Below are 72,089 nucleotides of genomic sequence, written 5' to 3'. Positions count from 1 at the left end.
AGGTAACACCGCTGCCATTCGTTTTATCTAATTGTATTTTTCACATTTTTTTATATAGCCAATAAATAACGGTCACATAATGTAAACACTACTGTTTCATTTCGTTTTGCCTCCATTCACCGAGCCACATCATTTACCTTAAAATACGAACGTAAAATCTATGCCAGTAATCAGAATGGTCTTGTTGTGTGGTCTCTAACTTGGCTACCTGGGAATCAGTAAGTTTAATGCCAAGAATTATAATTCCGTTTCATATTGAGAACTAGCTAAAATGACAGGCTTCATAAATCCTAGTTGGTAAAAAAGAAACACTAAAATATAAAAATGCAATGTTATTTAATCGTGGTAAATTAGATGATTTCAAGAATCTCATTAAACAATACTGAATAATCAAATAAAATTTACTTTTAAAATGCTTCGAAATATTAATTTTATTAATTAATAATATTTCTGTCGAATTATATAATAATTGAATATTTTCATTAGATGTAGATTTTCATGGATATTGGAAGATGTGTATAAACGTTCTGGTATTTTGCTTGACTTAAGACTATTAATTATAATGTCCATGATTATTTAATTCGGTTTAAACGTTTCGTCTTCAAACATATCTGATCTTTTACTTGGTTTTTTGCCTTCAACGCCAAGCTTCTAAGCTTTTTGTTTCACCAGGTTACCATTATATCATGTTCATTGTCATTCATTGCCATTTGAGGATATCTTTAAATTAAATAGATATAAAATAACGTGTTCTGTAAAGGACGCTTACTGGGTACAAAACCCATGTGTTTGAAAAAATTGTAACCAGGCGCAAATTGTTGGTTTTAGTAGAAAATTGTTAATAATGCACAGTTTTACTCTTGACGAATATCCAATCTTATGATATGACGTTTTAAATCTATCATACAAACTTTACTCTTTTCGTAGTTTTTGAGACTACGTTAATGAACGTTAATGAATACGTTAAAGTATCTCAATAATTATATATCAATTGAAAGGTTTCTGATGGTCACTATTAAAACATATAGGGTGTAATGGGGTTCCCCGGTTGCGGCTAGCAAAATATGCGAAAATAGCAACATTTTAAGTTTCTCGAAAGCAATTAGCATAATAAAAGGTAAATTATCTAAAACGGCTTTATCATTTTAAATTGTTATTTAACGTGGCTGTTTTCAAGTCCAAACGAGCTTTAATGAACGGTAATTTATTACGTTTAACTCTGGACATTAGTCTCATTGTTCCGTTATTACGTTCCACGGGTCGTCTAGTATCAGTGCGTCCGTACAAGGTAGATAAAAAGGAACGAGCTACAATTATTATTTTTGCTACTATTAACGTTACGTAACCTAGACTGTATTAATTGTCCAGATATATTTTTCAATTGCGTAACTGATGATGTAATGATTACTATTTGAGCATGAACAGGTTATGTATGTAAATATATTTTTAATATATAAGTATATTGTTGAATTAAACATAAGTAAAAAACGGATATTATGTACATGTATTAGACGGAGCCTATGAATATGAAAACGAAACACGGTAAAATGAAAATTTAAATGCAATAAATATGAATAATTGTAGACTTTAGTTTTATGTTATTTTTATGTTGTATACTGTTGAAGAAACTGTGAATGATTTAAAATAGTGAATTATTTGAATGTTTTGACGTCACTTATGTGAATCTGTTTTTGTGTCACAAGAGGCAGCCAATAACAATGGCTATTATTACGGTAATGCTCTATGCTAATCTTCTTACACAACATTGACTTTTGAGACATTTTTCACGAAAAAAAATTACTCCTTATTCTGTATTATGTAATTCAGTAATCGTTCTATTCACCTGATTTTATTTTATTTTTATTTTAAGCTATTTTTACTACTGGCTCCTTTATTCCGATATTTGAGTGTTTATTATAAAAACTGATAACACCTTAAAGATTCGAAATGTTGACCATTACTGGCGATTAATTTCTTCTATTTTTGGAAAATGTGCTAATTATTTATTAAAGAAACCGATATCCTGTAGGGGAAAAAGCGGAAATGGAGTAGAATCTGAAAAATATTGAAGAATATGGATTTCTAATTACATAAAGGTTTTTATAGATTTACATCTGCTTGAAACATTAAACAGATTATTAGACACATCTCCTAAGATACTTTCCATGATTTGAGTTTTAAATTATATGTTCTTACGCTGAAGGGTTCTTCCGAAAAGTTATTTTTGTACAACATAAAAAATAAAGCTTTAACTTTAAGAATTTACAAAATTACGAATGTTTTCATTGTTAATTTTTTTATTAATTATATCTTATATTAGATATGCTTAGTACAATCTTAATTTACATATTAATTTATTATTACTATTCTGTTGTACTTGCATTAATATACAACCAAGGCGAGTACGGGATTAATATATCAATATATATTTCCCAAATTAAAATAAAACTAAGCTACTTAACTTAAGGTTAGGAATACATACATACTCTACAAGTTCGTGTGGTTTGGTTCGCTTCAACCCTCTGATTTCCTCCGTGTTGTCCAATAGCTGTAATGCTTCCACTAGTCGTTTCGCAAACTTATTTTATGTTTTAAAATTTGGATCGCTTTTTAAATCTATTTGATTTTGATATGCTTCTCTTTGTTGGTGACATAGCGATAAGCATTGGTAATTTATCGTAGAACTTTGTTTTGGTGGCGTTGTATTATTGGTTGGTTTAATGTTTTAGTCACACCCCTTATTTGCACCCTATAGGTCCAAATTAGCTCTATGATTGACTGATAAATCAATCTCTTTGATATTAGGTAAAGTATAGGTCATTTCCTAGTGTCTAACCTGTAAGTTGCTTGACTTTGAGTATAATCTACTCTGCTTTTCATCTAACATGATGTTTCCAATTTTACCTACCATCGAAATGGATGCCGAGATGTTTAGCTGATTTTGATTGAGATATCGGTCATCCGGTAAGTGATATAATTAGGTTTCGGTCATTGCATTTGCAGTTGCATTGCAGCACAACGCATGTACTTGGTCATGTCTTACGGTTTTTACCTATAATTTTCTATAAAGATCTCATTCCGAAAAATGTAGATCATAGAGGTGTGATCATAGATCAAGTCTATAAAGGAGATTTATGTTCAGTAGTGTATTGCTTTCCTTTGTAAACTTACAATAGAAAGCCATATACAGCTATTGATTCAAGAACTGTGAAAACTGGTTTAATTTTAGCATATCATTACCATTTTAATTTAATGTTTAATTTTATTACTTATTTTGATCAATAAATACCCTTTTGAAGTCAGAGAATTCAAGTATCTAACGTATTCGTTATGATAATATAATTTAACGTAAGATAACAATGAAGTAAAACATATTTTCGACGCAGTAAGACAACAAAAGTAATATGTACACGTCAATTTTATAAATATAGAAGGGTCAAGTACTTAAATTAGAAAATTATTCCTTATTCGAATTTCATCCAATTCAATATTAGTATGTTGAGTTGAAATACATATGTACGCACATTTAAAAATATGTATTACATAAGGTCATCAACTTTCTTTCATGTTTTTCTACTCTGGTTTCTTTTTTTCATTTCTTTGAAACAATATCATGATGTTGGTTTTGTCCACACATTGCTACGGTACGATGTGTTTTTAAGATTGTTTTCATTGCGTACAATAGATCGCATCTTCGAAACATAAACATACCTATTATACCGTGTAATATTAAATCGTAATAAATTGAAATCAAAATAATGATGTGAAAAATAAATTATTTAGTATTTGATAATTGATAACATAGTATTTGTTATTTTAAAGTTTAATGCTATTAAATAATAATGTAGAACTGGTAAGTGATTAAAAAAAGATACGATATATACATAGTACTCATTAATACATTTTTGGCAATACACCGTTTATATATGTGCGCGTAGGAATTTAATAAAAATACTTCGTCGTTAACTCAATTATTAAATAAAAAATGTCAGCGGGCTAGAGATGATATTAATGAATGGAATTAATGGATGATTCACACTATTTTTGAATTATAAGAATGGTTGAAATTAGTTTCATGGTTCGTATAGATATATCTTCGTCACAACATTTAAATAATGAACAAAAAATTAAAACAATAAAATACGCTGGGTAACTTAAATTATAAAATAGATAGAACTGATTTTCTTACATTGTTAAGCGTTATTTTTTTATTTAGTGCAGTGATAAAATATAAAAATAATTTACTGTTTGAAAGAGATCAAACAAACATTAATTTTAGATCCGAATTATCCGGCTTTGACGATAACACACGTTTATTAAGTGGAAAGTAACTAGTTTTTGTTTTTAACTTAACATTTTTGATTGACCTAACTGTTTCCCAAAGAAATTTACAACCTTTTAGGCTGAGAAACTGTTTAAATGTGTCACCTATAGCCATTAAAAAATAATCATATGCATATGCAATCATAATAAAGAAGAAACATGATAAAACTATGCGATGAATACAGAAACAGTGGGAATTATATATAAAATAATGGGTAAATATAGAGGGCAAAACATAAAATTTCAAATGATTCAAAATGAGTTCAAAATATTAAACATTAAGTGACAAGGTGATCGGCGAGATCTATTGGTGAAAATTCTATAAATTGTAAATTTAGCTTCTTTAAAAATATTATCACTAATGGAATCACTAATTTAATTTTGACAGATTTGGCTTCTTTTATGTTCGATCTCTTTTCATACTAGAAAATGATATTTCCTACAAAATAATTTGTATCAAGCCGAAGGCCTAATATTGACTTGCATGTATTTTGATCAGCGATATCTATTGTGGAAAAGGCGAGGTAACAATGTAAATAACTTTCTTAAGTAAGCATAAGTTTTCGCGTAAGCCTTATTAAATTAGTCAGTGTATATAGACACTAGTCCGCTAGTAGCGACATTCGTTACTTTTGTTGTTTGATTTTAAAAAATCTGCTGCCAAAGTCCTTAGAACTGTTTTAAAAACTTATGGTGATGCTGCTCACTCATATCCCAATTCTTAGGTATATTATAAAAAAAGTAGAATATTCAAAAAGATTCGAAGACTCAGGTTAAATTCAACTCTTTTCATTTTCAGGGATTAACGTGCAGCTAAAATTTCGTTTCAAAATCACGGTTCCAGTGTTTGTCAGACAAAAAAAGAAGAGTTTTTGTAGCGTATTATGACTGGCTGTGAAAAGTGGTTCTACTACGACAATAATAAGCGCAAGAAGCCCAAGAGGGCCATTTACACCGAAGCGGAGTTTCATGGTTATAAACGCTTGCTGTGTGGGATTGGGAAGGTGCCGTGTATTATAAGGTTGAAAGTGGTCCTGCATATTCTTTCTAATAGACCAGCAATAGCGAGTTATAGAAAAAAGTCAAACTCAAAGCCATCTTCTAGTATGACAACTCCTGACTCTACATAGCAGCAGTAGTTCTGAAGGATAATCTGTTGCAGCTACAATAGGAAGTCCTGTTGTTTCCAACCTAATCAGATAACCAGATCGCTAGCAAATCAACATCGTTCCTTCGATGTGGCATCGTTATGTTACCAAAATGTTGTGAAAAGTTGTAGAAAGTTTTATTTATGTATATCATAATAATTTCTCTTCATAAATGTCTTTTTAAAGACATTCTCTGTGTTTTTTTTTTGATCAGATATAAAATCTCGTAGAGTACAAAGGTTGAAACTTATTTTCAGAGAGATTAAGAAATAGACAATATAATAAATAATATTGTAAAATGTATTAAAGAAATCACAATAAGAACTAAAATAAAAGAAGCAGAATTTTTCTTATAGTTGCTCTTTTTAAATATTGCTAAGTGTGGGCTACTAACTGCGGCTTTAGCGGATGCAAAAGTGTCCTAAAGACATCTGCCCGATATATTTAGCTTCTTACCGGCATGACTGGGATTGTTGTCCTTCCTTTACACTCTTGCCTTACAAACAATTACAAACCGTTATCAGCTAAAAACAGTTCAGTTCAGTTCAACAACTCTCAGATTGTACTGTTTTTAGGGTCCCTTTTTTGTGTTGATGCGATTTTAGTATTTATCAAACAATCAATTTATCAAATTGAAGACAATCTGACTGTTTTCTTTCAAATAGCTTTTTGGGGTATCTCAGATCTTGACTTTATCGAATTATATGTTCTGACATGTAACCATCCTGACTTCAGATAAAGATATGTAGGACGTACATTTTAGACGTTGTTTATAGTTTTTGATCAGCATACTTGTTTTTCGTATTCATCTTGTGTATCATTCATACACTTTTCCATACTTATAGGGTATACCAGATATCTTTTAAATATATAAATTTGTATTTTTATTTTTCATTTTCACATTACTACGTGGATGTGATCTGTTACTGGACAACGTTTTTAGTCGTATATTTTCGTTTTTAACTTTTTATACTATAATGCCTAGTATTTGCATTTTTTTGCTTCAATTCAAGAAGTATATGCTTGATAAATAGATATCTCAAATGAGAAGATTGCTTACTAACCAGGTTACTTTTGGATATGACTAAAGCTGTTTAAACTAACGTGTGAATGTGTTATGGCGAGGCTTGAAAGTGTTACGTTGTTCCATTAATTATATCCTAGTATTTTATTATTTTTCCATCATACTATTGCATCAGTAAGTAATGGTAACGTATAAATTCGATCATTATAAGATATTATCCATTAGGATTATAAACATTTTATTACAAGATTATTTCTCTAGATTTAATTTATTCTTATTACAATATAATACTTATTGGAATGCCGTGTTCTTAATTTCAAAAAAATCTTTAAATACCGCTAAAATGAAATCATAGAATTATAAATAAATCTTTGTTGAAATAAACACTAAATCATTTTTAACGAGAAAATATAAACGCTGACTGTACAATATTATCTAGTATCACAAAAAGCAACTAATTATCTCAAACGTTTTCAAATTTGATATGTCCTCATTTTTCTACCACGAAAATCTAACAAACCATAAACAAAATCAACCAGGTTTTGTTGTTTTTTATTTTATAGTTGATTTAGTATTGATTTTGTTTGACCCTGGTAAATTAATTCTTTTTTTAGATGTAAAACTCGATTTTGTAATTGTATTATTGCGTCATGCGTTATCTCTTGATTGACTTCATAAATATAATAATAAACATTTTAAAGAATACAAGGAATCCTGATAATTCAATTTTGTTTACAGTCTTCTCGAACAGGTGAATAGTGTTGTCGTTTCAAGAGATAAAACTTAGATAATTTTTGAATTTTTTAAAAAGCGGCATTGATAATATAATGTAATGAATTTGCAAGGCAACGAATGGTAAACAATAAACACCTTAAAAAAAATTAGTTGATAAGGTGTTCCAAACGTTCGACGTCTTTTACATGGTCTACATTATTTTTGGTGACGTATACTATGATGATGACTTGATAAGGTACTACTAATATCACCCGTAACAAGTATGCCTTATTTTTATCCTTTCTGATTATTTTTCATTAATTAAAAGCCTGTATTTAAATAGTAAATCTGAACATCAAGTATTCCTGGTATTTTAGTTTATCTTTTATCATATTTTGATAAAATATGACTTAATGAACAAATTAGACTGTTGCTTTCGTGAATATAGTCACGGAAGTATGGAGATACTCATAGTTATTCATAAGCATTAATCGAATTAGAGGAAGTATAATGTACAAGGGAGACATTTTGTCGTCTTGTATATTCTTGCTATCTTTATGGATATATTTTGTGATTATAGTATCTGAGTTATTAAATCCATTATATAGTTGTTTGGAGCAAAAGCGGAAACCCTTCGTTTTATAAATGATGGTGTCAGCGGCAAATGGTCTCAAAATATCCAATAGATATTTAACATATCAAGGCGAAACATATGTCCATAATACAGGTGATTTCTGCACGTAAGACAAAGAGAAACAAATAGAATAGCTATGGATACGTCTGCTGATGATGCTGCGATACTTGACACTTGTTGGAGACAATAGAGAAGTAGCAACCAGAAAATAACAACAGTCGAGTAATTTTATGAATAACTAGACCCAGACGATTAAATTTAACTAAAGCAAATCAGTTTATATTGAATTTACATATAATCGAGCTGCACATACAACAATAATAACAACATATAGTAACAATGCTAAGTATCCTTGCACGAATCTCGCAAAACTACGTTGGAAGAAGCATATTAAAAAGTAAATAAAAGAGCTGGATTTGTAACATAAGAGAATTAATTGGATAATTGGAAAAAAATCTCAATTATCCATACATACTAGTTTGTTGTTGTATACGCAAACTTATCAGAACAAAGACCCTGGCGAGGAGATAGTTTGCTCTTATGTAAATATCAAAGTATTGCAACTGTTGGATAATACTCAAGTAATAAACAAGCTCAATAGAATCAAACTGTTTAATGTTGTAATTCAGTAAGTGTGTTAAATAAAAAAAATTAAAAAACAGTAGTGTTAATTAATATATGAACCTTATTACTACAGATACTGAATGATGGGTTTTCCTAAATATATCTCACAGATGTACAAACATTACAGCGTGTTCGATAAAAATTTCAAACTGCTAGATTCAATATATCTAAGATTGAAACAAACCTTGTAAAGGAATACAAAATGAATTTGAATGAAAGCTCAACAGTTTCTGTCCGTATAAGGTCGATTAGTAGATGGGCGATGGTGTAATAAAAGTTAGATGCCAGATGACCACCAACAATTATTTAATTTTGAAGAAAATACGACATGAATTTTCCAATGCTGATACTCTGCTCTGCTGGGAATATTAACAAGAAGTGGAAATAAATCTTATATTTAATTTGTGTGGATTAAATTGGATCAGTTTTTTTTTACTTTTGAGGTATCAATGTAATCATTTTGTGCTTATCTTCTGAAAAAATTATCGCTCATATATGTAGTAATAGATCATAGGCTGTAATGGTACTATATGCTGAACATCTCGTTAGACGATATTTATAGTTACGTTGAAACAGTGTTACTCCTTCGAGACTTTGACCTAAAAGCAGCTCATATCATTTTGTATCTGCCCTATTCTCTAACTTAAAAAAAAACATTTCTAAGACATTGTAACGTTTAGAGTACATTAAGCAATTTATTTAGCAATTTTTTAATAGCAATAATCTTTTTCATAATGCCTTGAAACTATGAAAACTCTTTCTTACCCTTTGTTCAAAAATCACATTCATAATCAATTCACAATCCTTGTTTATTAATAAAAGGCAGTTCCTTATCAAATTGGAACATGACACTGGTTTCCGGTTAATAAAGCGGGAATGCAGGAGATGCAATTTTACTGTTGAAAAGCTTCTAGACCTGAATCATAATATATGGTAAAAAAACAATACTTATTCTTGCTTTTAAAATATAATTTCTGCTAGTCAAAATATAGAGATCAAAGATTGAATTTGATTGCATTCACGTCAAAGCATGTCATTAATCCATCATAATTGAAGTGTTCTTATTGTAACGTGATATATCTTCTATTGTTTCGTTTTAACCTTGTTAAATCCAATAAATAAAAAAATCAGGACGATATATCTAATATAGATAACGAAATAATCTGAATTGTATTGTTACAGCTTATGTTTAAGACCCTTTTAAATATTTTAAGACTAAAGTATATCATAATTGATGATAACAGTTGATTGTACTTAAGATATATCTTTGTGGTGATAATAATTAATATTTGTTAAATAAAAGTAGTTCAATCAATGTTATTAAAATTGTTTATTACTAAATCTATTGGTGTCTGAGTAGAGTATTTATAACTTCAGTGTTGTCAAAACCAAGTGTTATTAGACGTCAGACCCAATTTGACATTTCCAATGAAATTTTGAAAATTTCGATTATAACCTTCATCAGAAAATTTTATTATATAAGCCAATTTGCGTTATATTTTATACACAATTTTACACAATTGTGTCTCAAGAAAATTTGTGATTTTCAGGTAATTAGTTTATTATTAATTTTAAATACTTAATAATAATATACTAACTATATAATACTTAATACTAACATAATTTCATTTTTGAATTTTGAATAATTAGCTTAATCGTAAAGGATTTACAAAATTCGTGAAGGTCATTAATTATAATTATTAAAGCTGCGTAAAATTTGTCATATAGGATCATTACTGTACATTCTGGGCGATTAAGGCAACCTTAGGAATTAGTTCGACTAGTATACAAGCAAAAATTTTTTGTTTTGATATAATCGCACATATTTGAAAGAATATTTAAAAGATTATTGTGTCAAAAAGTGTAAATAAAATCCAAGTAAATACTATTCAAAAAACGTACATAACATTAACATGGTTTAATGAGTTTAATGATCAGTCGATATAGCAAATATAGAGGATAAAAAAAACAACATGCAATATAATACTTGTTGCATGTTAGCAAGACTGCTTACGTGTAAATATATTTTTAAAATTAATTACATTTTACATTAGATATATATCAAGTTCTATCTTTTGGACAGACCTTTTCAGGTCAAGATCAGGAAAATATTTTCCAGTCGAAAACAAATCGATGCTAGCGTATCTCAAGGTTCCCCGCTGGCTCCAGCCTTATTTAACCTTTTTATTTTAGATCTGCCGAGAAAAGAGCATATTGTCGTCGCGTTTTACGCTGACGACTCTGCTTTTTTTACGGCCGCCAGGTTCAAAGTTACAATTCATGAACGTTTACAGAAGCAGCTCGATCATGGGGTCAAGTGGTTCAAATTCTGGAGGTTGCAAATCAACCCTCTGAAAACACTGATGGTCATTTTTCATAAGAAGCGTTAAGCACTGCGCGTTTTGCAACTTAAGATAGACACTGCAACAATTCCATGGCTGAATAACATCACGTACCTAGGTCTCCACTTCGACCGATGCTTCGGTTGACATTCTTAAATCTAGAAAGCAATCCAGAAAGGTTCCGTGGTAGCAAACCTGTTTTCTTATCTGATCTGCCCTTCTAGCAGACTTCCCATTTTTATGAAATGCTTATTTTACAAGATGTTAATTCGGTCCGTACTCCTCCACGGATCTAATGTTTACATCAAGTTTGTTACAAACAACAAGGTGAAACGGCTTCAAGTTTTCCAAAATGAGCTCCTCAGGAGAATCCTAAACGTTTCATGGTTTGTCAGAAATAATCAAATTCATAAGGAAACTGTCACTCCAGAAATCAAGCACTTCATACCTCAATCATTCCACAAACAACAACTCAGCTTAAGTTCTTGTTCGTGAGTTGGTCGACATGCTGGGAGCTTAGTACCGCGTCACCGCTAACCTCCCCCTTTTTTCAGGCTGAAACGACCTCACCTGTCACTGCAGTCGTAACTTCTGCCCCCATACGACAGTATCCAGTCGTGTGATAACTCAAGTTCGAAAATCAATAGAATCGTCGAGTCCTCATGCCCAATATCGGCTGCCCGATCAGCGGGTGCCATATACCCAAATTTAATGCAGTAGCAGTAGCGAGCCACAGGGATCAATTGTGAGGCGGTTTCGGTTTAGTGCATTGGTAAGCCCAGAGGCACACACATAACCCGGTTCAACTTGTCACTCCAAGGCAGGTCTCCGCGACCAGTTATGCCTCGTGCAATCCACCGCCCGATTTTAGGCCAGAACAAAAAAAAAAGATTTGCTTAGTAGAATATTAATTTGCAAATTAATTTTTTACTCCTGTTCTATTGTGCTTGCATTAATACACAAGCAAGGCGAGTACGGGATTAAAATATCTGTATGTATTTCCCAAATTAAAATAAAACTAATCTACTTAAGCTAAAGTTAAGAATAAGCTTATACTCTATTAAAGTGGATTAATTTATGGTACCCGAGAAACAATTTTGAGACGTGCGAGATACGGGTTTTTACTTCTAGTACACAGCAGTGTAAAGTTTTACATTTTTGAAAGAATGCTAATTGTCGTGGATTTCTAGGTGTAAAAGCCGTGACAATGTAGCGGACTGTGGCGTGAGGTGAGCGTGTTTACCAATATTACCTCTTATTGGAAGGTGACTAGAAAAATTGATTTGAGGGAGGTCATAAACCTCTTATAGTCACCAAGGAGAATGTATACCTGTGGGGTTTTTGATGGGACAGTCTACCTGGGGTAAAGCCCGCGCTAATCTGTCTCACCGTCGCCGCCTTGGTGTTACATGAGAGGTCGGATTTTGAAGTACAAGAAAATACGGTCATGGATTTTTTAATTATTGTTTTGTTCTGGATTAAACTAACCGACGAGACCAACAAAATCTCTCTGGATTTCCTCGATCGCGGCGTCTCTTGTCGATGCTGGTGGAGTTAGCTGGCAGGATAGTTTTTTTCCTCCTTGATTTGCCTAGGCGGATGTCTGGGGACCTGGTACAGGGATTTGTTGAGGTTTCGGTCTATGACTCTCCAATTATCATATTGTCACTTTCTTATTATAACTTTCATGTGGCTTCTTGTCTATTGTCTCTGACAATAAGAATAATTGTAGGATATCACATAGATGTAGAGTAAATACAGAATTGACCCCAATACACTTCCTTGTAGTGCACCTGTTTTAGTTTATTTGATTGTTACAGTAGGCTTCCTCTTGTTGGCCTAAACATTCTGTCTAAACAAACCGGGAAATTAAAAATTAAGGAAAGTAAATTTTTGCATGTACAGTTCACGTATAATTAGACCGCGCAAGCACCTTGTATAATCAGTCTATATAGCAACAACACTAGGTATATCGCAACAAATCTATCGATGCAAAATTTAGCTGAAAGCAACGTGTTAAAAAGAAAAGGAAAGAACTGGAGTTCAAATATACGAAAATGTATTGGTTAATTGGAAAAAATCACAAGTATTAGCACTAATAAATAGCTATTACACAACCTATATGGTCATACGGAATTCATTTATGGGGATGTTCTGCTGAAAGTAATATAAATGCATTTCCATAAATTTTCTATGACAAAGCACTAACTCGAAAAAATCAACATATTTAATATTGTGTGGTGTGGTGTAATGAGGTGCATAAGAGAAAAACGACATTGTTTATAAATTTTAAGATTATTACACTAGAGACTAAGGTAGGGTCGGCTGGTCTTCATAGATATTTCTCTAAACTTAAGTTATTGTAAAGAAAACTTGTAGGTTAATCCGCAACGGCTAGTAACAATATAATAAATAACTAATAATAATAGAAAATATATTGCAGTTTTAGTTCGCTATGTCATCCAATTTTCATACTCGTGCTATTGGAATTTTGGAACGATTGGCGATCCAATGGTAATCTGTCTTTTTTTATAATTTGTGCTATTCCGGGTTGACTTAATGAATTTAAAGGAAACTTCCTTATCTCCTCTGGAATCTCCCTGGACCACTTGTTTCTGATTTGATTTGTACAGAGGTGACACACATATTACACGTGTTATAATCATGTACTTACAACAGTACGATAAAATATTAGTTAAAATACCATTAATATACAAAATAGGTACATTCTCCAAAATATGTTTTAAAAAAAGTAGTGATAAGAACACTGAATTAATACTAATACTAGTACTATACTTGAAAACTTCTTAAGTGCATACATACATTTATGTAAGGGGTATTAAAAGAGTAAAAGTAAGTTGGTTTGCACCACATTATCTGACTTATATAAAACATACAGAACATTTACTCAAAAAAATAATTATGCTCATTGCCGGAGGACAACAAATTGTTGCTGGCGTAGAAACTTATTTATCCTTTTTTCTGCTCTGATAGAATGCTAAATCTGAAAGGATGATGAAAAACAGCGAGCAATGAAGTTGTACACGAAGTACTTTCTAAAAGTTCGGGTCTTGTAGAAAGTAAAGTGCCAAGAAACATATATACAGCCACCCCCCCCCCCTTAATATAGAACAATAAGGGAGTAAGCGAACTTCCCAGATTTAATATCTGACTATTTTTAGGTCTCAAAAAATTGCACATAAAATGACTCTAGTTAGAAGATGGTTTTGATATCGCTTTTCAATATTAGCTTGAAAGTATTTCTGGATAAATGTCCTAAAGCTTTTAAATTAAGAAAAGATAAATTATTATTATTGTATTATGCAAATTAATACATTATTTACTGCCGACTAACAAATTTTTTAACAAGTTTTATAGTAACTTAAAAACTTGGCATATAAATTATGTTTAAAACAGCGTACATACTTACGTATGGTAAACGTATCCATGAACGCATAATTGTAACATACCTTTTTTATTGTAGAGTAGGCTTTCTCTTATTTTACTCTAAACATGAAGCTTGTGAATGAATCCTATAAACCTTGTCGAAGGCTTAGGCTACATTTAAGTGATGTCTATGATTTTATGTACCTGGTCAATTGTTGAATGTTGAAAAAACAAATTGATGGACAGGAGTTAGAGTTTTTCTTTCTATAATTGGTTTGGACTAGTAGTTTCTTCCTCTTTCGTTTCTTTTTGGACATTTAGGCCATTTCTTCATAAACTTGGCTATATATTTTCTATGGTATTTTGTTGCGGTTTTATTTGAGTAATTTTGTTTCTCTTCTCTTGTAATATTTCGGTCATTACACACCCTCCGTACCTTGCTCTGGTTGTTCTTTACTGGAATCTGCATATTTTGATTTCGTTTATTTTGCTTTCTTGCGTTCTCCCAAGTTGTTTTATTTTGCTCTCTGTTCCAGAATTTCTGTATAATTCCATTTAGTTGGTATCGCTATCATTACGATATTAAATTAGCGTTCTAAAGATGTTTATTTCGATTAAGATTATTTCAATTCCATAAATAGCTTCTACAGCATCAGATTTTACAGCCATTGTTATTTTTGATGCCTTTTTTTTTAATTCTTTTGGTATTGTTACATTTCAGTTTATTTTAATTTAATTCACTCATTATTTTTGTAGCTAGTTTGTGGAAGTCCTCTTGTATAACCTTAATGTACCTGCTTTGTTTGTTTTCATATAAGTGCTACTGAAATTTTAGGACTTGTAAGCAATTTTTGCGAATGTTTTACTACAGCGCTTAATATTATGTGATTAATAGTGCTAATGATAATTATACAAAGGTTTATCCGTTAATCTTTGAATTATTTATAATTATGTTTTGACTTGTACACAAAATCACTTAATATTCCTAATAAATGTTGATTATAAACTTGCAGACTTTTAGTTAGTAAAAATAAGAATTTATTTAATAAAGATAACAGTTTATATTAATACATTAAGTTTGTATATTACCGAAGTCTTCGTAATGTTGTGTGTGGTACTTACTAGTTATAAATAATATCTATAGATATACACATATATAGAAATAATCTATAGAATATCTATAGAAATATTTTTGTTGAAACATATTTTGAACAAACTCCCGACCATAATTAAATATTCTGATTTAAATATCGGAATCCACGACGTTTCTGGCAGTAGAGTAGCAGGCCCTCTAATCAAAAATATTATTTATTATTTTTCGAATTGTGATAGACATAATGGGTAGAGTAAATAATATATTATCATGAACTATTACATATTTGCAAAACATAGGTCTGCGCATACAGAATATAAAATAAATATAGTAAATAATATATTGTCCAGTGTATATTAACTACTGCTTCTAAGATGTGCTGGTTACAGATGCCGTAGGTATGTTACGATATCTTGTATAGTTTCAGAGTTATAAGGTAGGTACTTCTATATTTTACAAACTTACGAGTGCACTCAAGGAAACTAAAATGGACACAGTAAATAAAAGATTGGCCCGAACTAGGACTTCAAACCGTTCGAATCGTAATTTGCGGTATTTCAAAGTCGTTTAAGAAACATATTATGGTCAGTAGACTTACACCTCTAATTCGTATTCATTCTTTACATTTAGGATTGTCTACATATTTTCGTACAAGCGAGTAAACTTCTTGAGTATCAATCACGTTTTACCTTCTTCGCCCTAGGTCACTCCGATCACTTTTGAATACTGATGAGTCAACAATGGGCGAATTGCGATCGGCAATAAAATCTTTACAGTATGGTATGTTTGCAGGAGTTGACCTCAAGTGATCAAGCAGAAATGCCTAATGTCAATACTGAAAAGATGATGATAAAAATTGTAAAATCTATTGAGGTATAAACCTCCTGTTAAGTGTAGGGAAAACCTTTACGAAAATAAAAAAATGAGATTTCAACGAGCTCGCGAAGAGACCAGACGAAGTCGGGAAAAATAGACGGTATTTTATAGAAAGCATTCCCAAATACTATAATTATTAAATGTAGAAAGCGTGCTATTGCTGTTTTTAATTGATTTTCGATCTGTCTCAAAACTGACCAGCTTGGGCAGCTTTGGAAACTGAACATGTTAAAACTGCTAAACATTATTTATACATATGTATATACATATATATATATATATATATATATATATATATATATATATATATATATATATATATATATGTTTTAAAGTCTCCTTTTACCAACTATGGGTTTATCTGGACTGGAGCTAAAGTTTAACGTGGGCTCCGAAACACGGTCGTTAGCATTAAACCTACCGACTGGCAAGTGATCAAATTTAGAAATCATCCCAAAATATATCCGGTCTTACCCAACCCGGTTACTGGCGTGACTGGGATCATTTTCCTTGTCGGATTTTACAACTCTTGCCTAGAACAATCACAAACATAAATTTACGACCATGTCCCAGCAGGATTCGAACTCGTTGCTATCGCAACAGTAGAAGGACCGTCCTATCGCCTTTACCACTGCGCCACCTCAAGCCGATGCTAAACATTATTACATTTCTTCATACATATTTTGATAATTAACTGTGTGTGAATTTAAAATGATTTGTCGAATTAATTTGAGATCTGAGCCGGTATTCTCCAAATAGATGTCGTCCCTCCACAGTTTTTCAATATAATAGTGGATGCAATTATGTGAAAACTTTTAGGATCTAAGATTCTATTGTCTATTAATATATCGATTTCTATTAGGTACGTGAGGCGTTTTTGACGTTTTCTTAAAGATTACTTTAGGACTTTTTAGATTACTGAAATTGACGAAACAATATTTATTCTAATTCAGTCAGTTGATTATTGACACTAAAGTATCGATGTGATTTTCTGTGAAATTATATGCTCTTTAAATTCATGATTGTTTTCGGATAATTACGATAATAAACCTTATTGTGTCAGATTTTGCAAGAAACATGTTTTACTGTAATTTCATCCATTTTTGTAACCGCTGTTTTTTTTTCTGGGAAAAAATTACGTGATATTTACCAAGAACACCATAAACAGCTGCCCGTAAATACCTCATATAATAAATAGACGCCCCCTAACTTATATATTGCAGTAAACGGTACTTTTATTCAAATAATTTCTATAAGAAACTAATTTTAAAGTTTTCTTTTTACCAAGAGGGGTGTATATATATGTACTGGATCTTCAGTTTAACGTGGGCTTCAAACGGCCATCGGCATTAAGCCTACTGACTGGTCAGTGATCACCTTAGAGACCACCTCGGAAGATGTCCGGTCTTACCAAGCTTGGTTACTGGCGTGACTGGGATAGTTATTCTTTGTCGAATTTTCCACTGTTGTCTAAATAAATTTACAATAGCAATCACAATTACAAAGTTCATCCATGTTTCAGCATTAGGAGGACCGTCCAATTGCTTTGATTATTGAGCCAACGAAGCCAGTTCAATTAAAATTGATTTTTATTTATACTAGTTTTATACAAACATATAGTTTACAAAAAAACACGGAACAATCAAATGTTTAATATTTTAATATGTTACTAAGCCTACTTTATATTTTTATCAAATCTCAAATATCGTCTATTGTTTTTAAAAAGAACTTGCAGGTGTCTTGTCAATATAACTGCAAATACTTGTAGCAGCGTTTCTAAACACGAGTTATTTTTTGAATATTTGCTGATATTTTGTATTTTTAAATATTTAAAAAATGTACTACTTGTAAGATAGCACAGTAAAAAATTTCAACATTATACACTGATAATATATCTCGTAAAAATATTTTAACTTTATTTGTAATAATTTAGAATATGCTTATTTTCAATCTAGTAAAAGTATAAGTATTTGTTTACTTATAATGTATAATTATATTATTAATTATATTATTAATTATTATATTATTAATTTGTTTACTTCGTACATTGTTGTAAACAAAATTCATATATTGTTTTCTTGAAATTATATATAAATCTTAAAGATTTATCTAAGATATCAAGAAAACAAAAATTTCAGTTGCCTAATTACAGCGCTTTTTCCGAACATATGTATATAATTTGTCACCAATAATCAGTGAAGTTGAAAGAGGATTCCCTCGAAGGTTTTATTTTGGATGTAGGATTGATTTACAACTGTTTTGAATATATCTAGTGAAATGTTTTATTAAGTGAATCGCCTCCAAATTAATGTTTTATGTCTGGCTGTAACAAAACTGCTGATGACTGATTAAATGACAAGCAGTTTTTTTTGGAAAAGGAGTATTATATTTCGACACTGTCTCAATGAAAACATTATTTTTGTTTTGTTGTAACAAAACGATACGAGGAACCGCGATAAAATATTTTATTTTATTGTGGCTACGAAAATACGGTTAATTCAAGATGATTAATATTTTGATTATTCAATTAAATACATTGTGTGTACATTTTGGCCTCAAGTGACCAGAATTATGAAAATATTTTCCGAATCGACGAAGGTCATTTAAATATTGTAAAGAATGTTTTAATGAGATTAATTTGAGGGAGATGAAATGGATTTGGAAAAATGAATACCGTTTTCGTTTTATTTCAAAGGTCCTGTTATATTTGATACACTGGCATTAAATACGTTTTAAAGATAGCAAGTTGCAATTTGAAGTAACTACCATAGATACATTAGCATTAAGAATACTTGATTCTGCAAAGTTATATGGTGATATTTAACTTGGGGTGGTCTGTTAGTCTCCTAAGTTCAATACCATATATTCATGTAGAATTTCATGTTTACTTGCAGGTGTTTATTTTTACATTGCGCTTCTCGTTGTACCATGTAAAACAACGTTTTTTGTTTCGCTGTAATATCTCATCAAAACGAATTAATGGAGCACTGGGTGAAGCAACAGAAGCATAAAAATTCTATAATTCTAATGATATTTGGAGCTTGATCATGTTGTAAGAGATAATAAGCGGCCAGCTTGGTTGGCGCAGTGGAGAGGCGACAGGAGGGTCCACCTACTGTTGCGATAGTCTCGGGTTCGAATCTTGCTGGGGCATAGTTATAAATATATATTTGTGATTGTCCTAGGGAAGAGTGTAAAATGCGACAAGAAAAATGATCTTAGTCACGCCAGTATCCAGGCTGGGTAAGACCGGATCTGTAGGCTTCGGTAGGCTTAATGCCGAGGCCCGTGGTTCGGAGCCCATGTTAAACCGTAGGTCCAAGACAGATAAGTGCTCATTGGTAAACAGGAGACTTTAAAGTATTAAAAAAAGATTATATTTGATTATTAGTTGTTAAAATATGAATATGATGCTTTATATCAGAACAAAATGTTTAGTATCATCAATAAAGCAGTTCATTGTGCATTTTGATTTAAAAAAATTAATGTTAATGTAAAATTTGATAGACATATCTCTAAAATCCAATATCTAAACAAATTCAATTGATTTTTGTACAATTGCTTGCTGAACTAATAAATTTCTGTTATTATTCGGTGCTAGTGACACAAAACAATCACTTCTGAGAGGCCACATTTTTAGCTTAATTTGATACTGATAAAGGTAGACAGTAAACACGTTAATGTTATTGTTCTGTTTTCACTAATCATCTCACTAATCATCTTAGGTGCGATAAACTTTGGAACAATCACTTTTGTTGACACATTAACTTTTCCACATTTATTGATATTGTTACGACCTATAGAAGCGTCAATATTGACATTTACACGACTAGCGACCGACTTATAGATTGATCGATTATATTGTTTCCTCTTGTTTTGTGCATTGTTGATACGACCTCAATTAAATATTTATTTATTGTTAACGTGACTCCCGTCAAAATGATAAAATTAGGTTTTCAGTTACAAATTGATCAGGTATGTTAGTAATTACTTTTTGATTTTTGTAACAGATTTTCCCAGTTTAAGTATGTAATTTCGCTACGTTATGTTCCGCTAAAATAGCAGCGTCATAGATTTATATATTTTTATATTTAAATAATTAATTATATTAAAACTTCGAGAGTCATCGTTTGCTGCCAGAGACTCTCGGTGAGCATACTCCAATGATAACATAGAAAAAATAGAGATTTAACTCTATAGGTAATTTTTGAGAAATGTTTCGCGACGTCCAATAACTAGATGTCACTAATTTGAACTTATTACTGCCTACTGCGTTTGTTTTCATTTTAGCCGCCATTTTTGAAGCCCAGAAGTAAAAAATAGTGGTTATTTAACCAAGATAGTTTGTATTTTTTTAATTTTTAGAATGCATGGAATCAAAAATAGACATCAATGCATCATAATGCATTTTTTTACGTGTTATGGCTAACTTTTCAGACCAACAAAATGAGATTAAATTTATAGACGCAAGGCAGTATTTCATACCCCACTTAGTAACTCCGTGGAGATTGTTTTATAATACTGTGTAACCTACATACTAGTACAATAACAAATCTCAGTAGTATTAACACATATTTGTTTAAAATATAAATTATTTTATTACTTTTCGTTGTATACGTAACAGTTTTCAGAATAAAATCAAAAAATAATGAATGACATATTTTTAGATTAAGGATGTTATTAGAATTATAATGAGGAATTACATTACAGATGAGGAATTTGTATTCAACATAATAAAACAAAAAAATAGAACTATAAAATAGAATAGAACTATAATAAGAATAGTAGATCATATTAAATTAAAGGCACTAAAAAATGTAAAATGCAATAAAGCTTTTTATAGTTGTTGATAATATATATGTCTATAGAAGGGAGTTATTTCTGAATCGAATAAAAACGGATGATGAGAAATTGATTTATCTTGAAAATCCCAAGCGAAAAAATCATGGTTATTACCTGGCGATGCCGGCCAATCGATTAATGTAAATGTTGTCCATTATGACTTATTCAGACCTGGAGGAACAATTATTACTGATCGCTATTGATGAGAAATAATCAATTTAAACTATGTATTAATCGAAAAAAACCCACTATACGCTCAAAGGCATGATAAGACGATTTTGGAGCATGAGAACATCAGTTTCATACAGCAAAATCCATCAAGGAAGTGTTGAAATAACTTGGATAGGTGTTATCGCACCCGCCGTATTCTTCATGGCCGGTTCCATCCCTCTACCACCTTTTTAAATCAAGATGAGCGTCATAGTATAAGACGAATTGAGATAATAGAATACTGGTAATACTTTTAGAATATAATAATGAATTTACACTAACGTTGTTTCTAGTTTTTGAAGCATTTTGAAATTTGGTTTGGTGCCTGGAAGTGGATTTTGAATTTGTTTAGTATGCCTTATGCAGTTCAACTTCCTAATACAGGGCAACTTCCCAACACAGCAGATACAACACTATCTGATACGTTCCAACATGTAATCGAATCACACTACAAAAGTCGCCCGGTTGTCAAATGTCTTGAAAACATTAGTGATAAGAGGTTATAAAGAGGCAAATGTTATTTTGGCCCTTTGCTTGTTTTGATAACACTTCAAATCGCTACTTACACTCTGGTTAACAAAGCCAAATAAATAGTTAGTCAGAAAGAGATTACGTTTCTAATCAACAACTTCGAATAGGAACGAAGTAATGAGTGTCCGTTCTTACCAGTAAAATGCGTTAGAGATGTGAATATGCTATTACATTTTAAGCTGCTGGGGTTTTTAGTGGAAATAATTTTATTGTGTTGCAGCTGCACTAAAGGTAGTTTAGAAAAGAGATTAATATTGATATAATAAAATAACTCTAACCTACAAACTATTGTGGCTGTTTTATTAACTGTAGTGTAAGTCCTTCGATAATATTTGCATTAATTGTACTATAATGTTAAAATAAATTGTATTTTATAAATTTTTGTTTCGTTATTTTATTTATATTACAATGTTGTTATATATCAAAGCTAAAATAAACTAAAATGAGTAAAATATCACAGTTAAATTCGGCAACATTGCGATGTTCTAGAGGCAAAAGTACAATTGATCAATCTTTAACAATAGGATAATTATATAATAGGATAATTTAGTTATTGATGTTTTTGTTTTATATATTTAGTTATGGATGCTTTTGGGTAGCCCTTAACTTTACCTTAACTTAATGATTATAAAACTCATTTAAAGGCTACGTTAAATAGTTCGCTCAGATCAGATCAAGTAAAATGATACTGTATAATATACTATTAATATTATTTAAAAACTTTCATGTTATCCTTATTATTACTTCTAATATATTTAAACTAATGTTAATTAATAATAAGTACACCTTCAGCATTTATTTTTTAAATATTATTTCCTTGTCAAACATTCATAGCAATTCTAAAGAAAACTTCAAAAAGTTGCTCCGCATATTGAGATAAAAAAGTTCAAGAATCCTTAATTCGAACTTTATTTAGGTTGGAACATTGTTAACATAACCTTAATTGAATAAATGGCTTATAAGTGATAGCTACGTGACTTTTAGTGCATATAACTGATAAAGTTATATTTAAATACGCATCAGTCATATTAAGAGTGCAATTAAAAAGTACTGTAGAATATGAGTATACTTAAAAAGGACCTTGGTGGTCTGGTTCTAAGTAATTTTCTAGAAAATTAATTGATTGAGATTTATGAATTTTTGAAAGTACACAATTGAAAGATATAACCTATACATACCAAATCTATTATAATTTTCTAAATTTGAATTTACTGATTGATTAAAAATTGATTGATTTGGCAAATGTCAAGAAAACTAATCCAGAATTAATCTAATTTTAAATTTAAAAAAAATATTAATCGCGTGTCCTGTTTTTTTTATTCTTTAGGATAGTAATGCTTGTTTTTCCATGTTTAAAAATGGCACATTACTAAATTAGTATCTGGCATAAGTAATGCATTTCTAAATCTTGTTAGAAATTCGACTTTATTCATTGGAAGGTTTTCACCATCTGCTGTTTGCATAGGCCATTTTGAATCCACAAATCAACAAATAGTTAGGTTTAGATAATTAGTTTGAAATTTAGTATCACCCAGAAATTATATGAGTTTGTCATGGGTGGTGTCATCTTTATGTCAGACTGAAAATACTTATTAGTCTCTAGAGCCAAGGTTTGGTAGAAAATCAGATTGATAAATTAATATTAAGAATAAGAAAATAAATTAAGAACTGGGTCATCAGATACTGGGTTATAATACAACATTAACAAACAAGAAAACAGACTGGGAACAGATCGAACAATCGAATTCAACTAACTGTAGCTCTTAAGGCAACCTAATAATTTAATTTTGAAGCAGAAAAATTTGTTGTCCAGCAAGCGGCTTGGAAAAATACTTCAGAAATTAATTATGTCAAATAAATCAAGGATATGGTTGACACAAAACTTAAACTATGAAAAAATGGACAATAAAATAATGATGCAAAGGGAAATAGTGTAAATTAAAAACAAATCCATAAATATCTGCGAAATCCAACAGATGACAAGCAAGTAGACTATTCGCTCTGGAAAGCAACCAAAAACTTTATGTCATGAAACGATTATGTCTATATATCTTATGTATATACGAGACATACGTGAAAATTGGACAAGCATCAAACAACAAAAAGCGCAATCATTTGCTGACCATTTAGAATAAATATGAAGAAAGTGAAATTGAATATGAAAATATAGGAATGTTCCGCGAAAAGCTATATAAATATAATACAAATTGTGCAGAACACAGTTCTAAATAGCATAGCAAGTTCAACCAAATACTATAGTACTTATTACTGATTACACCGAGATATTCAGATATCGGCTGTCGCTTAGGAAATTAAAATAATCACAAGAATCTCATTCATCTATGTAGTCTTCTCTGTGCCATTCTCAACATCACATCACAAGAGAATCATACTCATGTTAATATTAAAATGTAGCTACTCTTGAATAACACCGGAAGAGGGAGTTAAAAGATCAAAACATTTGATCTTGTGTAGTGTCGTGTAGTGAAGTGCATTTAATAGAAAAACAGCACTGTTAATACATAAACATTATTCGACTAGAAATTAATATCGATGAGTCCTCCTAGGTCGGCTACGACTAGTAATAATGTAATACATTTAAAAGAATCTATAAAGTCTAAGATTAGTTTAATATCTGAAGGAGCGCGTAGCAAAACTGAGTTGGTAGCTGCGATTTTGATAGCAGTAGTAGACTAAGCCGCAGTTACTAATATTTTGACGTCATCGTATGTACATATATACAAACCTATATGAATTGTTTATAGTATTCAGCTTTTAAATGACGGTTTTCTTTTTGGCGTAATAAAACCAATCTATCTTAAAATGAAATGAAATTTTTTTAAACATTAATCAACAATGAAACAGCTATTCAATTTCCGCCAGACATCAAGATCTGAAATCAATACGTGAAAAAATAATGTTGTAGTATGCAATAAACATGAAATGTAAAAAGGTAGTAGATAAGTATAATTATTCCAAATAAACATAAAACACAATAGCATTTTGGTTTTTTCATTTACATATATTTACATGTTATAAGCTTAATGCATTAAAATTCGTACTCGAACCATGATTAACAGTTAAATTACGGGTTTTTCAAATATTACAGACATAAAGACTATGTTGAGCCCTCGAGTATTAAAACAAGTTTTAGTTATATCACAAATTGCACTAAAATACGTAAACAGTTCGTGGTTATCGCGGTATATTTGGCAATTTAGCAATTTTTTAATTTCTAGTGAGCCTAATACTTGTATTTTGGTTGAGGTTTTTTTATTCAATTTATGATATTAGAATAAAACAAGATAGATAAAACAAACGCTACAGAAATATAATAGTGTAATTTAAGCTCATAAGTATGATTAGCATTGATAAGTAATGAAAAGTTATTGCATAGTTTAAATTTCCGTAAACAAATTGACCTGTAGAAATATTTATAATATTAACCGACTTCGAAAAAGGAGGAGGTTCTATATTCGACTGTATTTATATATATATCTTTTTTAATGTATGTTCGCCAATTTCTCCGCCAATTTTGGGCCGTTTGTCAAAATACTTTTTTTATTCTAAAGAGTGCCCTTCCGAGGTGATCCCATTGTAACCAAATCAGTATCTGTTGAAGGGAAGGGGGAAAATCGATGGAAACGCTCAAATTTCAAAGGTATGTATAAAGTTTTCACCTATTTTTTATCTAAAATAATCAAATATTTGTGTATAATGTTATTGGTGAGCTGATGCGGTAGAAAATCGGAAGTTGTTCAGTGCAAAAGTCATTCAGATTGCTTTTTAAGCAGTAACTGTAGCATATAAGATCTCGTAGAAGTATTGTTTATATTGTACTAGTGCTTCTATTGTGTAATAGTTAAAGCGTTTAGCTCCCAAACGGAGGTTGTGGGTCCGATTCCCGCCACAGAGAACAATTTTTTGCTGTTCTCGATTAATTAAAAAAATTTGTTAAATCACCTAGGATAGATAGCGGACCTCGGGGCCTAAAAAGTTTTTTATTTTCAATGATTGTTTCTTATTCCTATTTTTCCTCAAACGGGCTGTACCTTTACTTGACCTATCCATTGTACTATTAAATAAAATAACTACGTAATTTAATGAGTAAATATCTAACACTAAAAAAAGAAAAACAAAATAATTTTAGCAAAAAAATTGACCGTCGGTGCCGAGCCCAAACAATACAAAAATAATAATATAATTCTGTGACATATACAAAAAAATAAATTAACAACAAAACAAATCTAAATTGATATAACTGTTTGGGTTCTGCACCGACGCCAAAGTCAACGATTATGATTACATATTTTATTTTAAAATGTTTTTTTTGTGTTAAAAATCTAAGTTTGATTATTTTTAAATTTTAGTTAATTCCAACACAAAAAAAACATTTTAAAATAAAATATGTAATCATAATCGTTGACTTTGGAGTCGGTGCAGAACCCAAACAGTTATATCAATTTAGATTTGTTTTGTTGTTAATTTATTTTTTGTGTATATGTCACAAAATTATATTATTATTTTTGTATTGTTTGGGCTCGGCACCGACGGTCAATTTTTTTGCTAAAAATATTTTGTTTTTCTCTTTTTAGTGTTAGCTATTTACTCATTAAATTACGTAGTTATTTTATTTAATATTACAATGGGTAGGTCAAGTAAAGGTACAGCCCGTTTGAGGAAAAATTGGAATAAGAAACAATCATTGAAAATAAAAAACTTTTTAGGCCCCGAGGTCCGCTATCTAACCTAGTTGATTTGACAAATTTTTAATTAAACTAGAACAGCAAAAAATTGTTCTCCGTGCCGGGAATTGAACCCACAACCTCCGTTTGGAAGCTAAACGCTTTAACCATTTACACAATAGAAGCACTAGTGCAATATAAACAATATTTCTATGAGATCTTATACGCTACAGTTAGTGCTGAAAAAGCAAACTGAATGGCTTTTGCACTGAACAACTTCAGATTTTTAAACCGCATCAGCTCACCAATAACATTATACACAAATATCTGATTATTTTAGATAAAAATAGGTGAAAACTTTATACATACCTTTGAAATTTCAGCGTTTCCATCGATTTTCCCCCTTCCTTCCAACAGATACTGATTTGGTTACAGTAGGATCACCTCGGAAGGGCACTCTTTAGAATAAAAAAAGAATTTTGACAAACGGCCCAAAATTGACGGAGAGATATATATATACAGGCGAACATAGAACCTCCTCCTTTTTCGAAGTCGGTTAATATTATAAGTATTTCTACAGGTCAATTTGTTTACGGAAATTTACACTATGCAATAACTTTTCATTACTTATCAATGCCAATCAATACCTATCAGCTTAAACTACAGTATTATATTTCAGTAGCGCATCTTGTTTTATTCTAATATCATAAATTGAATAAAAAAACCTCAACTAAAATACAAATATTACGCTCACTAGAAATTAAAAAATTGCTAAATTACCAAATATACAGCGATAACCACGAACTGTTTACGTATTTTAGTGCAATTTGTGATATAATTAAAATTTGTTTTAATACTCGAGGGCTCAACATAGTCTTTATGACTGTAATATTTGAAAAACCCGTAATTTAACTGTTAATCATGGTTCGAGTACGAATTTTAATACATTAAGCTTATTATCATTATAATTTAGTAACTATATATATATATATATATATATATATATATATATATATATATATATATATATATATATAACGTAACGTATATATATAGTAATATAACATAGCAGAGTTCTACAAAAGATAATGTAGGCAGTGTATTTTGTTGATTCCTACAACAATCTATATTTACATTTTAATTTGTCAAAGACTAAAACACAATAACGTTGTATTGTAACATAGTTTTATATTAAAAATATATGATTCAAGGAAGAGTTGTTTTAGTACTTCAATCTCAGTATCAGTAAATTTTCCGTACTTGTTGGATTTTTAGGAATGGCTAATTTTTGCTATAAAAATCAGATATTAGTCAGTAAAACAATTATAATTTAGTAACTAATTACCGATTATTGTACCTGTAACATGTCAGATAATAATCTTTCATAGAATGATGTATAGGTGGGATATCGTTACTGCGCTTCAATAATTAAAGAATGAATAATAAATTTAAAAATCCTCTTAATCTAAAGTAACAATCATGTAAACGTATTTGCAGGTGTGATTTTAGGAATGGGATTATCAAAAAGAAACCAACAGGTGTCTCACATCATGTAATGTGTAAATGTCATGGAATGACTATACGAAACGTATTGAGAAATTTTTAATGACTCATCTTATTAAGTGAATGTTAACACTAGTAAAATATTTTCAATGTTTCAGAGAATAATATAATTTATTTACAGAACATTTTAAAGAGTGATATAATTGTTGTATAATTTAACTTTCTCTAAATATTTTAAAGTCTTTTACTTTTTTTTTAGTAACGAGGGTTTATCTCGATTGGACTACAGTTTAATATGGACTCCCAAACTTTGCATTAAGCCTACCGACTGGCCATGACCAAGTTTGAGACTATCCCAGGAGACATCTGGTCTTACCCAAACTGGTTACTGACGTGGCTGGGATGGTTATTCTTTGTCGGATTTTCCACTATTGCCTATAAAGACATTTACTATTACAATCACATTAGAGTATACCCTAGGAGAATTCGAACCCGCGACTATCGCAACAGTAGGAGGGCCGTCCTGTCGCCTTGAACACTGCGCCAACGAAGCCAGCTAATTTAACTTCATACATATTTATATAGTGAAACAAGTACATATATTGTTAATTTTAATTTTTAAAATTAATATATTGTTACCGCCGCCGCCGACTACCCTACAATTTATTTTTACAATAACCAAAACAATATATGGCGAAAATTATAAATGTAACTAAATCACTGAAACTTGTCTAAATAGAAGGATAGTTTTGATATTTCTCTATCCAAAATGATACACATTTAATTTGGTATTATTGAGTTAGTCGGTATTCATTACTATTGTTGTTTGTTTTGAAGAAATTTGTTGCCGAAGCCCATGAAATTTGTTTAGAAATTTACGGCGATGCTGCTTCATCAATAATAGGTTTTGGTTTGAACAGATAAAAAATGGTTATTTTTATGTAAATGACAAAGAACAGCTTGGAAGATCAAGAAAAAAAAGACAATAATTTTTCAAGAATTATTGAACGAAAACCCAGGTAGAGCATTCAAAGAACTTTCACCATCGTCGTTTCATTGCTTTCCTGACAAAAAAAAGAATTTTCTGTGGTATATTATTTCTAGCGACGGAAAATTGATCTATTACGATAATCTAAAGCGCAAGACGTTATGGTTGGTCCAGGAGTCACATCGACATCGAAGCGGAATATTCGTGATCTTAAAGTCTTCCTATATGTATCAGATCACTAATGCTATCATTGCCTTATTGATAGTTTATAAAAGTTTAGTGATAGTTTATGAAAAGAAAATTGAAAAATATAAGTTAACCTAAAAATGTTGATGTAATGCTTAGAGTTTTCCATTTCCTTTGAGATTTCGGAATAAAAAGTCATATATAAAATATTTTCTTATTAAAATGTTCTAAGGAATTTTAAGTCAATACACCGACTACTCATATTAAATTTTAAATTATTTAGTTACTACTTGCATGTTTACAATATTTGATACTTAGGACCCAATTAAGTCATTCAACTTTTAGATAAGTATTTTAATAGCGTGTGCTTAAGTGCATTTAAGCAAAATATTGCATATAAACAATTCATATTTTAAAAATGTTATTGCAGTAATTTAATGAATTAAGTTCAATTAAGGAGCATCATTACGTGTCAGATGTTTTTCTCCTTTGCCGATATTGTGATAAGGAATTAAAAATAAGATAACAGGGAACTTTTTACAAAATATGAAATATCATTATTAGGCACTATTTTATCACAAACGAGTAGCTATCACTAAATGTCACCGAGTGCAAGAGAGGGTCTTTTAATTTGTTTAGATGACGTAGGTGTACATCTGCCCTCACAGTTTCATCTAGTTTTAAGAGCTCCTAATGCATTACACCTTGCTGATTCTACTATATAGACAGGACGCAAGTGTTAGGAATAATCCGCTTCGATGTCGATGTTGATACCAGTACTGGACTAACACATAATTTTTGCATCGGCCGTTGCAATATGCCACACAATAATTGTATTTGAACCTTTTTGGTCCTCCAAGCAGTTTTTTGACGTTAGCATTAAAATAATCACTTTTAAATTCTTAAGACCAAAGCAGCATCACAATCAGCATTACCATCCTTTTTTAAAGTGTTCCATGTGGTACCGGTAGCAGATTTCTTGAAATCAAATAACAAAAGTGGGGAATGTCGAAAATTAAATTTTGAACATTTTACGATTTACACTGGATAACTCAATAACACAAAATAAAAACGATATTTTTTTAGAGAAATGTTAAAAACCATATCCATGAATAATTATATTCCATACATAATGACATGGGTCATAACGACCTTACTTAATACTTCGACCTTACTAGAATATATATATATATATATATATATATATATATATATATATATATATATATATATATATATATATATATATATATATATATATTACATATACATATATATATAGGTCGATGTTGAGATGAAATGAAGTAAGCTGAGTGCGAGTTAGCTATGACCCATGTCATTATGTATGGAATATAATTATTCATGGATATGGTTTTTAACATTTCTCTAAAATCGTTTTTATGTTGTGTTATTGAGTTATCCAGTGTATAGAGACATTAATCGTAAAATGTTTATAAAAAAATTATATAATATTATATTATACATATTATATATTATATATTATATAATATGTGTAAAATTATATATATATATATATATATATATATATATATATATATATATATATATATATATATATATATATATATATATATATATATATATATATATATATATATATATATTAATATTATTAATATTATATAAGAAAGTCGTTATTTGCATAAAAATCTGACTTAAACAAATTTAAATGGCCATGATTTTGTGCAAAAAGAAGCTAGTATTGTCAACCTATTTTGTATCACTAGGTCAGCCATATATAGTAGATATAAAGTTGTATTAAAATATTAACCTTAAAAGAGGGAAATTGAGCTCATTAAAAATTGCGATGTTATATTTACAATATTTTTAAAGTTTTAATACAAATATATTATAAAGTACTATGAAAACTATGGAACTATGGCAAAAAGCTAAAATTTATTTAATAATATTAACAAACATAAGTAATGTCATTGATGAGTAGAATAAACACACATATATTGATTAAATGTAAGTGTATCTGAGTGGAATATATAAGTCGTGGAAAGTGAAAGGTTTAAAAGAGTTTTGCTTTGCTTTAAAAGCTATTTTATTTTATGAATAGAAATGGCGACTTATTGAATAGTGATGAAAAACTTTTTTTTCTTATTGCAGATTGACCCGCTAGAACCAAACGGTCCTTTGCAGATGTTGCTTCTATTTCAGGATAGAGACGTTTTGCGAGCGATATAGACCCTGGCATACGACTAGGATTACCGTAGTTGGTTTAGATACCGGGGTTTGCGGATGGATAGGGATTTGATTAAGATGTTATTGTGTTCTAAGGCGCCTAGGGTGAACCTTACACTGATCATGTTCGTGAAACTTTTCACGAACGGGATGCCTAATTCGAGGTGAGTGATTAGGTTTCTCATAAACCATGAGGACATTGAGTAACGCGTGAACTTTTTCGGAGTAGAACATTTGGAGTAGTAAAAGTTGTCTCTCAGAGACATACCTGCACTACACTTGTGCTCCGTAGAGGCAGACTGGACCGACTACCATCTTATACAGAATCGTTTTCTGGGCATGTGATGAAAAAGGACGTTGCGGGCTTATATATATTTCCAGGTAAGCCCAATCCCTACCTCTAGATGTCTCACTCATTACACCATTCAGTCTTAACATACATGTGGTCTTGTTTCTTCAAATAAACTGCTTATAACCAGGGCCGTATTAGACGCGTAATAAACAAGTTCCTCCTAAAGAAACGACCAAAGTGATGTTGTCGTTGTCTGGACCATCGGGACTGCTTATAGTTGTGATAAAATTGTTTTTGAATATCGTCTGTACGTTCGCTCGCCAGTTTGCATTTAGTGATCTTCAAAATAGCACTATTTCTATCCAAATGTCTATGGTACGAAGTTTTGGTGACTCTAGATTTGAATAGAACTGTTATGCTTGTGTCGGGAATCTATGGACTAGGGGTTTTGCAAAGCTTGGGTGTTTTATCCTTTGTTAAGTTTCAGATTTAATTAAGATCATACACTTAACTGAAGGTTTTAAACAATTATATTTCCACTTTTCTATTTAGCAATTTATTTCCAATATTATATAAAAAATGTAAGTTACATACATATAAAAATTATGATTAGAGCTATTTCAGATGCATTGACAATTTGATATTGTCTACTAATGGATAAATGAACAAAGGATAAATATATTCACAAAAAACAGGACAACAATATCTGAGCAAATGTAAGTTTTGGTCATTATTATATTTGGTCATTAAATTATATTTAGCTTTCGCTTATTGAATGAGAAAAAAAGTAATTCTCAATTTTTCAACTTCTTTAATTAGGCGTAATATTTCAAAAAATCTGACAATGAATAAATATTAATGAATTACTTCAACATTCACCTTATTTCTCATATTTAATGGGTGTTTAAACATACTAAAACTAGCTCGGATGCTCAACATATGCCGTTTGATTTGTTATGATTTGTATCTATCATCTGGAATATATCGGTTTTATTAATATCAGATTTGAGCAGAATCGCTGAGAATAAAGGATATTGCGTCATGCAATACCACAGAAGTTTTGCAAATATAATTTTAAATATGAATTTTTAAATTTAATAAAGAGATATAACTACCTTGGAAAATGTTATATTTGAAGAAACTATAGTCATTTTATGAAAGGAAGTAGAAATTGAAATAATGGGAACTGGTTTATCTACTTGGAACTGGAGAATCCCTGCAGTGGTTGACCAGGCAATGACTTTACTGACTAAACTTTCCACTTAATATTTTTTTCGAATTAAAATATATTTTATAGAGAAAATTACAAACGTAATTACACCATAGTTGGGTTAATAGTTGTATAATCTTAAAGCGTAAAAGCCAATATAGCAGTTTAGAGAAAAATATTTCCATAAAAATCCTCTCCACCGTTTTTAGCACATTGCTTAATAAAACTGGGGCTTGATACATAGGTGGATGACTTCTGGATAATATATATTAACTTTCAACCGATATCTGTCAAAACTACGTATCATTCCAACTGTTGACAAAATGGCTTGATTAGGGTGTGTCGGTAATAACATTTCGGTTTTTGAAACATATTTGACTAGCTATAAGTATAGCTAATAATATCGTTAGAGATTTACAATTTTTGAAAAATTTCGACTCATGTCTGAAAACGTTTAATTGGGTACTCATTATGTTTTTAGTTACATCAAAAGAATAAAGCCGCGGAAACTCATTGTTTTTGGCTAGAGACTTATGGTGAGCATGCTCTAACTATAAGAACATGTAAAACGTTTTGACAATTCCACTGTGGTGATCTCAATGTTCAACAGAAATAATTAAAAATGCAAAATTACAGAATCTATTGGGATGAAGGCAAACAATTAACAGAAACGTTGATTGTCAGCCGAGTGGCAATTTGTCGCGAAAGGAAAGATCCAAAGATGGGTGTCTCATGAATAGAATGGCAGGCAATTAGAAAAGCTGCTTCAAAGGTACAACAGAAACGTTTGAAGAATTTATTTCGAAAATTCTAAGCGATAAAATCACTTGGCGAAGCCTATTTTATCGACTGCAAGGACAAACCGCTTTGTTCCCAAGATTATGGTCTATAGGTCGGACCAGGTTGGTGGCTACCGATAACAAACGATTTCACAGTATGTATGGATTGAAAAACTTCCACAGTACGCTATTTTGTAGCATGACAATGCGCCGTCTCATACAGCAAAACCAATCAAAGAACTGTTGACAACACTTGGAAGTCTTATTGCACTAGCCGTACTTTCCATACTTGACTCCGTCCGAGTAGCACCTTTTCGCATCTGTGGGGCATGTACTTGGAAAATAACACTTAACCGGTTTTGAAGAAGTTAATAAATGGTTCTTTGAACTAGAAAGAAGAAACTTTTTTTTAGAATCGCATCCATCTGATTTAATTATAATGTACTGAATTATACCTATTACCTTATCTGAATTATAAATATTTACATATCAGAGTAGTGTCATAAAGAGTAGTGTCCTATGATCTCTTGGAGAATATAATATTTCTTATTTCTGAATTCAATTTGTACTTGGATTTCTAATAAATGATTATAATACAGAGCCGAAATAAGTGATAATTTGAAGAAGTAATATATTGAGACCAATGAATGACAAAAATAAGTAGACTATTATATGAGAGACAGTCTTCGATAAGATTCTTAAGCGATGCTGTAAATGTATCATTTTGAATTCATTCAACAAATATGATAAAATTCTTGTAGTTGATATCTACTTATTGACTAATAACTCCTAAATTATTCGTCGCAGTAATTGAAAAGTGGCTCGAGATCACGTATTACTATTTTACCAATCCCTAGTTTTCGGCTAAATTGCATTTTATACTTTGGCAAGATATTTTGATTTTATTTTTATTGTTTGTATGTTTAAATACGTATCTAGAAATATACAATTCGTGGAAAAATAAACAATTCCACAAATATAAAAAAACAACTTTGTTATATGTAATTAAAATACACGTTGCAGTAAAATAAAGCAGCCTTACGAGTTGGCAAAATATTAACAAATGATAATTATTTTGTTAAATGCTATGTAAACATTTCTGAATATCCAGATATGTGTTCAACAATATACTGCTGCTGATTACTGCGTTGGTGGCCTTGGTGCTATGAGCAAATAATTATGCACACCATTATGCTATATTTGATATCTTATCTATCAAAACAAAGACATTACAAACATAAAATTACATAGATTTTAAATAAATATTGGAAAACATAATATTTTGCTAGTCTAAATAACTTTTTGGCTCCGTTTCTTCGGACTCCATGGACTATTTCTCAATGCATGGATATTTTGAGGGCTATTGAGTACCATTAAATGCAGCTTTTGTGAACCTCTAGTTTCAGCTGCGATACTTTGGTCAAATTCCACTTAACTACAACAAGGACTATTTCGAGTAACTGTTTCGAGAATTTCGAGATTGCTAATCCAACATCAATCTGTCTCTTTTCTTGATAATTAATATGACTCTGGTTAATTGAATTCAAAAATGAACAGAAAAATTAGAATTAAGAACAAATCTTATCTCTAGCTAAATTTTTATACGCCTACTTTTTGAAAGGACAGCACTTTTATTGCACTATAAATGTGTACTTGATTAACCTTGCACTACTCATTGTTCTTCTTAAATAATTTTTGATCAAATTTAATTTTGAAAAACTTTCAGAACTGGGCGTTGCTTATGGCAATTGTGAAAATTATTCAGAGCAGTATTATAGTATCATGTAGAGTATCTTCAGCTTGAATTTCCTTGTGTCATTGCCTGTGGCAGCAATGCCGAAGTTGCCCCAGCTTGAAGATATGTTTTTGTTAGTTTTGGCGTAGTCGAGATTACGTTCAGTGTCGGTTAAAACTATTAATATAGCGGATGTTAGAATTTGAGATATTTGTACAGTAATTTTATTTAACGCAGAAAACTGATTCCGCCTCATCTCATTTTCACAAGACAAGATAGCGTTTCTTGTTTCCGTTATCAAACATGTTCCTTTTTGCAATAAGTCTCTGGTGTTCAAAAATATTTACATAATATTTATAAGATGTTATTGTTATTATATATCATGAATATTGAATTTTGCTACACCTAAAAAGTGTCACCCAGGGTCGCATCAGTCTTACTACACTATACTATTTCACTAAATGTGTTAGATATTCAATCAAATGACCATCCAATTTTATATATTTAATTATACATAGATGCCTATCTGCACATATTAAATATAAACCAACCCATGAATAATGGTTGATTTCCTACTAAACCGTTATCAACCAGTGTTTGGATTGACACTTCATCAATAATTTTTATTTGGTGAAATGCCTTTTTATCTATTGCTTTTGGAACAACAAAAAATGTTTAACTAAAATCGTCGTAACTTGTGAACTGACTTGAAGTTAAAACTTAAACTGATGATTGTTACAGAAAGAATATAGGCCTATCAATTATGAAGTTATTTGTGTGTCAGAGCGGATATTTGTTGTGTAACATGTTATTAAGTACAATGCTATTTAGAATAAGATTCATAATTAAAAAAATATGTTATGAAAAAATATTTGTTTTCATTTTGTGTATTACTACGTTACATGAAAGATATTCATTAACACTTAAGATTGTTGTTTATCATGTTCTTGATAATTAACATTCTCTGCTTGTTTGGGCATTTCTTTAAAGAGACTATTTTCATAATATATCATCACTCCATACTAAACCGATTAATTCAATTTTATGTTTAAATGTGTGACAAATTGTTATAATTAGATGTACATACATCGTGACGATAATAATGAACGATTATAATTTTGTCAGCTTAATATTCTCGCTGACGTGACACCTTACCGCTTAGGTACACAGTGTTAATGAGGCAAAATCATAAATATATTTCACTTATATTTAATTAGCGCGCGTGATATTTTCGATTACGTGATGGCATATCAATTTAATTTTTTTATTGGTTTGGTTATTTCCACAAATTATATCAATCAATCATAAGATCAATTTGATTTTCAAAATTGTTTTAATAGTATAGAATGATGTAAGTTGGTTATTCCAAATTTGTTACGTTTTTCATAAATACTTCGTATTTAGACAACAGTGCAAAATCCGACAAGGAATAATCATACTAGTTCTAATAAGAAGAAAGGCTAAGTACGACCGCGGGACTCTGTTCCTAGTGTTTCTGGTCCGCATGTCTAAGATGGTTTCTAAGTTGGTCATTAGCCAGTCGATGGATTTAATACCGAGGATTGTAGTTCAGAGTCCACGTTAAGCTGTAGTTCCTTTCACCCCTGATAAACTTTAATTGGTAAAAAGGAGATTTTAAAATATAATTAAAAAATAGAAGTTAAAGTTATAGAAGTGGAGTGAATTTTATGTAGTAATATGTATATAGAAACTATTCATTATATTCAATGTTACTACTACTAGAAAGAATAATGTTAGATATCTTATAGCCTCTGCGATATTGTTCTGTTATTTATCGCCTTTGATATAAAGTTATACAGGCCTGATAATAATTTATGTAAAAGTATAGATAGACTATATAAGGTATATTTAAATAAATAAATAATTAAATATATAATGCATAAGACAATATATTACGTACTTGAAGGTATTTTTATTAGTGGTAGATTTGGTAAAATTCCAAGTTAAAAAATGAAAAAGGGTTAAACAATCTAACTTAATTATTAAATTCGATGGTTTTGATATATTTCTATATAAAATAACAGTTTTCCATTTAGTGAAGTTATGGAATCCTCAAATCAAATTTTTGACATTCCTTATTGTTGGTGTTTGATTTGGAAATAAATTTTGCCTAAACCCATTGAAAATTTTTAGTAACTCATGACAATGTTGCTCTATTATGTACCAATTGTCTGTTTTGGTTTCAAAGTTTTTAAATGTAGTGATTTTGATGTTAAAGATGATAATGATGTAGTAGGTAGCGTATTGTAATTGATGATAAAAGGTGTATCTACAATGACTGTCTCAGGTGCAAAATGTCATGGGTTACTCCAGGAGACCCCTTCGTATTAATACTTTGCAATATTCATTGTCTTTCATATGTCCTTGCATATATCGGAAGGTGTAGTGTATTATGAGTTGCTAAAACAAAAAAAATCTGTTACTGAGATATCTACCGCCATTAATTGAACACATTTAGAGACACATTATTGCAAGAAGACCAGCAATGACGATTACAGGCCCTAGGCCGTATTATGGACAGCAATGCACACGTTACAAAAGTTTAGATTAACATATATGGTGCCAATTTTTCTGAATGAATGCCTTTTGAAAGTGAAATCATGATCAGAATACATAAAAACACGTTATATATACGTATAAGTGTATAAAATATAATTAAGCATGTAAATAAATCCATGTTGGAGCCACACTGGCAGACTTTTCTTTTCAGACTTTTCAGTATGTGTCATTTCATCGAAGTGTGAACAAAAATGCTTTTCAATATGTTGAAAATATCTGAATTTGTACTGAGTAAATTGCATTTGTTGCGCGTTTTGCTTTTGAGCTTTAATTTGAATAAAAGTGCGGCTGAAAGTTTTCGAATGCCATGGCGAGCTTATTAAAACCACGTTTTAGTGATTTCAACATGTGAAGACTGGTTTTGTTTTAAAAGTGGTTATTTGGACTCCGAAGGTAAAGAACGTTCTGGACAGGCAAAAAAATGGAGACGATTTGAAGGAATTACTCGTTTATGATCCATGTAAAACACCCGAAGAATATGCAAAATTGTTGGTAGTAAACAAAAAAACTTCTAATCGGTTGAAGAACATGAAAATGATCCAAAAGCTTAGATATTTTGTGATTGGCGTTTGGTCGTGTGTGAAATGCTACTTTAACAACAAAATCCGAAAGGTTTTTTACATCGTATTATTACTTTAGCTTACTTTACATTAGCAGTAGATCTGCCGGGTGAAAAAATCTAATGGTTTGAGATCATATTTTATAGGTGTAGAATCTAAATATATAATTAATAGAACCAAAATTCTACATAAGTGGTCAGTTAATAAGAGGGTCTTAGTTAATTCGTTTCTATGCTGACATTCTCATGAAACACATGTTTCCTACATTTATACTACACACAGTAGTCCCTATATCACTATAACTAATTATTAATAAGTAGTAGTATTAGGTGAATCACGTCAGAAATAAGGGGTTTGACTATGAAGTACGAGTTTTTTTTTATCCGATTTCTACATTTTTAGATATGCTCTTGTAATTCATAGAGGTTGAATGGTTTATAAACTGGCTTTTTCCCAATCTAATATTTTATTTGTAGTTAATGACGCAGTATATTTTTTTCTGGTTGAGTGTACACTTGAAATTGATTTTACTGTTGAAGGTAAATAAATACTTTTGTAAGGTATATATATATATATATATATATATATATATATATATATATATATAAATATGGTGTAGGCAATAATAATATATAATAATATCGCATAAGTGAGTAATAAATATGTTGGGTGTAATCTTGACTATTCAAGCTGTATAATGTTTGTGAACACATGAAATATTCCAAAATTATATAATATTCCAAAATTTGCTGAATCTTTGATAAATCACTACATAGTATAAAACAAAGTCGCCTTTTCTGTCCCTATATCCCTATGTGCGCTTAAATCTTTAAAACTACGCAACGGATTTTGATGCGGTTTTTTTCAATAGATAGAGTGATTCAAGAGGAAGGTTTATATGTATAATACATGCATAATATACTAAGGCAACATTGCTAATTTTAGAGGTTTCTAACGTGATGTCGTAAATTAACCTATTTTTTAGGCTTATTTAGCAATTAGCAAAAACGCTGCCTAACCCTACGAGTTAGATCAAATTAATGTACTACAGTATTGTACACCATAAAAAGGTCTACAAAAAGGTCCGCGATGGTATATGTTTATCTTTTAGGGATAACCCACATTAACCATTTTTATTGTTTACTTTTTACGTGAGAAAATGGCTTATTTACGAAGCTATTTGAAGCAATACGGCATTAATCCTTATCGAATTAAGTATCTTAAATACAGTGTGCAATTAATATAGATCAATGTGGTTCCTTACAGCATGTAAATTAAACAAATATTTTCGGAGATATTACAAATTTAAAATTTGTGTTTAAAAATGTGTAATGTAATAAAAATTGTATGAATTTAGATATTCCAAAGATAGCAGGAAATCTTCATAGTAAGTATAGGGGAAGAGGAATTGTTTTACTCCAAATTTAATGCGTGCAGGCCAAGGGCAGTAATGAATGAACCAAAAATACTGGATCGATTTTAATCATGTTTTCATTGAGTGACATAGGCATATATATTTTATGCCCGTGCAAAGTCGGAGCGGGCCGCTATGTTTTTATATACAACGTTCATATTTTTTCTGTAGTGTATTTAATTTAGTATCAGCATTGCACCCGTGCGAAGCCGGGGCGGGTCGCTAGTTCAATAATAAATAAATTAATAAATCCTCATAAATATAAAATTTATAAAATTTCCAACAAAATGAGTTCGTTATCCTTAAGAACGTTAAAACGACAAAGTCTGATATGTTCATTTTAACCTATTTTACCGAAAATATTTCATAAGTTAATAACAATAAACTTTAAGATGATATAAATTGTGTATATAAGATTAGAAACCTTTGTGGTTCGGGTCATATAATATCATGACATAGTTCTAGAAATGCGACTTTATCTTATGTAAACTTTCAGTATTTAACTTTTCAAACCACAATGATAAGTTTATGGAGTTATCAAATATTTCTTTGTAATTGTATCCTTTGTTTGTGGCTCTGACTTTTTATTAATACATTGTTACTTACAGCTAACTAACTTACAATTTGTTTTTATAATTACTTAAAAGTAGCTATTTATACCATCAGTTCTTTCTGAGTCTTTATAATAATATTAAACTGCAAAATTAGATCAAATAATAATTTGGTCCTTTTGAGTATGTGCCCTACTCGAGTGTCATTTAAGTGTCTTAATACTTCACTACTAACATCAGATTAGAGTTTATCCTCATATCTCTTTGCGATTCTCATAATTTCTTGTAGTTAAATATGCTCATAGAATTTGCTTATACAACAGTAACTTATTATTACGAATAATTGAGATTTTCCTCAAATTATCCAATACATTTTTTGTATTTCGAGTCCAGTTCTTGTATTTTCTTTTTAATATGATTCTTCCAACTATTTTGCTTCCTGAGTTTTTCATCGATTTTCATCACAATGCAATTGGTATTGTTATATGGGATGACAGTGTTGTTGTCTTGCATGTGCAGATTGATTAAAAGTAAATTTATTATTCACCGATCTATTTTGGAATAACTTTAATCCTTCGTCCAAATATTTGTATATGGTAACCTTCGGTACCTTCTGGTAGCCTTTTTGCTGTAGTCTCCAACAATACTTATGTCAATATTATCGCAAAGGTAACCATTGTGATCTTTTCTGGTTAAATGGTGGTTATCACATGTGTAAAGTAGGCAAAGGATAGGTCCCAATAGTCTTCGATGTGGTATACTTTTTTTTATCTTCCTTTGTTTTAGAATATGTTTTCCCCTTCATTCTGGCTAAGATGTAAGAGTTTAGAAGTTCAGTGTGCTACTTTGGTAACATTTTCTTTAGTTTGTGGATAAGTCTTGCATACCAAACCTAACTGAAGACTTGAGGTACATCTAACAATACAGCTATGTTTATTTATTAATACATTATTACTAGCCGTTGTTGACTAACTTAGAATTTAGTAGTAAAGTAGCCTGAAAAGTTACGAACAATTAAATTAATAATTTTATTATGAATAATATTTAAATGAATTTTTATAAAAGTCACTTCTATAATATTGATAGAAATATTCCAATTCTAATAAACACGATTTAATGGCTCTTATTTGCGAAAAAGCAGTTATTGTAATTGGAAATCAATTGTAGGCTAGATATAATATTCTTAATCGAATAAATATTGAATTATTATAATGATGAATATAAAGACCTCCAATAATCAATAAACATCATCGTCATCTTCAATCCATTACTGGTGTTCGGGCAGTGTCTACTTCTCAACTAACACGCTGCTGTTGATACCGCAGGACTTTTGGCAATGTTAGTTTCTTATTTTTCAGATCCTTTTCTATGATAGTTGTTGCATCTTTTAACTACATGTCGTTTATATTTGGTTCAACAGACATGTTCAAACTATTATAATCCGCGTCTCTAGATATGTTCATCAACTGTACACTGATTGTTGCATCTTAAATCTATGATTTTATTTATAATATGTTCTTACCAATAGGTAATTGCTAATATGTAATGTATAATTTTCCTTAAGAGTCGCATTTGAAAGACCTCATACTTACAGATATTACACTCCAGTAGTGTCCAAGTCTCGGAACCACACATAATTATTGACAAGGCGTTCAAAAGAAGTGGTCATTCGTCTTGATTGTATTTATTTCCACATGCACACATATATTTACATCATATATCATCTTAAAGAAGCAAAACTCCTGCAGCTTGGCCGATTTAACTTGTTATTTCATGAATAGATACTACTTTTACTGATCCCAAGTACTAGAACTACTGCACTTCTTTTAACTGGATCCTGTTGAGATTTATAGTACCAGTGGATTTTAGTCTAGGGGAGTTTCAAAGCACGAAGAACTTTAATAATTTTTGGAGGAACCAATTCGACCCAAAATGGGAACAAATGTATACAGTTTAAAGCAGAGTCTAAATCAGGAGTTATTTTGGGATTACCGTTAACAATTCTCAGCATTAATTTTTAAAAATATGCGGGTTAGATTTGGATATTTACATTTTTAGATACCTGTAGACAATAGAATAATAAAATATATTGTATATCCACCAAGCATTAAGCATTATACAAATACGTACGTTTGTTGCTTTTCCATTTAATCAGACAAAAGAACGTGCAGTCACGTACAACTAATTTTATATAAAACAAAACTTTGTTAAATTAATCTGTATATGTACGCATTAAAGTCTATTTTCTTTCAAATGAAGCTTAATTAAAACTTTCCTAATTAATCTGTTAACATCAAAGATAACCCTTTAATAAACTGAAGTTATTTAGAAAACAATTTCAAAATAAATTAAATAATTATATTTATTCAATTATTATAAGGGTATATTAATGGTACTGTGGATTAACAAGTAAAAACATAACATATTAATGATTTATTCATAATCATTTTCGGTTAAACGTATCAGTAGAAATTATATGAATTATATCATTTTGCTCACAGCACCACAAAGATCCAAGGATCGACACGTTCACGCTACTAAGGATTTAAAGTATATATTTCCGTATTATTGATTTTGATTGAATATGATTGATATTTGAGAGGCAGCAACGGTTCTTTTTTTGAATTTTAGAAAGATAAGTGGATAATCTAATCGGGATTATTTATTAAATCGTAGCCTGTCGGTATATTTCAAAAATCTAATGCATCTTGATTTGAGAAGGATTTTGTTAAGCGTTCAGGATATGAATTTTAGAGTACGTAAGAAAATTTGAAACACTCTGGCAAATACATTATTTATTTCTTTCTGTTTGTCATAAATATCTGCGGTAACAATTGGCTCATCTTGTGGATTAATTCCAAATGATTATTTATTTGAGTATTTATTTTTTTCAGACGACATTTCACTAACTGTTATTACCATATGCACTTGTTCGAATGTTGAGTAATGACGTTGAAACCCATATCAGAAGTTTTATAGTTATAAACGGATAATTTGTATCTAGCACAGCAGCGATTTTTGTAATATACAACTTGTTCAGCCGATATACAAGGTTTCTTATGCATAATTATTTGTGCAATCTTAAAACATCTAGGAATATGTTTGAATTTCATTATATATGTTGACTTGATTATTACTTATCGTGGCAGTTCATTCAGTAATTCAGATGAAATATCATCAATTCTCAGGAGAATTTTTATTATTCGTATTTTTCGAGCAAACTTTCACTGGAGAAACTAGTTTTATAGCTATTTCGGGTTGATAAACAGATGTTGTATCCACTGTGGGCTGTATATCATACGATTGAAATACATTAGCTAGATATTGTGCGAATAATTCATATTATTCCTCTTTGTGTTGAATTGGTGTTCTACTTGTTGTTGGACTTGAATTGCATCGTTGAAACATAGTTGATAATATTTGACTGCTTCTGGACTTAATTCGCTAACATATTTTTTACGAAGTAATTTTGTTTATGCTCTTTGGTTCCTCGGATTACCGATTATATTAAATTTTCTTTTGACTATAACGTATATGGTTCTATGTCATGGTGTTCTAAATTGTCCTCTTTTTATCCGGAATTTCGAGGGGGTAATTTATTTCATGCTCTGATTTCTCTCTTGTTGTTGAAGTTACGCCTTCTTTTACAGTTAACTTAATCCATTCTTTTAAATTTTGTGTTTATTGCTCAAGATCGTCTATGATTTTGAGGCTTATGTTCAAGCTGATTTTTTCTTTGTTATTAATCGAATTTCGAATTAGCAAATATTAATCATGTCTACAGAAATATTTTCTTTCAAGTAAATAAATATACTGAGAAGTCTGAGAATCCCAGTGTTCAATTTAAGAGTAATTAAAAATACCAATAAATAAAAATATAGATCTGAGGTTATTGCGAAAACCCCCATTTTTGGTGATATGCGGTCGAACCGTTTGCTTAACTTCCAGGAATTTCTTGGGCTTGATTTTTGCTCTGAGAATGGATGTTCGCAATTGTTTATATTATTTGTAATCTTTAATATGAAAATGACGTAACGTAACAAAACTCAATAAAAGTTATTCGGGTGGTCGAGGTTTCCGGCCCGTGGTCCCGAGCCGATGTTAAACAGCTTTAAAAAGTACACTAGGTTGAAATAAGTAAAATCCATGTAATAATAACTATATTCTATCACTATTACGAGAAATCAATAATTTATTAGTGTTAACGTTAGTATAAATAAATAAATGAAATATTTTGGTTGTTATAAACATTTCGGAAAATTTTGAAGATGTTTGACTGGTTTTTCCACCTTTCTTTTATCTATAATATATTTATCTAAAATAGATTTCCTGTAATAGAAACATTGTACAACTTGTATTAAACAGATCTTTATCTTGCACTTGTATAATTCATCGAGTCATTTTCTAAAACCTATTTATTATATAATGAAGTTTATTTGATAGTCAATCAATGTTTTATCTGCTGCTTAATTTTTAAAAGGTTTTAAATCCCTTAGCCTTTTTTTTGATCAAAATATGTTGTACTGTTAATCTAAGTGTTCTCTATTAATGTAAGCTTATTTACTGCCTATTGAATTTTCTTAATGAATTTCCACTATTTCTCTCTTTTCTAAAATATTATTTTTCTCGACTTTGGAAAGCGTTTTACTTAAGTTAACTAATTTTCCAGAATGCGTATTAATATTATTTTTAATTTTAATAAATAGTAATGTTTTCTTAAGCTATAATAAACCCATATTATAACAGATACCAGATATTTGACTATCAGCTAAATCCTATTAACAAGAGATTTTGTATATAGAAAGTTATGCAGACTACAATATTATATGTTATTTATTTATCTTACAATATTTATTGATTTGTCAGGCAACTTGAAGGTAATCTGTCAAAAAAAAAAATAAGCCACTGTGATGTTCAGCTCCTTATCAGTTTGTTTCTTTTTTGTAATTACAAAAGAGCCTCCATTGAAAGGCATAGTTCCCATATTTTTATGCTTTTGTATAGATGCGTGAAATGCGCAGGAGAGCATGCAACCAATAATTGCTTACGCAAAACACGTGACGACAAAGTAAAATGAGTAAACTGTGACGGTGATCATCCTGCAAATTATAGGGGACGCCTAGTCGATAAAGCGTTGCAACAAGAACTGTATCCAGCACTGATGAAAAAAGAAACTTAGAGCCACCAAAACGGCTCATACCATCTAACTCGCCTAAAGCACAAATACAACATACTCACATCTCATACGCACACGCAGTAACCAACAGTCAGACCCAACCTAATACGCAGACAACGCCAATCACCAATGAACCTATAAGAACTATTAGTAAATTAGAGGAAATGATGGGAAAACTTATGGAACAAATGAGTACAATGATGAATTTATTCACCGTCGTCGTTACCAAGTTAACCTAATGACGAAACACATTTCACGGATAGAAATTATTTGCGGATTCCGAAATACAAGCTGTATTACACAAAACACCCAGATGATAAAGCACATGGAGGAACATCTATAATTATCCGGGAAAACATAAGACTGTAAAAGAGAGAAATTCGGCGAAGAATATTTAAAAGACACCAGTGTAACTATTGAAGAAGTGCATGGGCCATTAACAATTAGTGCTATATATTTTCCATCTAAACACAACAACAAGGTAGAATAATACCACGGGTTCTTTAACACACTGGGTAATAGATTCATTGCCGGAGGAGACTACAATGCAAAACATGTTATGTGTGGTTCTAGATTAATAACACCAAAAAGCAGATAATTGGTCAAAGCAATGAAAGCACATAATTTACAGCATACTTCTACTGGTGAGCCAACATATTGGCCGTCAGATAGAAATAAAATTCCCGATATCATAGACTTTTGTGTTACAAAAAATATTGATACCAAATCTGAATCATATACTATCATAATCATAATCGTAAGCTTGGATATATCATCTGATCACTCACCAGTTATTATAATAGTGAACACAAATATTCTCAACAAAACAAAATCACTTTCTTTGCATACCACTAAAACCAACTGGCCATTATTTAAAGAAAAATTAGACAGTTTGTTATTACTAAATTTACCTCTCAAAACAGAAAGAGATACAGAAATAGCAGCAAAAAATATTTAAAAAAAACTATACACCTAAACACCTAATAGAGCAACATATCAAAAGTTTAATTATACTTATGTTTCATCTACAATTAAACAAAAAATTGCTAAAGAGAAAACTGCGAAAAACCTGGCAACAAATCAGAACAGAAGAAAGCAAAAGAACATTCAAGGCCACAAAATAGCTGAAAGAGCTAATAAATAAGGAAGAAAATCAAGGAATTCAAAACTATTTAGAAAACTTAACGCCAACTGATGCATTGGAATATTCTCTATGGAAAGTAAAAAAAAGATTAAAAAACCTTATGTTGTCGAAGTCCCATTAAAATTGACAACAATACCTGGGCTAGGAATGATAAAGATAAAGCGGAAGTTTTCTCTAAACACTTAAAAACCGTATTTAATCCGTATCGATCTGAAATTCCTGCAACAGAACATAGTTGACTTTCTTAACACTCCGTTTCAAATGGATCTGCCACATAAGAAATTTACTATTAAGGAAGTAAAACAAACAATACTTAAAGAAATCAATGATACAAAAGCTCCTGGTTTTGACCTAATTACTGGAAGAATCTTGAAAGAGCTCTCAGGAAAGTGCATCAAATTAATAACATTCATATTTAATGTTATGCTAAGACTTAATTATTTTCCTACCACTTGGAAAGTTGCTCAAATCATTATGATACTAAACCTGGGAAAAAATCAGAAGACGCCTCCTCTCATCGTCTATAAGCTTGTTACCTGTCATCTCAAAACTTTTCGAAAAACTATACATTAAGAGATTAAAATTAATCGCAGAGGAGAGAAATGTTATTCCAGACCATCAATTTGGCTTCCGTAATAAACACGGAACAACACAACAAATAGAGTAGTCAACCAAATTAACAAAAACTTAAAGGATAAAAATATTGTTCCGCTGCATTTTTCGATATTTGTCAGGCCTTCGACAAGGTGTGGCTCACTGGACTGCACGTTAAATTGAAAAAGCTTTTGCCCCATACGCACTTTCAATTGTTGAAATCTTACTTCTCAGACAGAGATTTTATTGTCAAACAGGGTGACGAATACACTGACCTACAGCCCATATATTCAAGTGTTCTGCAGGGTAGTGCTCTCGGCCCATTTATATCTTTTGCATACAGCTGACCTACCGACCTCACCAAACACTACTGTTGTAACATATGCTGACGATACAGCGGTTTTATCTTCACACGAGGATCCAATATCAGCCACAAAAAAAATCCAACTTCATCTTAACACAGTCGAATTGTGGTTGAAAACGTGGCGTATCAAAGCAAATGAGACAAAATCTACCCACATAACATTCACCCTTTGCAGAGGAACATGTCCCTCAGTAAAATTGAATAATCATGAACTTCCGCAAGCAGGTAGCGTTAAATATCTTGGAATACATTTTGATCGATGCCTGACTTGGAAAAAACATATAGTGACAAAACGCACACAGCTTGGGCTTAGACTAAACCAAATGTATTGGCTGATAGGGCGTAAATCTAAGTTATCATTAGATAACAAGGTTTTGCTGTATAAGTTAATACTTAGGTCTATCTGGACCTATGGTATTGAACTGAGGGGTACTACTAGCAAATCTAATATAGATATCCTCTAGATGTTCCAGAATAACGCGTTGCGAGTCATCGTCAATGCCCCCATATTACGTGTCCAACAACCTGATTTAACGCGATCTCCACATAGAACCCATAACGAATGTGATTCGAAGTGCTAGTGCGAAGTACTCTGAAAGACTATTAATGCATCCTAATGCACTCGCCAAACAGTTAAATTTGCACGATGACAGTGAAATGCGTAGGCTCAAACGCAAACTACTATACAAACTGGTTAATAGACACATAGAATGAAATTTAATAATTTCTATAATAAGTTAGAATAGTCATTAGAATAAGTTAGGATAGACTTTAAAATAAGTTAGAATAGTATCTAGAATAAGATTTAGATTATAAGTTGTACAGCAGATCACTTACTGAAGTAATCTTCTACATGTTAGGATGGTTATATTACATAACGGAAATCAATCAATAATACTTATTGCCCACGGGCAGATTGTTGATGTTCCAAGAGATTAATTTTAAAAAAAACGTGATTTTGTCATCCTATCTAATTCAGCGCTAGTACTAGCTGATTTGTGTGTTGTGCAAATCTTTTCTGATATCTTGATAGATTTGTCATTCGTACATTGAGTACACATATTTGTTGCGTATAGTTATGAGGAATATTGAACATGTTCCATTGCATTGCTCTGAAATGTGAAAAACATGAACATGAAAAATGTCATTTATTCCATGATATCTACAGTGTAATGCACTCGGGTAATTGGGTCATGTCTTGTCGAAATCCAAATTAGTATCAGGCCATAATTTTATTTAATTGTTTTCCTTTGGTTTTAGCTTTTTCGTTCTTTTTAAAATGACTTTTTTCCATTAGTTTATCAATTACTAGCACGAAGATTTTAGGTCTATCCCGTGATGGTTTGCTTTGTTCTACCATTACCTCTTGGGTAATTTTCCGTTCCGTAAACGATAGGCACATTTGCAAAAGTGCGTTATTATGGCTTAAAAAAGTCCTTTATTTTGGCTGTGTGTTCCCAGTTATAATCCGAGAATGGTTGAGAGGCATCGCTTAGATGACCAACAAAAAAAAAGTACTAGATTGAAGGACTGTACTGATTGAAGGATAGTAAAATAACAGTATTACTAAGGATTATTCCAAAATATTAACTTTTTTGGTGTATATAAAATATCTGTTAAATTTTACGTCTGTTTTTTACATTGCGAACTTCAATTGTACTTTCTACCTTATATCAATTAATTGAATCAGACTTTGATAGTCGATTGTGTTATTACTTTATTACTTGTGAATTTAAAAACATAGTACGTAGAAACGTAAAACCGTAGAAACTAGTATCAGCATTTTATATATATATATATATATATATATATATATATATATATATATATATATATATATATATATATATTCAGGTTTTTATAATATAACAAACCCTTTAATATCTGAATCTCTAACTTGCTAGTTGTAATTGTATATGTTCCTTTAATACTTATGATTCGAATGCTCTGACGTTACTATATCTTCGGGAATGTTTTTTATGGATTACTGAGAAGAATTATGGATATAAGAATAACGAATTTCCAACATCATTCTTAACACGCTTTATTCAAGAGGTAATAGCTATTGTTATTCTGAAACCACCTTATTAACTTCATATAGCCTTCATCGGTAATGCATAACTCGAAAACCACTTCGAGGACATTTTAGGTGAATGGAAAATAAAATCGGTGAAAACATTGGCACCAAAACTTATATTTGCTGTGCGACAGAACGGAGCCCGTATTGACCTCTAAATGAATGACCTCTAAACAGATCGTTTAACTGAAAAAACTTCAAAATAAGTTAATTTCGAAGTAGAAGGAGGTCCATAAGGCAATTCACTAACTGTATCAAGTAGCATTGGCTGTGTTACAGTGGACGAAATATTGGTTCAAACTTCTTGAAACCATTATCTATCATTTTATATTAATCTAACATCCATAATTTCGAAATAGAGCAGAAGCACTTCAACCTACCCTTGGTCTCTGGTATCCCAATGGTGGAACTATTTGTCATATGTAAGGCGCTTGAATTCAATCAACAATATGCGAATACATTTTTTTAAAATAATCCATTTGCTGCCTTGAGGACATTAGCTACATCCCATCCAAATACCCCCCAGACGTATTCGTTATTGATAAGCTTAAACCATAATCGTCAAATTTGTCTTTTTCTTTAGGCTGTTAACATACAGCCACAAAACGAACTCAGGGAGCGTATTACCTCGTAGGAAAAATACAAGACATCCGTCTAAGAATAGGATATTGCGGGATAATCTATGAGTTTCTTGAATGACGAATATTACCAGTTTATGTCGAATGTAATACTCCTAATAAATCATGTAGCAACTCGTAATACAATGACTGAATACAGGAAATACACTGATCATGTACACTGATGCACAGGAATTGGGGACTATTTTGGTGTGTCTTGGTTAGTGTTATCGACGTTTAACTTTTTTATGATAAAAACAATTTACTTTTTATAATTACTATAAGTTATATATCTGTCAATTTCATACCACTACATTTACATTTTTTAATTTAATTATTTAAATCCAATTGATACAACTTTTACTACTTAAAGGATTTACTTGAAATTTATTGGGAATCTTTGTATATATGTTGAGGAGCATGGATTTGGAATGTTAAAATAGAGATGTTTTTTCGTCCTTACTATTTTTGACAGCGTTTTTATTTTCATTCCAAAGTCCGGGACTTAGCGGAGTCTTTACTAATAAAGAATATTTTGCTTTTCTTTTATTTCAGAACACTGAAAAGATGGGAATCATAGCAGGTCACACCTTTTTTACCCGACTTCGAAAAAGGAGGAGGTTCATATTCGGCAGTATATTTCTTTAATGCATGTTCGCCGATTTCTCCGTTAATTGAGAGCCGATTTTCAAAATTCTTTTTTTAATCGAAACTTCCGAGGTGGTCCCTTTGGACCCAAATCAGAGGGAAACGCTCAAATTTCAAAGGCACGTACAATGTTTTCACATATTTTCTATCTATAATAATCATTCAGATTGCTTTTTAAGCACAAAATATAGGATATATGACCTCGTAGAAATATTGTACCCTACTACTTTTATGGTGTAATAGTAAAAGCGTTTAGCTCCCAAACGGAGGTTGTTGATTCGATTCCCAGCGGGAACAATAACATTTCTTTAGTTTAGTTAGAATATTTGTCAAACCACTTAGATCTCCCGGGCTCCCAATGCCTGAAACATCTTTTATTTTCAATAATTGTTTCTTTATTCCTATTTTTCTCATAGTACTTTTACTTGGGCTATCCATTGTAATACTTTGTAAAATAGCAACGTAATTTATTTACTAAATATCTAACGCTAAAAAGAGAAAAGTAAAATATTTTTACAAATATAAATTGAGCCGACAAAGTAAAAAATAGTCAAAATTAGACTTTTAATACAAAAGAAAACGTTTTAAAATGAAATATGTACGTAATAATCCTTATAATAATCAAATAAAACTCAGTTTGAAGTCGGTGCCCAACCTTCAATCAATACAAAAATAAAAATATAATTTTATGCCATTATGTTTTCTTTTGTGTTAAAATTCTAATTTTGATTATTTTTTACTTTTTAGCCACTTCCTCTTTCGTAAAAATATTTTATTTATATTTTTAACTTGAATTTTTTTAATTTAATTTTTTGTATTCTTAAAACACCAATAAACATTTCGCAAAAAAAGATCGTAGTAGAAATCAGAAAAGCGCTTAAAATGTAGACCTCTGAACCATACAAAAAAAAACAAATAAAGGGAGAATAACAGAAACAATTAATATCGATAAGAGTAAATGTTGTAAATACAAAAGTAAAACTAAATGGGAGATCTGTTGTAATGTTTTGTGATTAGATCATACCTGTCTGCTTTGATAACAATATGATACTTCGGAGCCAGCAAGCGCGGTTTATAAATGCTACAAATGTATCTTATCGGTTGTCAACAACCGTCTTAGATTAGGACGACTTGCGCGCCAGGTCGCAACAATAAACGGAATTAATTCAGTTCAATTAACACAGGGATCAGTTGCGTCCTATTAAAATTTACGGTGCAATAGTTGCTTGACAGTGGTGGGTACGGAAACTAATCGTGATACAATTTAGACAGTGCTTCGACATTACGAGTAAGTGACAAAATCACTAACAAAGAGATCGGATAAGCACGAGGACAATAATAGTAGTTCTAAGTCGCTGAATTTCGTAATTCTTATTGTTTTTTAAAGTCATTCTGATAAATGCTTTGTATTGGTTGCTAGTGGTAATTCTTACATATCCTTGGTATTTATGTTTATGCTCGATTTATTATTTTAACCATAATAAATGAGTAATTACTTTTCTGATATAAAAACGCTATTTTATTATAATATTATAACAATTTATTTTGTGTTATCGCTTCTTAATACTTCTCGGAATTGTGATAGAGAAGACAAAATATGAAAACAGTGAGATTTTTTTTAGGTTTTGAATCATTAAATTTATTAATAGGAAGGTTTGATAGTTCAATAAGCACTTTGAACTAATTTTTAAGGTTTTTCTAAATTAAATCATTTTTTCTAAATAAAGAAATAGCAATTAATTGTGAATTATTTTTTTATTCTTTTTTTATTAAAATTATTGCTAATAGCTGGTCACTACCTTTTCAGATCTGAGAGTGCAAGGATACTGTCAGAAATATGCTTCGTATCTTGAGACTACTAGAGAATTAGTTAATTTTTGGTAAATAAATGATAATGCTAAACCGGTAATATTGCATTGGAGGGGGGGGGTCATATTTGAAGGTTATGTTAGAATGAGATGATTTTAATATAACTCTGAATTCAATCATGCAGAAAAGCCCACATAAATAAATTTCGATATAAAATCTAGCATCGTCAAGTCGCATTTCCAGTTTAATGGCCGTTTTTCCTTAATTTATTGTTATTTAAAAACATGGCAATGTTATTTTCCAAATGTACAAAGTATTTAATTTGACTAAGATGTTTTAATAAAAATATTGGCTCTAATTATATATATATATATATATATATATATATATATATATATATATATATATATATATATATATATATATATATATATATATATACATATATAATAAATATAAATAATTTCATACTAATAAACTGGCATGAAATCTGAACGCATATTGTTAAAAGCTAAGTATAAAATCACAGATTTATTGAGATTTATTTTTATAATTTGTTTCTCTTTCAATGTTATAACCTGAAGAAAACAATTTTAATTTTGACCTTATACTGAAAAATTAACTCTACATTATCAGTTATCAATCAACTTAATGCTACACCTAATATTTATGTAAAATAAAATTTCCTGTAAAAAATTGCCTGTTAGCTCATATTTAGTGCTGCGAAAGAATATATTTTGTATAGTGTCATTATAAACCGCAAAGCTTGATCATAAAGCATGAATCATAAATATCATCAATTATTGCTATTTCTTTAAAATTAATTCACATTCATAGCTTTTGCAAAAATTTTTTTTGGAATTATTTCTAATTAATTAATGATTTTAATAATTCAATGATTTATTTTTTCTGTATACTATTTGTAATATTTTTACCCGGTATTTGTAATATTTTCTCATCATATGTAGTACTTTCTGATATAAAATGATAAATTATTTTTTATCAGGGTTTGATCATAAACTATATTTACGCATTGACACTGATACATAGCATTTATATATAATACCATTCCGATTTATTGGCTTGGGTACAAACAGCTATTATATCTTGGATTACATTTCGATTATCATCTAGCAGTCAATAAGATCTATAAGTGGACTAGAGCCTGAAAAATACAGCTTAATAACTCTAATTGATAAAAACTTGGTTATATTAGTTAACAAATAACCAATTCCTCAAGGAGCTAAACACCTTTTGCGGCTTTCATTTTGATGGTAGGGTAAAATGTAAACATCATATTACTCTCAACTCTTTCACAAAGGAAAACAACATCATTCCTGATGAACAATTGGGCTTTCACCCATTGCTCGCCACTCATCCGTCCATCAGGCTACCCGTCTGGCAGCACACATCCATCACGCTCTTGACCAACGTAGAAAGCTTGGAGCAATCGTTCTGATCCTAATCAAAGTCTTCGACAAGGTCTGACACGACGGTTTGACCGAAAAGTGCGTGCGGCTAGTTCTAGCAGAAGACCTAACCGCTCTCATCAAGTCCTATCTATCGGACAGATCTTTCCAGGTCAAGATCGGGTAAACACTTTCCAGTCAAAAACAAATCGATGCTCGCATACCTCAACGTTCCCCGCTGGCCCCAGCCTTATTTAACGCATTTTACGCTGACGATACTTCTTTCTTAACGGCCACCAGTTTCGAAGTTACAATTCATGAACGTTTACAGAAGCAGCTCGATCATGCGGTCAAGTGGTTCAAATTCCAGAAGTTGCAAATCCACCCCATGAAAAACCAGGCCATCATTTTCCATACGAAGCATTCCGCACTGCGCGTCTCGCAACTTAAGATCGACAACGCAACAATTCCATGGCTGGATAACGTCGCGTACCTAGGTATCCACTTCGACCGACGGTTCGGTTGACATTCCCAAATCTAGAAAGGTTCGGGGATAGCGAACCTGCTATCTTCTCTGATCTGCCCTTCTAGCAGACTTCCCATCTCCATCAAATGTTTATTTTACAAGATGTAAATTCCGATTTCCGTACTCCTCTACGGATCTAATGTTTACTTCAAGTTTGTTACACCCAACCAGGTGAAACGGCTTCAAGTTTTCCAAAATAAGCTTCTCAGGAGAATGTTAATCGTTCCATGGTTTGTCAGAAATAATCAAATTCATAGGGAAACTGACACTCCAGAAATCAAGCACTTCATATCTCAATCATTCCTCCAACAACAACTCAGCTCAAGTTCTTCTGAAAACGCACTTGTTCACTAGCTGGTCGACATGCTGGGACTTGACCCCCATACGACAGTATTCTGTGTTAACTGAAGTTCGCGAATCAATAGAATTGCCGGGTCCTTGAGCCCGATAACGGCTGCCCGATCAGCGGGTGCCATATCCCCAAATATAATGCAATAGCAGTCGCGATCCACAGGGATTAACTGTGAGGTGGTTTCGTCTTAGTCTACTGGTAAGCCCAGAGGCAGTCCCACATAACCCGGTCCAACTTGTTACTCCAGGGCAAGTCTTCGCGACCAGGTATGCGTCATGCATTCCACCGCCTGGTCTTAGGTCAGAACAAAAAAAAACATCATGTTAGTCAAAAAGCAGAGCAGAAGAGATTCAAAATAAAACAACTGTACTGGTTAATCGAAAAGTACTCTCAACTCGACCTAAAATCAAAAAGATTGATTTTTCAGTCAATCATAAATCCAATTTAGACATATAGTGTGCAAATATGGGGTTGCATTGAAACATCGCACCAATCCAATTAGTAATCCAATTCTGCCAAAATAAAGTTCTTCCATTAATTACCAATGCTTATCTGTACGTAACCAACCAAAAACTGCACGATGACCTTGAATCAAACGGATTTACGAAGTTATCTGAGATTTTGCCTTAAAGCGTAAAATTAAGTTTATGTTGTTAGAACCAAACAACAGGAAACTTATATAATGTATAAGTGTTAATCTTAACTTTGGCTTAAGTAGTTTAGTTTTATTTTAATTTGGGAAATACATATTGACGTATTAGTCTCGTACTCGTCTTGCTTGTTTATTGATGCAAGTAGGTACAACAAAACAGTAGTAACAAATTAAGATTATACTAAGCATATTTAATGTAAGATGTAATTAATTCGATCGATAAAAAATATATCAATTTCATAAGGTCAATGTCATCCAATATCATCAAATCAAATTTAGCAAGTTATCCAGGTCAAATAATGTTTCAATATAAGATAGTGAAGGCGATTTTGTCACATCAGCATTAACCCGATATATCGAGTAACCATCAATCTTTTGGATTTATTAACATTACTAACATGAGAAAGAAAAGTTCATAAAAGAAACTTTCGGTATCTATAATCCTTAAATAAATAACATTTCTTGTCTGCTTCATTAATGTCTTATTAATTAAAGATTATACGTAAACATAAGTTCGTTGTCCATCTTTTCGGTGGTACAAGTCCAAATAATAAGACTCTCTTTCAATGTGGAGGAATTTGGGTTAATTTTAGACATTTTTAATGAATTTGAGTTGATCTGAATTTAAACTGGATGTACAATGATATAATTTTAATGTATTTATCAAATAATCAATCTATTATGCATCAAAGGGAAATTAAAATCTAGAAATTATTCGTTAAATAATGTTTAAGAAATGATCATAGTAATTAATAATTAATTATTATTTAGAACATCTATTTTTGATATGTAAAGAGTAGCATTAAGTTGATTGATAACTGACAATGTGATAATGAGTTAATCTTTCAGTATAAGGTCAAAATTAAAATTGTTTTCTTCATGTTATAACATTGAAAGAGAAACAAAATACAAAAATAAATCTCAATAAATCTATGATTTTATACTTAGCTTTTAACAATATGCGTTCAGATTTCATGCCAGTTTATTAGTTTACAACTTTTAGTGGTTAAAGACTAAATCGCTTAATCATTGTTTAAAATTAAATGGTTATATCGTACTTAAACCAACGTTTAAACATAATTGCGTGCTTACAATATATATGGCCCACAAATTAATTTTTAAATTTTACATCAAATGGTGTTACTGTGTATTAAATCATATAGGATACATTTATTAATAAACTCATTTTGAAACCTCATTAACAGGCTTCACTTTTCAGTATCTGTAATTTCGTCAAGTATGAATAAATAATTTTTCAGTATGTTGCATTTGCACCAACAAATCGTATTTGCAGAAAGTTAAGCAATATGCTCCATCGTTCTCACTATGTGAATACTGGCTTCGACGGTTTAAAAGTGATGATTTTGATGCCGAAGTCAAAGAGCATTCTGAAAAGTAAAAGTTTTGGAGACGAGGATTTGGAGGCATTACTCGATGAAATTGCAGAGAGCAGAGCGCTGCGCAAAAAACGGCCGGTATATGAGTGAAGACACAACAATGTTCATGTTGTGTCTTTGCTCGACTACATGTTGCCAAACCGGTGAAAATATATTTGAAAACATTAAATGGCAAGTGCTACCGCACCTGCCTTATTCTCCAGACCTTACCCTTTCTGATTATTACTTGTTCTGATTTATGAGGCGTGACCTGTCGTGGATAGCCTCAAAATATACATCGTTCTTTAGAGATGACTGACAGACTGATAAAACAACTTCTATACAATTGACAATTAGTAAATGAAATAAAAATGGAGCAAAATACATTGTGCCGATTCTTAACAACAAAGATTCAAATTAAAAAAATCTTTTAAAACTAATTTATAGTCTTAATCCGTAGTTTTTGGTGATATACCCTTAAATCCAAATAATAGCTTGATAAGTATTAGAAATCAATTATTATTGAATACTCGTAATGTACTCAATTTAAAGATGATAGTGCGAATGCCGACGCCCAAAATAGATAGATCTTAGTTAGACCCGAGACTTATTCAGTAATGTTGATATAGCAAAATAAATTTTAGTTGATGAAATTCGCGTATGTATGTGTTTAACTGCGTCATTAGAATTAAAATTAAATTATATCCTAAAATTAAAAACAATATATTTTAGGTTAAAATGTTAGGAACCTTTGCTGGGGTGACGCCGTTCATCAAGAAATTAGCTGCACAATCTTACTCCATCGACAATTGGGTCTTTAGGCTACACTATAGGGCAAGCTTCCTTATCTTATTGGCCTGCACCATTTTAGTATGCTCGAGACAATATATTGGTGAACATATCCATTGTATCGCTGATGGCGGTGTGCCTGAAAATGTCATGAACACATTCTGCTTCTTTACCTCGACGTTCACTTTGGTAATGACAGCAGGCCTCGGTATTTATTTCATTGATTAGAATGAGTAATTGTTTTAGATAAAAGATTATGATGCCAAGATGTTAGACCTCGGTAATCTGCCACATCCCGGCGTTGGTTCATATGGAATCAACTCAAAAGACGAAGTGAAGAGACATTCGTACTATCAGTGGGTGCCGTTTGTGTTATTTGGCCAAGCCCTTATGTTTTATGTCACACATATGTTCTGGAAAAAAATGGAAGGTAATTATAAGTTAATAGTTTAAAAATTAATATAAATATTTTTCTATACATTTTAATTTTATTATAAAGGTTCGTTATTTATTTGACGGATTTTTAATAAATAATGTACATTTCGCTATGCATGAAGACGCCATTTTAATGTTTGACCGTATATAAATGCTTCTGAGAGACATTGGATGATGTTGGAAACGCTAAATATACTACGTTAATGTAATATACCATTTTGAGTCGATAAATAAAGATAACGGCTATTATTTAAATATCGATAGACAAACAGTCGATAGTCGAACTACTCGGTAGTCAAAAAAGTAATCGACTGAATAGTAATTACTCTTTCAGTCAAATGCACTCATCGGCTGTTTTCGAAATGTGATAATAGGCGGAGGTACTAATTTCTGCTTTGGGGATGAGAAGAACATATATAATTGCTCTGATCTGTGCCATAAAGATCAGTTTATTTTAAATCATATCAAATACTCTCTCATATCTTTAATCGTATTTTCTATATTTCGAGAGTAGCAATAACATAATATAATAGGTTGTTCCTATTATATTATGAATTTGAATATGTGCTTTGAAAAACGAAGGTTTTTTATATTTCAACCGCATTTGTACGTCTTACTTCTCGTACTTATTTTGGGAAAGAAAAGGAAAGAGATAATTGCTGTAATCTGTTCCAAGTCCAAAAACCAGTTTTATTTTAAATGATGTAAAATTATGTTTATATTTTATATATTTGATTTGAATGTGAAGAGGAATGAAACAATGACCACCAAATATTTTTACCATATTTTCTCAATTAATCTTTATCAACTATTTAACTATCGCATTCTTTTTAAATAGAATAATAATTTTATTTATCGTTAATAAAGAATGTCTTAAAATTTTTACTTGTTGAAAGAAGAAAGAAGTTTTGACATTCAAACATTCAAAAAGCTTGAATAAACAACAAGGGACTTAGAGAAAAAGAGACCTTATAATTGCCAAGATAAGATAAATACTGCAAAAAGTATTTTACTATTTAATAATTAAAATTTTGTTTTTTTATTCTATTACATTAATAAATAATATTGAAAATTGAGAGCTTTTGGGTGGGCTGCTATATTAATGCACAATGTTTTGCAATCATATTACAAATAAAACATAATATCATACATTTACATATAAGCATAAATTCGGCACTCTTTTTCAAGGTTAAGGCTAGGACGGCAAAATCAGAACCTTAAAAACTAGTCAGTATAAAACTAGTATAGACTTTTCCAGTCGATTAGTCGCGAAAAACAGTCGAATAAACTATAGTTATAACTAAGGTCTGAAACTGGTCAAACAAAAGTTGTCGGTTGAAACAGTCGATAGTCAAAAAGTAGTTAATTACTTAATGCTCGATAGTCGTTTTCAGTCGAAAGTTCCCAACTCCCAACTCGAGTTTTATCCCACTCGTCGTATTCACATTAAGTGTTCTCTGTGGTGTGATTCGAAGCTATGTTACAGTTATACAGCATTTTTCATAAGGATATCTGATAAAGATCAGGCTCTTGAAGAACCTTAAAAAAGTTTTAATTTTTCCGACTTACATTTAATATGCTACGAGGGTAGTTTGAGAAGACGGTGACTTTTCGAATGATATATATATATATTTTTTTTTGGTAAGTAATTCCCTTTTGACCCATTGCATCTGGTCCAACATTTTTCCCATTTTTTATTCATTCTAAATAATAGGTTTTCTCGAGGTTCTCAATATAGGCGTTTGTTCTCATGATAATTACTTTATTCGACTCGAATATCTTACCATCCAGTTTTTCTTCAGGTTTGGAAACAAGAAATAGTTGCAGGAGGCTAAATCTGGAGAATATGCAGGTATGCACCCATGTATTGTCTTGACGGAAAAATACTTTTTTCTTCTCAAAATGCGGTCGTTTTTAATACGTCTTAGACCTCATTTAGGGGACCTGAACATTCTGCGTCCCTTGTGCTGGTACGACCACAACGAAATTCAGTAAACCACTTTTTAACTACTGAAATATATGCTACACAGCGTCCATGGTGTTTATCAAGAATATCCTTGATTTTACGGTAGTTTATTAATAGATAGCAGTTGAAGGGACCTGATTTATTAACCTTCCCTCATATCACAACTTGCCGGCTTGTTATCTAACATATATTGTTTCAAAAAATTTAATTTAATTTTGCATAATAAAATTTTGTCTTTATTAAAAACTTTTACTTCAAAACTTATATTAATTATATGCATTAATTATACGGCTCGGTAATTTTGATGTTGCAATTAAGAGATTAAAATGGCCACTACTACCAAGAACGTCGCAGGTTCAAATCTTGTTCTGGAAATTAATATATGTAATTGTTTATATATAAAAAATGTGATACAAAACAATTATCTTAATCATGCCAGTAAGTCATTCCTCATTTGGTATTTGATATATTTTTATACGATATTATGTTTTACACCGTTGCCGAACGCTTTAAGAACGATTAATAAACTGTTGTTACAGGTGGCCGAATTAAATATTTGGTAGATGGATTACAATTGGCAGCTTTCTCTCTCTCCGATAAATGTGTAAAAGTTCAGGATAAGACCATACCGTCAACCGAAGAGAAGTGAGTCAAATAATATAGCCTATATATTATATTACTTTTAATATACTTTACAGAAAAGACAAAATCAAAGTAATCAAGAATGTTTTCCTTAAACGTCTTTATATCAGCGGGCAGTGGTCTATGGGTCTCATAATTTGCGAGATTCTTAACTTTTTCAATGTTATTTTACAAATTTACATCACTAACAAGTTCCTGAACGGTCAGTTTATGAATCTAGGAGTTGATGTCGTAAAAGAAGGTTTAGAATCCAGCGTGGATCCTTTGGACGAAGTTTTTCCAAAGGTCAGTATAGATGGTATATATAAAACTAATAATTTTAAAACTAATAAATATTCGCTATAAGTAAAAAATCTACATTATTTTTATAGATACTTTGTTACGCCATCAAAAATTATTGATTCGTTAATTATTCTTTATTTCTTCGATATCTTCTCGAGTTAAACTGTTCTGAAAAATCGTACAGTTATTATTTTTCATCTTTAAACTGATATGAATTGATATATGTGACAATCGGTATGACATTAGGTTCTTGCATCTATTTTGATAATTTTTTCTCTTAAAAAACAGTTATTATGAGAAATTGCTATAATATATAACAATCATAATATTTGACATATTTTTTTATAATATTTCCCCATATTATTGACAATCGATTTGGATACCGTGTCGAAAGAACAATCTTGGCTTGAGAGCGATCCAACCATTGATTTACTTTTACACTTATTCAGCAATTTGCCATACTAAATTGTTTAACACTGGTGGGGAAACTTTATTTAAACTGCTTCATATGCTGTTCACGCAAATTTGGCAATTGGGGAGAGCACCGTCACCTGAAAAAAGCCAACAGTAAGTAGTACAAAAACTACCGTGGTATAAGTTTTCTATCAATTATTGGGAAGGAATTTACGAAGATTATAAATATAAGGCTTCAAAGATTTCGGGAGGAAACAATCCGAGAGGACCATGCGGGATCAGGTTGTGTAGATAAGATTTTCGGGCCACGCTAGCTGATGGAGGAACGCATTAGTTACGGAAAGAGTGCGATTGTCGTTTTTATTGATTATAGGTCTGCTTTCTGCACTGGCACATACTTGGAGCTGCTTTGAAAGCTGAACTTTGACTAAAATTATTCAACTTCTTCAGGCATTTTACGATGGTTTGGACAAATATGTGTGAGTGCAAAATATCTTATCAAGACCGTTTGAGTTCACTGTTTTTCTAAATAGCGAATAATACAAGCAATAATGCGAATTGTTTTTAAAAGCAGACATGGTGTTCAATACGATACTAAAAACTTCTTGACCGATCTCATGTACGCTAATGATAGCGCTATACAAGCTGATACAGACGTTGATGCTTCTAACATTCTTCGGAATATAGCTTGCGCTGCAGATACCTATGGTTTGAGATTTAATGCAGAAAATACCATATTGGTTGATAAGTAGACACTCCCAACAGGCACCGGTTATAGATTGATGCATGGATATTAATGTTTGTGCTTCTCTTGGATGTTTTACTTTTAGCACCGGTATATTTGCTGGGCTGCTTTTTGTACGTTAATCGCAAACAATATCTTTTATCTTCGTTATCATTGCCTCGTTTTTTTGAAGTTCTTGCGTTGCCTTATTACCCGGTTTGCCACATAATCTCCGCAATTTACAAAGTGACGTGCCCAAGAGTTTCTGGTTAGAAAACATCCTATATACATAATACACATGACTTTCTTGTTGCAAAAAGATTGCGTGTGCCTGACACTTTTTACATTGTATACCCAAAGAGATGTTTTTTGCGCAATGGGTGATTTTTTTTAACTTGTTGTTGATTCTTCGTTCTATAATTTTTACTGGGTACGCTGGAGGATACCTTTGATCATGACATGATGGGTCAATTTTGTTCGTCTTTATGAGCATAATATTCAATATTATGATTAAGCATAACACTCAATATATACTATGATCTTCAATATATCAATTTTGAGTAGAGTTACTTTACATGAAACTTTTTTATCTTCTAATATTCTGTGGATTATTCGTAGTGCTAGTGATATTTTAGATTATTTGTTTTATTATTTTATTGATTTGAAGTTGACCGTTGAACCTGGGAAGACATTTGAGAGGAGGGTTTTTTCTACTCTCCCTATTTCATTGTTTAATTCCTCTTCACCCGTGTAATACGGTATTTCGTGTCTTTTTACTTTTTGCTTATTTTGTTCCGCTGACTTTTACTAACAACAATGATCAACTACAGCATATTCTATAAATTAATCTCATTTTTTGTTTTCAATTGGCTTTCGCGTATTAAAATTGGATATATAGTCTATCCAAGGAGTTCAATACATACGACATCTCGTCATAAATTATAAAAAACGTGGCAATGTTGCCGCATTAACTCTGAATTTTAGGTTATTTTGTTTTTGACGTATAACAAAATTCTAGTATAAATAAAATAATGAAACAAAAATTTTATTAAATATAATTTATTTTATATAATGCATATATTATCAAATAATTTAAACAATAGTTAATTATACAGCCACAATAGGTTATAACCTATAATATTATTAAAATATTTTAATTGAGCACATTTAATCACCACCTATGAGGTGGAGTTCTAGGCGTGTTTTTATATAGTGGTATCCCATGGAGGCCTAACCCACCTAATTAACAATTGCATATCTGAGCAACGTATTTTGCTTTCTTTAGAGAGCATATTTACCTTTTTATGTTTAGTTATTGTTTCCTTCGTTGGTGTATTTACTTGTCAAGTTATTTTTGATATCACTATATTTTTTTTCTGTCACTACCTGTGTATACCATTCTTGATAAATTATTATATTCAATGATATTATTAGAACTTAATGATGAATTCTCCCTACTGCATTTACAATATCTACAAAACAGATTTTATTCATCCTCTCCTAGTATATTCCAACCTAATGAGCATACATCTGAACAATTATACACATATCTAAGCACACAAATTATAGACTCTACAATACAACTTCCTATTGTATATTAATTATATACTCACATTTAGTTGTTTCCACACTCATCACTTGGAAATTTTCAGCATTGAGTCATAATCCCACATTCAGAAAGTTAAATTCAAGTTATTAATTAATGTATTTCCCATTCGATATAACATTTGTTTTCAATTTCATCTTTTGTCAATTTCTTTTTCAATGTGTCTCATCGAGTTCATTAAAACCGAAGATGTGATTAACCATTCCTGTTTCCAGTATAAGTACAATATATGTTACGACTAATAAGACTGACCCAATAAAATGATATTCAAGCGTTCACATTTTTCCATCAACTTTTGTTGTCTTAAAACTATTATTATTATCATCTTGCCATGAGTGACTCAATGTCCCATTCTAAAATATCCATGTCTCATCTAAATATACAAATTCAAATAAAAAGTCGTCATTGATTTTATTATATGCTTTTAAAAATTGTATTATTTCAAAAGCATTGTCTGAAAGTTTCATTAGACCTCTTCGTGGGCTATTTTTATACTATTTAAATCCTATATTAGTGTACGGATGTTCTACATGCCTCAAAGACAGTTTCACATTTTTCACAGTTTCCCCTGAAATAATTGTACTAAATTATGTTATTATTGAATAAACTACTCACTGTTTTTATACATTTCATATATTCGATGTCTGATAAAGCTAACAACTTGTTCAACAAAGCTCATCTTGATTCAATATTTCTAAATTTATCACTGGCCACGAATATGTATAATTTGTATTCCCGTAGCGAAATTATCACTGTATAGTAATAGTATGGTAAAATATATAATTAATTAATAATCACACACCACAAAATGAAATATAACTAAGGTTGTATTAAAACTATTTTAGTAAATTATGAACTGATGAAAACGTTCTGCTAAGTGCTGTTTGTTATAATTCAATATGGATACTACATTTCTTTTAATTACTTAAAAAAATAATTTTTAAAGGATAATATAATTCTATTAAAAATCATACATTACTTTTATTTACATCAAGTTTACACTATTTAAATTTTAGTCTTTAAAATATGCAACCTTGAAAATAGTCTTCTAGTAAGTCATTTTACTTTTTTACTTCCAAAAGAGCACCAAAAATGACCTAAGAGGCCGATTGTGGGAAAAGTCGATGAAATTTTTTAAAATATCTGGGTGGCCTACAAATTTGCTTTCGGGACTGAATATATTAACTATAACACGATTATAAGATCTATATAAGATTAGTTTCCAAAAAAACTCGATACTTGGGTTTCACATGAATTAACGGGGACAATTTATGGACCAAATTTTCATTTGCGAATTGCTGTTGAATTGACCCGAAACGAAGTTAATTTTGAAACTAATGACTACTGCGTACAGATGTCACGGCGAGTGAAGAAATAAATTCAGTTTCGAAATACAGCAGGTGCTCGATAAAGCAAATACACATTAATGAAAATATTGCGTTAATTTAAACATAAAATGTGTAGCATAAGGTCAAATGAAATATATATGCTCAATAATGTGATCAGTTCTCGTCAAGATGACGTCCGATGGTTAGTTGCCGATTTAGTAAGGTTACCGGCGATCTATTTTGGAAATTCTGCAAACAACGATGAAGTGCCGATATACTAAATCATTTAGCATTTTTAATTAATTGAATAAAAATAGTCTTAATTGCAAATTATAATGCGAATCTGGTCTGGGTAAAAAGTCGAAAAAGTAACTAAACGTTATTTCTAGCTTACTAGGGAAAGCAAAAAATCTGAGTGCATTAAAAAAATTACCCTGTTAATTAGTATTGGGTGACAAACAGTGTATTTCTTTAGAACGGTAGAAATAGTTTAGTTTCTTAACTGAAAGTAATTATATTAGTCCAATTAATATACCAGAGAATAATAAAACTTGCCCTAATAAAAATATTTTATTGAAAGTTTTTACCTTCATCTGTCCTATTAACAAATCGTGAAAACATATCTGAGGATTAGAAACAGGTGACACTATGAGAAGCTCTTTTAAACTTCGATATGGCCTGGACTGTTTTTGTCAGTGAGTTGTTGGATGTTGTTAAGTCATTTAAAGTTATGGATACCAACATTGCTTATATTCCAGCTGCTAATATTTTTATGGAACAAAGAGAACCAATTATTAAATTTATATAAAAAAAATTAATTTCACTGTTGAAATATTTGTCTAGTTTGTTGTTATCAATATATGATTCTTTTAATAAAACGTTTATTATGTAAATCCATTTCCATAATGTGGACTACACCTGATATTAGCCCTGGATAGAGCTTGAGCCACCCCGTATATTCACGCCGAAATATAACATCTACTTAATAAATTACCTGGTGTTCCTGGTCGATCCTCTTGAACTTATGATGAGAAACTCACCAGGCCAACTACCATTAAACAATACTCCTTAGTAGACGCCCGTAGTAAAAAATGTTATATTAAAAAAAGTTCTTATGTTATATGACACATGACGCAAAGTTATAGAAAACTATATACACAATATTTTTAAAATTTTATTCATTATCTTTTATTTTAGATGACATAAATTTACTGAAAAGCCTATGAAAATTGCGGCATACACCTTATATTATAAAATAATGTGAGTAATAATTGTTTATTGATATTGGCGTTATTAATGTATGACGTTATTTTGTCTTTGTCGTAATTGGTTGTTACCGCATTTTTTTTACCAGATACTATGGCGTAGATATATTTATAATCTTTAACCATAAACTACATGTTAAGATATCAGTTAATATTTAATTTTTTCAGAGAAATTGATAAGATAATTACATTAAAATACATGCATCCCAAATTAAATTCGACTTTTGATACAAATAATTCTAGCTAGTTAATGGACTTGAGAATACAATTAGAAGTTTCGTTCTTCATTTAAGACATATTGATCAATTAATAGATAATTGATTAAAGGTAAACTTAATAACTAAATATATAATTATTTTGATCGAAAAAAGGCACAACGACATTCCATCTTACTGACCAGTTTTATACCATTAATTACTCCTCTGATTATAAAATTTTATTAATATAGCGCCTTGGAATTTTGATTTATTCCAAAAGTTTCATTTGCATTTGCATGAAAGAAATTTGGAACCATTTAATGTGTTAAAAATTCATGTTATTCCAATATAACCTGTAAACTAGGTTACAACGGTATTAGTGCAGCACATTTTATTACTGCATAAACATTGTTAAAATTATTAAATTTATTGAATAAATATTACTTTGTATACTAAATGTTAGTGTTATTGACATTAACAATTATTGGACTTATTTAGGTCCAGAAAAATGTCCTGAACTGTAGTAGGTAGTACAATTTTACGTGAACATTTAAGTATGCGTAAATGTTTTAACTAAAAAACGATAAAAAATTTATTGGAAGTTATTCAAGCGAAATAGAAAGTAAATCAGTATCTCATAAACGATGAAATATAGATCGGTTAATTCGAAGTTGAATTCTACTGAGCTACGTGAACAGCAGCTGGTCAAATAAACCAAAACTTTCTACAAAAAAGCATCGAAAAATTATAGGACTGTTATTATTATTGAAATATTAGGAGCAATTATATATTAGATGCTTCCATTTATTTTGACTAGCGATACCTATTGGGGAAAATTCCAAATATGAAAACAACGATTAAACACGATGGTATGATACTTTAGAACGAAATCAAACAGTGGTGTTTACATTATGTGACCGTTATTTATTGGTAATAGAAAAATAATAATGTAGAAATACAAATGTAGAAAATACAAAATAGATAAACGCTTGGGCAGTCGATGGTGGCATGTCTAAACCAAACGATGGTCGGTTACTGAATTATAGGAAATACCCTTCAATAACATCCCAGATGAATGTCTCGGGGTTGTCAGCTATTCGTTATCGGGTTCTAGTTGGCGCTGCTGGCACCCCGCCTGTGTTCAACATCTGGGATTATATTTCTGGATATTTTGTGGACTGTTATTCCACTATGTAAAATTCGACATGCCTCAAGGTCGCTACAATACTCCCCTGCCAGAATTTTACATTACAATTATTTTAAACAAATAAAAATGCAAAAATGTATGAAAAAAAATCAAATACAAAATACTGATATTCTAAACAAAATGTGCTCCATGAAAATGGTTTTGAAACATATGATAAATCAAAACGGTTGTTTTGATTTATCATATTGTTGTTGTAAACAGATACCGTTGCTTCATCGTCGCGTTGGCACTTGAATGTGGTCCATCGACGACGTTGAAAACAAGCTATATTTCGGACAGAAAACTAGTTTTCTAAAACCATATTGAACTATAGATGTCTACATACGCCAAATTACGCCAAATTAACAAATTGAACTAAGTTTTTGTAATGTTATCATTTTCTATGGAAACACTACTGCAGTCCGAAAAATCATTATAAGACGAAAAGAAATGAGAGTAAATTATGGTCCTCACATTTAGAAAGACGCATGAAATAAAACTTACTTCGAAAATGGAATAATTCTATGAATGAATTAAAATAAAAATGCATAGAGTAAACATTTGCGTATTTTTCAAAAACAATAAAAAGATTCATTGAAATTATTCGCATAATAATTTTTGTCAACAATCGATGATTCCATGGAGTAATTTAATATGTAATAAACCACATTAGGGATTCAATGTACATAAATTCGAGCATTTTCGAATGGAGTACTTCTTAGATCTATTTCATTATATTTTTAAACTATTACTCTATTTATATTTGAGTAGGCTCAGTAAGAGTTGGACTGTTTTAAATAAGTGTCATTCTCTCCCGTGTAGCTGCGGGAACAATTGTTCAAGTGAACATTATTAAAATAGAACTTTTAAACAATGCGTCTATTTTATTCAACTTATGTTTGACGTACGCGAGCAGAAAACGACGAAAACAAAAGAACGACTCGTCGCGACAATCTTTTGTTTTCTGTCCCGTCTCGTCTGTAGTATTTCTATGTTTAAATGAAGGTTGGCGTTTTTTAATATTGTCGTTATGTGATAGTAACTCTGCATCTTTATCATCATTTTTTTGAAAGGCAGGTCAAGTTCAAATGACCAATTCTGATTTTCAAACTAACAAATAAACTGTTATACTGTACCTCGTATCGTGATTGGCAGTTTTTCGATGGGCGAAATTGATTTGGTATATAATATATATATATATATATATATATATATTATATACCAAATCAATTAGATATGCTTAGTACAATCTTAATTTACAAATTATTGTGTTATTACTGTTTTCTTATTTCTTCTTTTCTATATTTCTTACACGTTGCTATGATTTAGTAACCTTATTTCATGCATTAAGTCTAATTCTTGGATAAATTGGTAAATCCGTTTGATTTTCAGGTTATCGTGTAGCTCATCGTTGGTCACGACTGATAAACATTGGTAATTAATCGTACTTTGTATTGGCAGCGAATGACGACTGAATGAAGATTTTAGCGCAACCCTATATTTGCACATTATTTATCAAAACTGGCTTCATGGTTGACTGATAAACAAATCTTTTTCATTTTGTATAAAGTTGAAAATATCTTCTACCTAACCAGTACATTGATTTTGAGTCTGTTTTTTGTCTAATATGATGTATTTGGTGAAAATCTGTAGTATCAATGTTGCTAAATTGAATGATTTTGAAATTGTTGAAAGTAGTGGAAGAAGCGAAGTATTATCATGACCATAAAGTGTTGCTATGCATATGATGGGATCGGTAATGTGTACTCTATTTCGAGCTTCCAAAACCAAATGAAACTGCAGATGTCATCGATGTCAATTGAACACATTAAACAATTTATTGTGTAAAAAATAACATACGTAAAGTGATGTCTGCATGACACGCTCGACCACATGTTGTAAACGTTGTGAAGAATATACATATATAACATATATAACATTATAACTCGATGTGATATTCTGGTGAACCTAGCTCACGCATCAGATATAGCACCTGCTTGGCGAGCACATGGATTCAAAATGATTAGGTATATCTACCAAATCAAAATCGTTCATTCGACACAGTTGTTGTTGTCAGAAAGATGAATGTATATCAAGAAGGATGAAAGTAATATCGCTATTCAAATTACAGATTTCACAGAAAAGTCATAAATCCATGCACTTTATTATATTATTTCCATATAAAATGTCATATGAAATACACAAAAGAATTTTCTTCGCAAATCCATTTGATTTCCAGGTCATCATGCAGTTCTTCGTTGGTTACGTAGCGATAGGCATTAGTAATCAATCGAAGAACCTTGTTTTGACAGCGTTGTATGACTAGTTGATTTGAATTTTTAATGCAACCCCATATTTGCACCCCATAGGTCCAACTTGGCTTTATAATTGTATTATAGATCAACCTCTTTGATTTTAGATCAAGTTGGGAGTATCTTCCGACTAACCAGTATAGTTGTTTTATTTTGGCTCTAATGTGTTTTGCTTTTTGTCTAACGTGATGCTTCCAATTTAATCTACCATCAAGATGGATTCCAAGATATTATGCTGATTCTGCTTGAGGAATCGGGCATCCATTGAGTGATATAATTAAGTTTTTATTATTTCTCCTTAATGAAAAATTAACGTGGACAGATTTGGAGCTGTTAAGTTGAATTTTCCAATCTTTTGTCCATCTGTAGATTTTGTTGACTGCCTTTTGCACTTTTTCTATTGCCCTAGGCAGAGATATATCTTTTGCCATAATAACTGTGTCATCAGCAAAGGTTCCAAGAAGTGTTTCTTTTGTTGTTGGATTACTATGACTATGACAACAATTTCATTATAATATGTGAAAAGTGATGACGTTAAAATAAGCCGCAGAAGCTGTGTATCTAAAGCTGTGGTATATTTTATTCATCATTGCGTCATTCTTATTAGGCGTAACCAAAACTGAAATCTACAAATATTAAAAGGAAATCGAAAAATACCACAATATAATAACAAATCTAATTACTATTTACCATATGAATGATATTTAATTTTGTATTATTTTATTAGTCATCACTCTTTAAATTCATACATGTTTAATTATTTATACAAATATCAATATTATGATAATCATCAAATATTTTCTTAGGTTACCAAATGTACTTTCCACAAATATGGCCCTTCTGGATCAATTCAGTGGCATGACGCTATGTGTGTCATGGCTCTAAACGTAGTTAATGACAAAATATATACGTTTCTCTGGTTCTGGTATGTGCTCCTGTTTATCTGCACTTCTGGTGGCTTAATATGGAGGTAAAACCAATCTCCCTGCGTTACTACTTTACTGTCTTTGACAATAACCTTTTTATTTCAGATTCATAACCATAATGTTACATTCTAAGAGTCTTATTTTCAACAAAATGGCGTATGCCTCCCCTCTCAACAATAAAGTCGATCCATGGGAAATTATTACAGTATCCAAATATTGCAGCTACACTGACTGGTTGTTCCTTAGGTACTTGTGTAAAAATTTAGATAGGTCCGTGTTCAACGACATTTTGATTAGTCTGGCTAAAGATCTGGACGAGATAAATGATATGGATGAACTCAATGACAAATCAGAATCTCTTCTACAAGACAGAAAATTTGCGGTTGAAAATGAGTACAAGTTAAGCTAAATGTGATAATAATCTAGGATATTTTAAATTGTATTGTTTATATGGAATTATATTAAAATATTATTGTTTAATATTAGTTTTTTATTTAATATAAAATTATATTTTATATAAAATTATGTTAAAAATTCTGTCTGTTTTATGGTTTACAGAATATATTTAATTTAAAATATAACTTTGTATTATTTATCCACCCTGCAATTTAAAATATAATTATGGGCAAACGAATATTTCAGTTTGTATTTTTTATATTAATAAGCTTTTTCATGCTTTTTTAGAGCTAATTTATTCAAATAAATTTCTAAACCTTTCCAAATTTCTATATACCGTTTGGATTAATTTGCTACTTTTTTGATAGAACCATTATTCAATCACTGTTCAAGTTATAATCATTTATCATTTCACAATCAGTTACTGTAAAGGGAGTT

The 72,089-nt window shown here is 30.8% G+C and overlaps 1 protein-coding gene and 2 long non-coding RNA genes across 4 annotated transcripts; all 3 read left to right on the top strand.

Moving 5' to 3' along the window:
* The first annotated feature begins 19,880 nt into the window (after positions 1-19,880).
* On the top strand, positions 19,881-51,289 carry LOC143191144 (uncharacterized). The gene is made up of 4 exons (XR_013004420.1): positions 19,881-20,140; positions 31,244-31,482; positions 31,548-31,699; positions 50,967-51,289. It is a non-coding gene; the product is annotated as an uncharacterized LOC143191144 (long non-coding RNA).
* Positions 36,643-37,031, top strand: LOC143191415 (uncharacterized). Its single transcript, XR_013004497.1, has 2 exons — positions 36,643-36,685; positions 36,739-37,031. It is a non-coding gene; the product is annotated as an uncharacterized LOC143191415 (long non-coding RNA).
* Positions 51,290-52,214: 925 nt separating the features above from the next.
* On the top strand, positions 52,215-71,836 carry LOC143191143 (innexin inx7). Of its 2 annotated transcripts, XM_076395944.1 has the most exons (8): positions 52,232-52,347; positions 52,867-52,939; positions 57,916-58,161; positions 58,219-58,402; positions 60,913-61,018; positions 61,072-61,300; positions 71,136-71,299; positions 71,361-71,836. In XM_076395944.1, the coding sequence occupies exons 3-8, from the start codon at positions 57,922-57,924 to the stop codon at positions 71,662-71,664; spliced, it is 1,227 nt and encodes a 408-aa protein (XP_076252059.1). In that variant the 5' UTR covers positions 52,232-52,347; positions 52,867-52,939; positions 57,916-57,921; the 3' UTR covers positions 71,665-71,836. The 2 variants fall into 2 exon arrangements, with proteins under 2 accessions (XP_076252058.1, XP_076252059.1); XM_076395943.1 differs by lacking the exon at positions 52,867-52,939 and having other exon boundaries at positions 52,215-52,347.
* The last annotated feature ends 253 nt before the right edge of the window (positions 71,837-72,089 follow it).

Source organism: Rhynchophorus ferrugineus, unplaced genomic scaffold (genome assembly GCF_030347505.1).
Source record: "Rhynchophorus ferrugineus isolate W39M unplaced genomic scaffold, kcgeb_rfMv2 rfM2, whole genome shotgun sequence".
NCBI classification, from domain to species: domain Eukaryota; kingdom Metazoa; phylum Arthropoda; class Insecta; order Coleoptera; family Curculionidae; genus Rhynchophorus; species Rhynchophorus ferrugineus.
Note: the sequence above shows the minus strand (reverse complement) of the source record. Positions and strands in the feature narration are given on the sequence as shown.

What these genes read in the sequence shown, in the direction of transcription:
- LOC143191143 (XM_076395943.1), top strand. Translation starts at nt 57,922, where the DNA reads ATGTTAGGAACCTTTGCTGGGGTGACGCCGTTCATCAAGAAATTAGCT. An exon ending in ATACCGTCAACCGAAGAGAA is followed by an intron (nt 61,019 to 61,071) that starts GTGAGTCAAATA and finishes TATACTTTACAG; the next exon opens with AAAAGACAAAATCAAAGTAA. An exon ending in TCTGGTGGCTTAATATGGAG is followed by an intron (nt 71,300 to 71,360) that starts GTAAAACCAATC and finishes TTTTTATTTCAG; the next exon opens with ATTCATAACCATAATGTTAC.